This window comes from Cupressus sempervirens, chromosome 1, assembly GCF_028749045.1.
Source record: "Cupressus sempervirens isolate cs-2001-9-10 chromosome 1, ASM2874904v1, whole genome shotgun sequence".
In the NCBI taxonomy this organism is placed as follows: Eukaryota; Viridiplantae; Streptophyta; class Pinopsida; order Cupressales; family Cupressaceae; genus Cupressus; species Cupressus sempervirens.
In genome coordinates this window covers 127,425,990-127,498,078 of record NC_143118.1, presented here as the reverse complement: position 1 = coordinate 127,498,078, position 72,089 = coordinate 127,425,990, and the positions used below count along the sequence as shown (strand labels likewise).

The window sequence follows — 72,089 nt, the reverse complement described above, 5'->3', positions numbered from 1 at the left end:
ACCAAACAACCTAGAGAACATAGGAAATCATTCAAAGTCACATGTTATGCATGCAACAAGTATGCCACGTGAAGAATGGTTGCAAAGGTAACATGGATGTACACAACCCTTTACTAGATATTATTTCAATTGATTTCTTTATGAACATATATTACATGAATGAAAGAAGCCTAATTTGAGATCTAGTGTGAGAAATAACGAAAGACCTAACATGGCATCAATAATACCTTTAGGAATGAATAATATTATCAATAATGGTGTCATATGCTACAAATATAAGAACTTTGAACATAGCCACAGATTGCATATTGCAAGTTAATCAATTTGGACCAAGGCATGAAAATTTAGTCATTACATGTCATATTAGCAAAAAATTGGGACATACAAATAGATTTTGTAGATTCAATGGACTTGTGAACATAATGAGAACACCTAATGTTAGAAGAAATAGTTATGGTGGAAGAAAAAATGTAAATACTAACAAGAAACAATATGAAAATATATACAAGAGATTTGTGAGAGAAGGAAGTGTTGCTAACACAAATGTGTGGAAAGAAAAGGGACATGAATGCACGAAGAGAAAAATGGATTGTGCTTAGCACTCAACCTTATACTTTAGACTAAATAACTATCATAATTATAGGGGGAACACTTTACTAGAAAAATATTCGACCCCTAAATCAACGAGTTAATATATGAAATTCAACTAAAAGTATGTTAGGCATTATAGATCCTATGGTTAAATTCACATATATTAATTCAAAGAATTGGAAGATCACTTTAAGTTTTCAGTATGTTCTATAAGTTTCAAAAACTTTATGTATTTGCATGTAATCCATTTAAAGAAAAAGTATTTTACAAAGTATTTAAGGGCACAATTAGAGTTATTCTTCATCATTCAAGCTATTTGAGATCACAAAGAGCCTCGAGAAAAGAAGCAAAGATACTTGGAATAATTTTTGAAGATTTTAATTAATGCCCTAGTGAATTTTCACAAGGTATTTATTAGTCAACGAAGTTATTTTAAGCACTTAATCAAATTTATCTTTGAAGCTAGCATATCATGGACAAGCCTCAATTGTAAAGTGTAAAATAAAGACCTAGGTATTAGTTTAAAAAGAATCCTTTCATTTCTATGGAGAACAACCCTATTGGTGCATTTTTTCAAACCTTAGAAGGAGTCTTGGATGTTGAGGACATTAAGGCATACATACATTACAAGGTGGAAATAACTAGAAATGAGGACATAAGATCAGACCTTGAGAAATGTACAATTCAGATAAAACCTTAAAACCAAAGTGTGAACACCTTCAAAACTTGAATATTTTGTAGTATGTTGACTATAAGGAGTTTGAAGAACTTGAATAGATTAGCATTGTATTAAGAAGAGTTCATGACTAGATGTTTTGGCTAGGAGATAAACCAACTATGATTGCAAAAGAGCTATTTCACCTAGTAACTGGACTTGATAACTTTGGTATTGTACCCATGACAACTAAAATGGTTAAGAAAGAGATTGAGAAGAGTACTGGAACCAAATGGGATAGGAGATCCATGTCCCTATTAGATACTAGGAAAACATATGTTAGGATCATTGCTAAGATCTTGAGATATAAGATGCATTATAGTACTAGATAGAATTTAGTTTTAGTAGGAGTGATTTAGAAAACTTATAGGAAGGTTATTGAAAAGGAGCACTTGGACATATGTGAAATAATAAGACAATAGTTGTTTGAGATTCTAATAAGGATAAAGCATGACAAGCACAAACCCTTCAAATTTGGATCATTAATATTATTCATTTTTCTTTCACATTATGAATAAGTTTTCTAATATGAACCCTTATGCATGGACTAATGATAGATGCATGATGGAATTTTTCAACACAATAATATACAATACATAGGATACATCATTGTAGATTTGTTTGGAAAGTTCAAAGGATTCCAAAAGGAAATGAAACAAAGATTCAAAATTCCTAGATCAATTGTGGACAAGTATGCAGTAGCAATATGTTTTATGGTTGAAACATATACAACTTGAATGGATGTAGTTGAACCAAGAGATACATTTATCCACCCAATGGGATATGAAGTTGAAAAGGAAACTCTTGAAGGATATGCAGATGTGATGCTTGCATCACCAAGAGATAAGGAATGTGAGAGATGGGGCCCATATAAAGAGAAGTTAAACCAAGTTAGAGAACAACTCTATAAGAGTACAAGGAAGAGGAAAGTAGATAAGATAGTTGAGAGAATTACTATGCAAGAAGGACTAACAAAGGAAAAGTGGCAAGAGATCGAAAGGTCAAGAGAAGATCCCTCTAGAACTAAACTTAAAGGCACTAGCAATGAGCCTATTATAGATGTAGTTCGAACATAAAATGTTGTAGATGTGGAGATTACACCAATATAGGTTACCCCTAAACCTCACAGTACACCAAGGAGATCCACAAGGACTCCACCATCAAAAAAGATAGAACAACAAGTGAAAAGTGAACCTACAAGGACCCCTAGACAAAAGCAAAGGTCCAAGGCCATAGCCCCAAGAAGCCTAAGGTCGCAAAAAGGAAGAAGGCAGAAAAAGGGAGGAACACTGAAAAAGTTGAAGAAACACAAGCATAACCTATTACAATAGATGCACTTGAGGAACCTAAGATTGATATTGAGATATAGAAGAAGAAATGGAAGCTATATCTAAAGACTATTACAACTATAATTGAGCATGATGGTAAACTAGACCAACTTCAAAAGTTTTATTAGAGGTATGATGAAGAACAACAAGGTACGATTGAGACCTCTATCTTAATTAATTATTGAACTTAAAGAGGAATTTAGTAGAAATAAATGGTAGCATCTTTGATCATTTATTCAATAAGTTGGATGGAAAGAGAATGTGGGCATTACAAGAGGACAAGAAAATGAGAGAAGATAGGTTGTGTGAGCTTTGCACACTTATCACTTATGATGAAATGCATGAAGTATTGGATAATGTAACACCTAAGTTGAGGACAAAGATGAGGTTAGTTAAGTTAATGATTATCATGTAATACCCCTTTTTTTTAATCTATCATTGTATACTCAGTTGTTAAAGTTCTATATGACTATTCTATGGATATGTTAGCCCTTATTTTATATTTGAAATGCAATACTTTGATATGTTGAGTAATTGATTATGTTAGGTTGTAATAATTGTCTACTTGTAGTGATGATGCTTTAATTTCTCTTAGTTAGTTAATGATATGATTTTTATGATGATACCATATGGTCTGTCTCAAAAAGATGTTTATTATTGTAATGACCTGTACCAATAGGCCACTAAACAAAACCCTAAATTTAATACACTGCTAAAATATATTGCTGAAATAAAAGAAATAATAGTGCCAATATATTCATTCAATGAAAAACCAAATGTTTTTACAAATGATATGGCAAATTTCAGCACCAAAACATTATGATATAGCACATTACAGAGAAACCCTAACTAGCTATATACAATTGAGAGCTTGTTGCAACTACAGATTGAAATGAAGAACCTAGATTGATCAAATGGTGGAGACTGAATGCTGAAGATGATATGGTGAAATTGCAACTCCACTGGAAACTCCAAATCAACAATTAAGCACAAATGAAAGCACTGAAATATCCTTCCCACAGCTGCAATAATTTAGGTGATCTCTCACATCCTCAAAATTGCGTACCAATTGAGAGTTTTTGTTCTCAATGGCCAATTGTGACTATTTGCAGAAACCCTAGGCTCCACAACGCACATAAGCAAAAATCAATAATAAATCTCGATGATAGGAAATGAGCCCTCAATGCCTATTTATTCTTTTTTCCTTGATAGGTCAGCCTCCTTTTTAATTTTTTCTCCGCTTCTTCCAACAACCTCTAGAAGATTTTTTTTATTTAATTTATAAAGTTACCTTGTAATATTTTTTTTCTAATTGATAACTTTATAATTAACTCCTCCAAAAAAAAATGGGACATTACAATTATGTCCTCACGATGATGATATTCATGTTAGAATATGATGTTATTTATATTTAGGATTTACTATTACACTTACCCTATACTTGCATGTGTATGGTGTGTGTGTGTGTGTGTGTGTGTTTGTTTTACATTTATATTTGATGTACTTGATCTGGTTGAGGGAGGGAGTCGCAATCATCTGCTTGACGGTGTACCACTCCCCACCATTGTCTTTTTAGCTTAGATATATATATGTGCATGTACGTGCTTTTTTTTTATATAGATTTGCAGGTATTGGGCATCGACTTCCCTGAATTGTTAAAATGAGTGTGCCCTATCACAATAACTCAGTAATAAGAATGAGAAGATAATTTTCAGGTCCAATCCCAACCATAGCCTATTTACTTGTCATGAGAAGGAGGACATGTATATGACTTTCCACCCTTTTTAAACCCACGAGTTCATCTTTGCCTTTGTTATTTAATTTTGAGTTTTGATCAGTTTTGGTAATGTTGCTTTTATGTGGATTTGGCTATGCAATTTATTTGGATAATGATTTAATTATAATATTTAGGTTAATTATTTAATATTGAGAATTATTAAATATTATTTGATTAAAAGGGAAATATTAAGATATGAAGATATTTAATTAATTTAGAACTAATTAAACATGTGCTTTAATTTAAAAGACTTAATTTTGAAGTCTAATTAAAAAAATTGGTTAAAGAGAAATTAAAATATGATGATCTTTAATTAATTAGAAATTAATTAAATTTGTGCTTCAATTTAAAAGATTTAATTTAAAATTCTAATTTAAGAAGTTGGATAAAAAGAGAATTAAAAGATTAAAAGATTAAAGATTAAATATTTTTTAATACAAATATTTGATTAATAATAATTAAATTAGAGTTTCATTTAAATAATGAGCTTTAATTATTGTTAATAACTTAAATAATAAACAATGCTTTAAATATTGCTTGCACTAATTAATAAAGTGGAGGAAAAGAAAAGAAAATAATATTTTAATTTAAAAAGTTCTTTAAGGATTTAATAATTAAAGTAATTGTTATTTAATAAAGTTAGTGGCTTTTAGTAATTGGGGATCAGAAACCCTAGTTAGGGTTATGGTTCTTTAGTAGAGGGTTTGTAGTTCATTTGACAGACACACATATTTTGGGGAGCAAAATTTGGAATTAGAGCAAAACAATTGTTGAAAGTTTTGAAAGGTTTGGATTTGCATGCGTTCACAGATTGTTTCAGATATTAGCTGTTGTTTTGAGGTAGGGTTTGAAAATCCATCATAGAATTTTATTGAAAGATCTGTCTACTTCGTGTCTTCCTAGGTGCTTGCATAATGCTTATTAATTTATTATAATGATTTTTGGATAAAAAATTATGTTATAGATTTTGAAAAGGAAAATTTATTGATCAAGAAAACTTGAATGAGGAAAATTGTTGAAAAATTTAGAAATTATTATGATTCTATTCTTTTAAAACCCTTTCTAATATAGGGAAATTCAATTATACAAAATTAAAAGAAAACAACAAATTGAAAAACTAGGGTTTGAACTTTATATTTGTCATTAGAACCATATGATTATCACGACTTTTCTTAATAAATATAAGTATGCTTCTTATATCTAAAATAATTTTGTTGCAAAATTTACCGAAAAAATAAAAGATTAATTAAGAGGAAAGCATGTTGTAATTAAACTTATACATGCATGTGAAAACAAATATACTAGAAATAGAAAACTAATTATATTATGCTTGCATGATTTGAGATATTAAAGGCATATGAAAATACAGATTGTATGTTTATTTTTATTTTATAAAAATATAATTTAATTTTTAAGATATTTAAAAAAAAACTTTTTAATGATTAATTATTAATTTCAAAACTTAAAAAAATAAATATTAAAAATATATATATTATTTATTCATTTTGAAAATTAAATAAATAGACACTATTAATTTTCTTATACGTGATTTTTCTATATCAATTACTTTTAAAACTCTTAGTGGGATATAACTGATTATTTATTTATTAATGCAAATGGAGTTACAAATTAATAAATATATACTTGTGATTCAGTTATATTTTAAGAGAAGTTATAGTGGAGTTCATTATATAATCATATAGTTATGAATATTTAGTATTATGAAAGAATTTGTAAATAACTTAAATAAAATTTTAATTTTAAATTTGATTTATCTCTAGTTGCATTATGAATTAAAGGAAAAGTAAATATTAATATTGGACTTGAATAGAAGTCAAATTAATATTTTAGAAATGATATTGATATATATATTTAATCTAATAATAAACATTTATGTTATTAATTAAATTATTTATGATTTAAGATTATTTAAATTAATAACATGATAATATTGCATGACATTTTATATGCACAAAGAGATTTGACATTTAAATACTTATTAATTTAAATAAATATATTAGTATAACATGTATACTTATTAATTTATATTAACATGTATATTCTTGTTTGATTTCTAAACATGTTCTTATGACCCAAACTAAACAAGATAAATGGATGGAATTAAATCATATGGTTAAAAACTATGTGTTCTCTTATATTCTGTTTATAGTCTTGTGGTGTTTATTTTCGTGATGGTTTTCTTTGTGGGTTGTTTAGTTGGCCAAATTAGGATGTGCACCAGAGGCGATTTTTAAATTTCTTTTATAATTATTTGACTAGATGTCATGACTATGTATTTTATGATTCAAATTGAGATTTATTTTATGAGATATCTTTTGATGATTATTTATGAAAACATGGGTTTTGAGAACCAATGTTATTTTTGAGTTGCATATTAAGGAACTGAAATTAATCAATATTACTTTTGTGGTATGGGGCACACTCATGGTTTATGATTTTTTGGAAGGTAGTCTAGGTGCATGTCTATGGGAGTGATTTGCAATAGGGGTCAGAGCTCAAAGTGGTCTCCAGGGTCACTCATTGTAAGTTATGTAATAAGTGATAATCTAGTAATTAATATTTTTAGAGATATTGCCTCTCCCTTGCCTTGAGTGCTTGTATAGGCTAAGGATGGGAATGAGATGATACCTAATGATAGGTATGACTAGTTTTTCCTCATCTTTGTGAGAAGATATTATGGTTCTGCATGGGTCACATTGAGAGTCCGAGGTCTAGAGTGACCAGTCCAGGGTAACTCAACACTTGAGGGTCCGAGGTCTAATGAGAGACCTATCCAGGGTAACTCAAGTAGTTTGACCATGTGATGACACTCCCTAGTATGTAGCTTCAGTCTCCTCCATAGATTTTGTTTTTCCTCTGGTGGTGTAATTATTGTTGATGTTTACTTTCATTGATGGTGATTGGTGATGCATGGTTGATGTACCTTTGGCATGTGAATTTTAACTTGAGGTGGATATCTCTCATTGACTTTATCTTGATTCTGATACTTTATTATAATTGGTATCTAATCGTTGACCTAGTGTGATATGTTGGTATTGGAATGAGTGTACTTTCAATTTTGATTAACTTTTTTTCTTGAGTAGTTTGTGTTACCCTCAAAGTAGTTTTGGCTATTAGGATTCCTTTCCTAGGAATGTTTTTAATTTATTGATTAGCCATTTGTGGATTGTTCATTATCTTCCTAGCAATGTGAGAGTAGAAGTCTGACTAGGTGATCAAATGGTTGGGAGGTAGTGTCTTCATACCATTTGGGTCCCCCTTGGTTTGATAGATGTTGGATGTTCATGGACGCAGTTGTACCATTATCTTTCTTATTCTTATATCAGAGACTTATATTCAATTGATAGATGTACATTATCATGTATCTTGTATTTTGATGTGCTTATATCTATTCTCGCATACCCTGCGACATGTGCAATGGATGATATTCATCGGATGTATTTTCATTGTATCAGTTGTACTTATGCATTTGCTTATGAGATAATGTATCTCTTATTTGCTTATGATTCATGAACATGTATTGAAGACTTAAACTAATTATTATAAACTTCTTAAACGTGACTCAACATGAAGGAACCCTTGAAGAATTAAAAACTATATTTGCATTATTATCTTGTGTTATTTAAACCAAAAATATATAGTTCAATAAACATTGAATCATTTTAGGTTATTTCTCTTAAGTTCCCAAGTAGGGCATTACATATCTTATACGACGAAGTAGGAGACGAGACTAGAAAGAAAATAATAGAAATATTAAAAGATCTTAAAAAGAATCCAAATTCCACTAAACCCAAGAGAAGATTAGTGGGTATGAGTATCAATGAACTGTTAGATAAGGTTATTTATGAGGATGATACTAATTAGTTTTTCAACACAATTCAACCAAACTTCTTTGTAAGTGAAACACCAATAACTCTAGATGCTACACCAAAAGAGCAAGAGAAAGAGAAGGACAAACTTGAGGACAACCTAGATAATAAAACTCACATAGGTAATATTATGATAGAGATAGTATATATGGCATTCCATATTAGTGATAGTGACAAGGATTTGAATCAAGAAGATATCCAAAACCAAGGAGAGGACTAGGGACAAAGGACATGGATATTGATTAGTCAAAATTTCCATCTATGGAAAATGAAGATAAAAATTCATTTCCCATTGTAGCTAATAGTAATAAAGTGGAAGCTTAGTCCACTATACCTTAATAGAGGACATATATGCAAGAGGCTACCACAATTGAGAAAGAAAGGGTAATTGCTATACTTGTTACACCAAACACTTCATTTCAAAAATTGTTTGCAAGTAGAAGTTTGAGTAAAGATATCACTAAGTTGGCGAGAGAGGAAATGGATGAAGATGCATTCATGCAAATATCATTGTTTTCATATGCCAAAGAAAAATATAAATCTAAGAAGAAATCTAATAAACATTTAAGGATTCTTGAAAAAGTCTTAGATGGATCACAAAAAACTTTACCTACTCCTACACCATTACTAGGTAAAATCATTGTAGACAACTTAAGCGAGGTAAATAACATTGTTTACTCTCATTATGCCTTACTATTAGAATGAGCTAGAGTTAGAGAAGAGAGAGAATATGAATTTGCAGAGCTATACAAAGTATGTGCGGCCATAGCTAATGGAAACCAAGTCATAGATGGATGTATCAAGGATATCAGAGGATGCATTGAGTAGGGTAAGAAGATCTACATTGCATTTATTAGATCAAAAAACTATGTAAAAGATGTTACAAAATGTATCAAGGATGATGAGGAGAAGCTAGAATAAATAGCTAATAATTTTGAGCAGAAAGATCTAAGTGTTATTGAGATAGATAAGACTGTTAGTAGAAAGAATGTAATACCATCAGTGTATTCTAGAGAGACATGGACATTATATATGGGAGATTTACATTGTTAAGAAACTTATTGAACCCAAAATTGGATATAGTGCAAAAGGAACTTGAAACTTTGGAGTCTTCAAGGAAGAGTTATGAGTCATTCACCCCATTGGACCTTGATGGAGAAAAGATAATAACCTATGTTATATGTGAAATCAGTCAAGTAGAAAATTCAATGAAGAAAACATGGGATACAAAGTATGAGACTCCAAGGAGAGATTTCATAGATATACTAATGTATGTGAACTAAGAAGATTGACACTACAATTTTTGACTTTTACATAGATAACTCACCTTCACCATTGATGTCAAAGGGGGAGTGAGTAGATAGTGAAAAATAAAATAAAGGGAATAAGTGAATATGTAAAAAAGGGAGTAAGGAAATAAAAATAAATTAGTATGGTATGCACGAGAAAGAAAAAGTTTTTGGTATAATAATTTTTTGAAGTTTTTAAAGAATTTTGATACATAGCCAATTTTTTACTAAATGTTGTCATCAATGTCAAAGGGAGAGATTGTTGGAAAGCTAGCTAATGTGAATAGTTAAATATTATCACTAACAATACACTATTATTAGTTAAGGACACTCATGTTAGAGATATTTTTTTTGGTATTTTATTGTGAAGAAATTATCTAAGCATAATCAAGAATATCAGTCTAAGATCACACAATTTGCATCATCGAGTTTCACTGGAAGCAAATGGAAGGCCAAAAATTTGGAATATGGTAGTATAGTAAGTATACATAATGTAATTATGTTCTCTAATGTTGCAATGGCATTTGGTATGAGTTTTTGATGAATAAGTGGTAGAAGATTTGTTATCACAGAGGCATAGTACACATAAAAGATTGGATGATTTGGCTAAGAAATTGAATTATCTTGACAAGTCAAGAACTTAGTAATTTAGGGATGAAATACTAGATGTTTACCCTCACTTAGAATATTGTGATAAATTTGTTTGGAAATGTTACATATTGTTATTCAAGTTGATTGGACAAAATTAAGGAAAATGGTAATAAAGGAGATCTTTTTAATATGCAAAGATATACATGACTATGCTATGGTATGATTATGTTATGTGAGATTTTTTTAAATTGGGATATGTATATTTTTATGGTTAGAGAAAAGAAAAGGTTATATGGGCATGATCAAATGAAAGGAACACATAATGACTAATCAGATATTGAAGATATCAATATAGTCAAGTTTTGGTACAATTTCTATACTAGTTGTACAATTTGTATATTGTTGTAAGAACAATGAGCTCATTTTTTTTTATTACAACTCTTAATAGGGTTGAGGCATCTAAAAAAGGTAAATTCCTCTAGCAAGAACATATATATACTAAATGTACATAATAGACTCCTAAAGGGGTCAAAACCTCTTAAAAGTATTTTTGATTAGTGTATCATCTTGTGGGTACCATCCCCATTGGGGTTATCCCTTAGACAAGGTTTCCCTAGTTAACAAAATATGGTGTTATGAGTTTATTTGTGGAATTTTCTTTGTTGATATTCAATTTATTTGTTTATGCATGTTTATGGTTAATCCCCCCTTGGTATTCCTTGTTTATAACACTTTGATGGAGTAATTATTTGATCCACTTCTATGGAATCATATTTGGGCCATGTGCACGCTATAATAAGATAATATGAGTAAATATAGTTTATCATTAATCCCAATATTAATTGATTACAATATTTATTTTGACTTGTGTTGTGACATTTCATGCCTCATTGATCTACACACTCTATAGGCCTGATGGTTAACAACTTGTCTTCCTTGATTTGGTTTATACCTTGACTCTTGATGTGCCCAATTTGGTGAAATCCAAAGTAGTTAACAATAGAATAGGTCAATATAGGTGTTCAATCAAAGACCCTTGAATTGAAAAGGTACAACTCCCTTGTATGCAAAGGTTTACAATGAATTTTGTTTTTAGTAGATCAACAAGATGTAGGGGTATGCTCTTAGCCAGAGAGCAGAAGAGATATGACCAGATTGCCCAAAAATTTAAACAATCGAGGCAGATTTTAGACAATGACTCACAAACCTTCACAGCTAAGTAAATTTTTAGCTTTTATAACACTTAAATGCAGTCTATTCAATCTACTTGAATGCCAGATGCAACAATGCAAGACTATCTATAATGTGTACTATATAAGAAGAGAGAGTATGATTAACTAAGCAATACCTAGATCGCCCAAGTTAGTGAGATTTCACAACACTCATTTGCTTCCTACTCATTAGCTTATAGTAACCAATCTCAAATTTCTCACACAATCATGAAAATGCACATGAACTAACTTGCATAGAACAGAGGAAATGATATAATACTATAAATGAGGGAAATAAAGCTTATAAATACTAAAAAGAAAGAAATAAAACCTAGTTTATTTGCAATCCCACAACTTTCATTAACAACACATTTCATTCCAAGCACCATAAAAGAACTAAAACTAGACTAACATGTTCTACATAATCAAAATATGGATGCAGAGTCTCATACAGTAGTCCTAGCTACAGGGGTTTTTTGACATCAAAATTTTTCCAATCTTATTTACTTCCCAAAAAGTTACATTTATAGGCCCTTTAAAATTGGCTAGTTACATTTCATGATTGCTCAACAGAGCATCTTTGAACATTCTAAACATAGGATTGACTGCATATGTCATTCATTACAAAGTTTTAACCTACAAGGAGAATGCCAAATATGGATACAATATCCATAAGTGAGAGAGAGAGAAGAGGTGACACGTGTCATATCTTTGCAAGGAGAATGCAATACTTTGTTAGAGCATCAGTTCTTCTTTGGAGTTACGACTTTAGCTTTGTAGGGCCTTCATTGCATCAGTTACACTCTTCAACTCATGGACACTTGGGGTGAGAATATTGTTAGCTCTGATCATCCAATAATCATGCACTTCTATCAATTCTTCCACTTTGGAGATCCTTGACTACAGCTTCTCCATTGCATGCTTTAGAACACCATCACTGTTGAAAGTTCTAGAATCTTTGTCACTTGGAAATTTGATGGGTCAATAGCCTCTTTAATGAATGTCAGAGACTTGGCCTTCATTCGTTTGATGTATACCAAATGGCCATTATTGGTGACATATAATTCAGTGTGCAAAACCTTTAAATGCTCAAATATCTTGTCCATTACTTTCTTCACTAAATTATATACATATCTCAGCTCATTCTTAGACTTCACTGAGCTCTCAATTTTGAATTCCAATGATTTCTTCTAATGAAGAAACAATTCTTGATCTGACTTGAGTATCCCTTGGATTATAACAACATTTGTCTTCATGTCGATCACCTCTTGCAACAAGACCAATTGCTCTATTAGGCTCTTTGATGCTTTGCACATTGAAGTATGGTGACTTGACACTACTTCTCTCAATTTGTCAGTGTCTAATAATAGATTTCCAAGGTCCTTGATGAGAGAGGGACCTTGGGCCTTCATTTCATCTATCCAAGTAAGAAATTACCCAAATTGCCTCTCTTGTTGTAGCTTAAGTAAAAAAAATTTGTTCTCCTCTACACTTGGGTCGAATGTGCTTGCAGAGGTACTTCCAAGTGCAACCTTAATGTAATCCATCAACTCCTTATTTGAGGCTTTGAGTACCTCTTTTTTTTTTTTTTATCTTAACTCCTCCAGTCTATCCTCAATCTTCACATTTGTTGATTTCTAGATGTTGACCATAGAATCATTCACTGGAATGCCTATGTTAGTTGTTCTAATTTGAAAATCATTAGGAGTGAGCTCATGAATTTTTTCCTCCTTCTGAGGTTCTGTAATCTCTACTAGCATGTGACCAGTAGAAGAATCCATGCCAATGTTGCTATAGTTTTATGCTTCTTTGCCTTCTTTGATGCTGACTGAGCTTAATTTACTTGTACAATAAGGTCCTTAGATGGGGCACTTTCCTCACATCTTCTCTTCTTTTAATCAATAGTCTCTTCCAACCAAGATTCAGTTGAAAGGACATTAAGTGCTGACTACAAGGCTGTAGGATCAAAAAGCTTCCTCATAACTAGAGGTGTTACTTTGCTTTGATTGGCAATAGGAAAGGCAATCACTTTAGTAACTAAGAGGGCTAGAGTGTTACCTTGTTGGGATGCTTCTTGTTCTTAGCCATTTAGAGGGTTATTGTCACCATCAAGGTTGATGACTAGCACAAGGGAAGAGGCCTTGGCTACTGATTTCTCCTTCTTCTTCTTTTTTTTGTATTCATCTTTCTTTTGTCCAACCTTTGTTGTATCTAGCAGAGATCCTCCTCCACAGGTTGAAGTGATTTGAACATTCTTCTTAGGAGCTTGGTCTCCTTCTCCACCAATAGATTGTTTTGGTCCAATTGATGTCGATGTAGCAACAATAATAGAAGTAGAAGCAAACGATTGAGCAGTTTTGACAGCTACTCCACTAGCAGAACTTGCGGCTCCAGTTCTCTTTTTCCTCACTCTGGTCCACTCCACCCATTTGTCTATACTTTTGATGACATCATGCATCAGGACTTCCATTGTATCGATAATAGGCCCATTAGGCTAAGTTGACACTATAGGAGCATTCTTGACTTGCTCATAAGTTGAGGGACACATGTAAGAGCCATCATCTACAAGATCACTAACATCAATAGTGTCATTATACAACTTAATCTCATCTAGTGTCGACCTAGACTAGTAACTTTCTCTGGTTTGGTACTCATCATAACATCTAGCCCAATAGTCTTCAATATCTAGAACATGCCTATGAGTGTACACTAACTTCAGATGATCTTTTACAAAGTTAACAGGGTCATATTGGGGTCTTATCACCTCATAATCAATCAATTTAATTATGTTTTCAAAGGCTTTAACTAAATTCTAGGCATCAGATCTTGAGGCACAAGAATAAGGTTCTACTATGATTGGAAAAGGAGTCCTAACTATCTTCTTCACATTTGAATATAAGGTATTCACCTCTAGTATTTGTCTACACAACTCAATAAGAACTACCTTATCTTCAGGATATCTAGGGAGTCTCTTTGGGAAGCCATCAAATGCACCAATCCTCAAGTAGGAGAAAGATGGAAACTAAATGAAACTATATCCAAACTAGCTAATTGATGATATGGCTTCTGGTGAAAACCTCTGCTCAAGGCACCCTTGCAATTCTCTACACAACCTCATTATGAATGCATCCTTTACCTTTACATACTCTTCAGAAGTCCTATGCAATTGTAGGTGGGGATAGAATTCATACACCTTGGTGTTTTCATCAAGTATTTGATACTGGGAAGGCCAGGGTAGAGATGATGTGTGGCTAAGGTATATATCAAATATGATGACATAAAGAACTGCCTAAATACTTTTTTCAAATTTATCCCTAAGGCAAGATCCTCGCATATAATCTGAGCCCAGTCAATTTGTAGTCCTTCAGCACAAACATCTTGGACCAAGTAGAAGTGATGCTCGATAAAATCTAGGATCTCCTCCTTTCCTTTTAATCTTAGCAATAGTGCCAAGATATCCACGATTTCCCTCTTTAGATTGGTTATAAAAAGCATCCTTGGCATCTTACTCTTTTTTCCATGAAGGGTCTAAAACCATGTTCTCTGCATATCTTCTCTCGTTAGAGTCTTTTCCTCATTAAACATTGATGCAGATGAAGAGAAATCAATGTCACAATACTCTTCCTTTATTGGGACCCCGAAGGCAAACTACATCAATTCCTTATTCACAGAAAGTAGAATAGATTGGTCAGGCAACAATATCTTCTTTGTCTCTGAATTGTATCTTTCAATACATTATTTTACCAACTTTGGCACTTGCACAACCATGGGGAATTTGACTACTTCAACTAATTTGCTTTCTTTCAATTTCTATGTAATTAGATGGATGGGATGGATATTAAGTCTTTTGTGTAGATCACCCAAGTCATAAAACTTGAAGGAAGTACCATAAAGGTACTTTAATTCACTCTCTAATCTAATCAGATGATCATACCCTGCTACTTTGATTTCCATTAGCTTTTAGTTTTATACCGAGAAGACAAATTACTTTGACAAAATATCCGTTACGACATGAGGAACTTTGTTTGGCAGAAATATGATATTTTAGACTCATAAATTTGAATGTTGGCACCACACAAATGAAATAACTCACAACTAACAGTCATAACAATCAGATTTGCAATAAATTGGGTAGATTAACGACTCTCTAAATTCATAAATTCGATGAACATAAAATTCACTTAAATCTCATGTAGTAGTGAGATTATTTACTTACCAAATTGATTGGCTCAAGGTTTAATGTAAGCAACCCTTTTAACTTCAGAATCCAGAACAAAGGTTTGCACTACAATTATTTATGTGCGAGGGAGGAAGCATAAGCCTATCTTTCCATAAGCTTGCCTTTTCCTTTTGTTGGCTCCTGATTTAATAGTTTTGGAAATAACCAAGAAACCAGACCAATACATCTAAGGTTAGCAAATTCCTATGATGGATGCACTTGACTGCAGTCTTGGGCCAACTATAAGGATAAATCTTTCTTCTTCTTCAGGCTCTGTTAGACCTAGGCGGGTGGACCTCAGATTCTTTATATGGTACCAATGTAAAGGCATACAACTGAATCTAGAAAACAGATAAAATCCCTTAATCTTCTATGTTTATGCAAGCATTCATGGGTGAAATAGCTGATAATATAGCACATGAACCTAATAAACTAAGTGAGGGAAAACTCTTTTAACTCTTAAACACAAAAGGAAATATATTCGATTAAGATTTGTATCTCAACATCATCTAGGTATGCAACAACAGAGAACATGCATCCTCCAAGCTGACCAGTCCCTTATCCATTGGGCATCAACTAAAACTTTAACATGAAGATGGATACCTAAAATATACTCATATATTCAGGCATATAATCTATCTATTTGACTTGTAAACATACATCAATCTTCATAACAACTCTCGTACTTATGATAATATCCTTCTGGTGTAACCTGTAACCCTATCAGTATAAACAAGCATTTACTTGGCTCTTTGTTCCAACAACAAATCTATTCTGATATACAACCTCAAGGGATTGTAACTAAGTTCAAGCTCTTTGTTCTTAAACACAAAACATTACAGATAACAGAAGAAGGAGATGAGAATTAGAATGAAACTAAGAAAGGTGAAGTTCTTGCATTAATTTCCTTGAAAATAATACACCATTTGCATATCAAAACTCAGAAAATACACAAAGAATGACTGTGTAATATGACAATGCTTCAAAAGAGATACAATATTCTATTCATACCAGAATAACACTGAGAAAATGGTATCACAACTATGAGAAAACTCAGGAAATTGGAACCAAACTAGTCTCACAATGCTCCTAAAATCTTCAAAAAATTGGAACCCTTACAATGAGCAGAAAAGGAAGATATATAGGAGAGAAAATCTTTATGGGTCTCTAATCTGAACTTGACATCTGTCCTACTGAAAGAGCCTTCAATCTGGAGTTGCTAAAACTGAACTTCCTCATCTACTTGCACTTTGAAAACTATAAATGATGCCAAAATATATGATATATCCCCACCTAAAATATGCAAATATCTCATGGAGAAATATCAAGAAATCATCAAACTGTATTAAGGCTCCAAAAATCTGATCCAAACATGTCACTTATACTTTGCCATGAAGATCAACTTGTGCAGTTGCCAAAAAACCAATTACTTCAACCACCTCCAAAAACATTCAATTCATCCTTATAATTGCTGGAGAAGTCAAATCAGATGAAAAAAAAATCTAAATCTGATTGCAATTTCATCCGCAACATTAAATTTGCACCTCTTCTCTGTATAATTCCCGCTGCAACTTTCCTAATCGCTGGATAAAATCTCTGTGCCCTGGCTCTGAAACTTCTTTATGCTCTATTAATTTCTTTCAATTCTATAGTTCAAATAATGGCGAGATAACAGATTATATTTGAGCATTGAAATCACATGAATGAGCTCTATGCCATGTTTAACTCTCAGTAACCGTTACCTCCAAATTGCAATTAGCTTTAAATTTTATCCATAGATTTTCACCACATCGGGCAATTCTAATTTAAAAAAGAAATAAGCTTTAGGTCCTTAGGAGCAGGGCCACATGTTGCATTACCGCTTACCCACATTCCTTAAATTTCTTGCACTTTGAAATTGCAGGTAAGTGGCAATCGTTGATCAAAACAAAATCAACGATCATACCAAATTTGAAATGAATAATACCCAGTCAGCCTTTCTAACCAATGGGAAAGCTCCATGTGAGTCTGTGCCTTCTAAAAACTGCCACGCAGGTGGGTCCCATATTAAAATCTGAGAAAGTGGTGCCTAACATCATCTTTGCCATGCGTTAAGCTGGCACATCCCCGCATTCCTTATCCAACAAGCACTTTCCTAATGAGGGATTGCGCCATCCGTTGATCTTCGAAAGATCAATAGTGACACTAATTATACCTTTAATCCTTCCAAGCTGGGAATAGTGACGCCACCATGGACACATGTCCACAAACCGCTTGCTCACATTGCTTAAACTTCCTTCAAGTTCGCAATGCGGGCAAGCACCCTTCATTGATCAAGACAAGATCAATGGTGTAAGAAAAATTCTACACTTTATGGTCGCTTCATCCACTTTGCCCAATAAAATGACTCCTCTCAACCCTCGTGCTCTAACCCACCTAACTACTGCATTTATTTCTGAGGTTTTCGCGTTCATAGCACAAATATTTCCAGCTAAGCACATGTGGCATACAATATGGCATGACTAAGTTTTCTTCTTAGCACGCTAGAAGTCAAACCAATAAACTGATCCCATCTATACCTTTCCTTTAATGTTGGCGTTTCAACCTGGGCCCACTAATGACTGGGGACATGTGTCATCAAGTCGCTACCTCGCTATGCGTAACTTTCGAGCATCTTGCTATATCAAGTTAGCGAGTACCATTGATCCATGCTTGATTTGATGATTAAAAATCTTGCATGACTATAATATCTAGTAAGCTTAGTCAGACCAATGAGACGCTTTCTCAATACTCCAGCTCATCTGACAAGTACCACATAAGACAAGTTATTATTACATTCTGAGAAAGGCGGGCCCATGATGTCACACTATGCCACACGTCGCATTGGCAATTCCCCGCAATGTATAACATTCATGCACTTTGTTATTATGGGAATGCGATAGCCCTTGATTCTTGCAAGATCGATAATCAAAAATTCTTTTGTGGCACACTGAGGCTGGAACGTTAGGAAGGGCTACGTGTCATCATAGCGCATGCCATCATTGTTTAAAAGCCCTGCATCTTGTTATTGCGGGAATGCGATGCCCGTTGATCTGATCAAGATCAACGATCACACAAAATCTGTGTTACATAGGACCTTTTCTCAATAAAATAATCGAGCCTGATGCAAACAAAACACGGCTAAAAAGGTTTAAACAATATTTAATGAAATTATGCTTACACAAGCCCAACCTTAGGTAAAATGATATACCATTAAAACATTTTTCTGAAAATATTTTGAGGGTTTTTCAAAACTAAGGTAAAATAAGACAGGGCACTAGGGTTTCTAAGAAATTCTCTGAAGACAAACCTTGAGAATTTAATAGGATTTTAATGACATAGAGACCAGGCTATGAACTAGGGCAATCTAAGGGTTTGAAAAATACAAGGAACAAAACCCTAATTTGCAAGACACAAAGACTCACATGATTTTTCACTAAATTTTTTAAAAAAATTTGCATTGTGAAAAATCAGACCAACACCTTTGATTCAGGATCATATCATGAGCAATACTCCTTTGGTGCCTTGGATACCCTATCACTTTCTTTTCAACACAAAGCTTTCCTTTGTGATTTATCTCATTCCTTGGAGAAGCCATGAAATGAACTTTTCACCTTGAGGGCTTGGACTATTATTTTCTTTACATTGGGTTCATACTTCACGAACTACTCCATCATAAACAACTTTGTGGTATTTCCAAAGAATGTCTATGCATCAAAATTTAGTATTTCCACAATTTTATATCTTCTAGAATAGAAGCTTCATATTCTTCCTTTTAGGTAGAAAGTATGATTGAGACATATGTTTTCCAAAAAAGAAAAACTGGAAATATTTATATTGATTTGGTCACTATTCCACTTCTTTTCCCAACTTTACTTTGGAAATGAACTTGAAGATGTTTGCTTCCAAAGAGGAAGCATTCAAATTGATGGAAGTTCATTCCTCTACACAGAATCAAATTCCGACTTTGGATCTATACTCTAAGAGTTCCATAGCTTTAGATTTTTGTTCTTCAGATCTTCTCACTATGAATCAACCTTCAAATACCCCTATAAATTTCACCATTACTTTTGTTCCTTGGGATCTCATTTGGTGAAGTGTGCCAGCAATGAGAATCCAACCGTAGGGGTTGGAATTCGAAAGAAACACCTTGCTCATGATAGGAACAAATTGCAGAGCAAAAAGAAGCTTCCTTCTCATTGGGAAGACACTTAGACAAAAACCCACCCAAACCTAGATCACCTAAGACCTTGATGAAGAGAAAAAGCAAGAATCCCACATAAAGGTGTAGGGGGGAGCAGAGCAAGAAAACCCGAAAAGACCCATAAGGAAAGCCTCACTTGATGAGATAATGTATACCTTTATACTCATTAATGATAAGATAATGTAATTTAGATGATAGTAATTTATACAAGTTAATATATTTATAAGGTTTTCAACGTTATGATGACATGGACACTTCTACTTTTTGTACATTAGATGCAATCATTTTTTTAGATTTTATGAGTCACCATATTGTGGTTTGTAATACATGAATTTTTAATTTATACGTGACATTCCAATTTGTCCTCTCACTTCTTCATGTTAAGAGTAATAAGTTATACACTATCTCCCTAATTTAGATCATTGAGATGAACATTTGATACATATTGAAACTTTATTTTTTGGAAATCATATTATATGTTTAGGATAAGTAACATTCAATCCTCTTTGATGAAAACCATTCACCTTTATTGTCTCATCTACCTTGTTTTTGGATGTAGGATTTCACTTTTCTTTACATGGGTTTAGATTACTTCCACTTTTGTGCATGGATCCATCCTTTTATGTTTATGTGAGGACACTTGAGTAAAGTCAAGAGTCATGCCAAAAGTGCATACCTTACATTACCTTTTTTTTAAAATATAAGTTAGTTCGTTATTTACCATTGAGATGGTTTCTTCCTAATGGGAGAAAAGTCATTTGCCACAAATGGATCACCTTCATCATTCATATACAAATGTGTTACTCTAACTCTCTCTCTCTCTCTCTCTCACACACACACACACACACACACACACACAAACACACACACATGCACGCGCGCGCGCGCGTGTACACACACACACATGTTTGTTTGTATTCTCTCTCTTTGGGGTGATTTTTCTTTCAAGTTTTTTCTTTCCCTTATTTACAAGATAAATTTGTGTATATACACCTAACATGAACTTGTAGTAGGACTTGGATTATGTATATTTACATATTAGGTAGGATACAATTGTAAGCTTTCATATTCTTTTCTTTTACAATAATCTGCTTCATCTTTGTCATCATAGATTTGAAAATTCAAATAAACAATACCTTGCCTCCTTTTGGTTTTATGTCTTATCCTCATTGCAAACATATTTCCTTTCTTGGTTGATATTGAAGTGAACCATTACGTGCTTATATTTCTCTTTAACACTAAATTTTTTTGATAGCTTGTTTTTAATATAATTTCTCTTGATATTTTTTAATGAGTGATCAATCTCTTTATAAGTTCTAAACTTTAATCATATTAAAATATTCTCTTAGAAAATCCAAAACTAAATAAAAATTGACAAAAAATACACATGTAACCATTATAATTACAATTAATTTGATACCAATTCATTTTATATAATATTTCATATTTATACTTTTATTCTTGAAATGTCTATTCTAAATTTAAATCTTACATTTATTTTTTATATATAGTTCTATCAGTGAAGTTGAACGATTCTAAAATGAGCCAACACAAAATCAAGTCTTGTTGAGTGCAAGACCTTAACATCATAAGAGACCAAAGTAAAGTCGTGCCTCAAGTGTATTTGTCAAAATGGATGACATTCAAAACTTTATATACCTCTCTACCGATCTATCGGTGAATTGAATGGTTTTAAATGAGTCGAACAAAGAGCAAGTCATGATATTTTGATAATTTACTATTTGTATTCATTTTAGATATGCTTATTTTTAGTACGATATAAAACTTATTCATTAGGTTCATTTAGTTAGGATACAATTGTGGGTTTTCATATTATTTTCTTTCATAAGATTGCAACTCATTTTTGTTCTCATAGTTTTGAAAATTTGGATAACAATCCCTTACTTTTTGGTTTTATATCTTATCCTCGTTCAAACATCTTTGCTTCCTTGGTTGGTATTGAAGTGAACTATTGTGTGCTTACATTTCTCTTGGACACTAACTTTGTTTTGATGGTTTGATTTTAATATCTTTTCTATTTGTAGCTTTGAATGAGCTATTTAAAATTAATAGATTCTAACCTTCAATTGTATTAAAATATTCTCTTAGAAAATCCAAAGCTAAATAAAACTTGTCATGAAAATACATATGGCACTGTTATAATTACATAGAATTTAATATGTATAAATAATCATGATAATTCTTTCCATATTATATTTCACATTTATACTTTATATTTGAAAGGTCGATCACAAATTCAAATCTTATAAAATATATAAATTATATACTCTCATATTGATATATTGGTGAAGTTGAATGATTCTAAAATGAGCCAACCAAAGATCAAGTCTTGTTTAGTGCAAGACCCTAAAATCATAAGGGATGATGTTGAAGACCCTAAAAGCATAAAAGATGATGTTGAAGTCATGCCCCACATAGATTTAGTGAAATGGATACCCTTTAAATTTATACATTCTCATGTTAATCAATTGGTGAAGTTGAATAGTTCTCCACTACGTATCAAGTCTTGATAGATGCAAGGAGATGAAGCTAGAATCGTGCCTTGAGTGAATTTAGCGAAATGGATAGCCTTCAAAATTATATATACTCTTATTGATCTATTAGCGAAGTTGAATGCTTCCAAATGAGTCTGCAAAGGATTAAGTCATGATGAGTAGAAGACCCAACATCATTAGGGATGACGTTAAAATGGCACCCCTAGTAAATTTGGCGATATCGATACCCTTCAAAGTTATATACCCTTGTATTAATCTATTGGTGTAGTTGAATGATTCTAAATGAGTCAACCAAAGACCAATCTTGATAAGTGCAAGACCTCGACACCATCAACGATGAGTCCAAAATCATTGCCCTAAGTGAATTTGGCAAAATAGATACCCTTCAAAATTATATACACCCTTCAAAATTATATACCCTTATATTGATGTATTGGTGAAGTTGAATGTTACTAAACGAGTCTACTAAGAATCAAGTCTTAATGAGTATGTGGCCTCCTCATGATAATAAACGAGGCCCAAATCATGTACCATCTGAATCTGGCAAAATATGTCCCATTCAAAATAATAAGTTAAGTTGAATGATTCTAAATGAGTCTACTTAGAATCAAGTGTTAATGAGGAACTCACCTCCACAACATTAGAGATGAGGCCCAAATCATGTACCATATGAATCTGCAAAATATATACCATTCAAAATAATAAGCTCTCATATCAATCGAGTGACAAAGTTAGGTGATTCTAAATAGATCCACCTCACACTAAAACTTCTTTGTGGATGATATTAGATCTTCCATGAAAATAATAATAAATAAATAAAATTATAAATATGTGCTACTCTATTCCATTGTAAATGTTTCATCCAAGAAAATGATAAACTTCAATGCCATTAAAACCCACGATAAGCACCATAGCTACTAGTCCGCACACAATCTTCGGAGTTGACTCAGCTTCACGGAATAACTCACGTGAAATAGGTATAAGTTGTGGCGAAACAAGTCCCACGCGAGATTTAAAAAGCGAAAAAGAAAAAAAACTAGTTGAGAGTGGACCCACTTTTCTAAGATCTGGTGGACCGATTAAAATAGCCATTAAAACCAGACAACCATTACCAAGGACAAATCTGAAAATCTTTCTGAAATCAATATAAAAATTAAAATTTGTGAGTTTTTTAAATCCATATGTAATATATTAAATTTGTGAATTATTATTTAAATTCAAATCCTTCTGTAATTAGTAAATTTATAATATTCAATGAATATGTAACAAATGAACTTGTGATTTTTAAATACTAAATCAATTGCGAGAGAATATATTCGGGATGACAAAAGCACAAGTATCGAATTGACGTCGATGGCATATCATTTATCGACGGCCGGGAAATGTATTTGTGTTTTTGCTTTTTAGCACAGAAAGTTTTTGACATTGCGTATGTTTTTCTGTTTTTTCTCGAAACCCTTGAGCGAACAGTGCAAATCTTGCCGCCTCGGCCACCTAATTTAAGTTGAAATGATTAATTTCAACGGTTTTTGATTATCGTAGTTGAATTTTCTCGAATTTGAGGTGTTTTGCCATTAAATTTCCCATTAAATATTGGTATTGGACTCGCAGCAGTTATTAATTGCCGCGAAAAGATTGTTGGAATTTTTTTCCGTTTGGGGAGGAGTGTGGAGATTGATCGAGTATTGTGCAGAATTTTCCCAGAAGACTTGAATTTTCCGTTTTTTTGTTGACATGTTCTCATTTCAAGAATTTAATGACGATGGACCAGTCGTCTCTTTGGGTAATGAATATATATATATATGTTTCCGTTATCTCAATTTTTATTGGAATTAACGTTACATGAATTCTAAGTTTTAAGTTTTTGCTTTTATTCGTTTTTAATTGAACTTATTGCTAACGAATTTTATGTCGGCTTTTCTAAGCTGATTTTCCTCGTGTTTTTAACGCTTGCTTGCTTTGTTTTGCAGCGCTCAAAGTCCTTTCTTTAAAGAGTTTTCGGCTTTCGTTGCTTTGAAGAATGAAAGAGGTTAGATTGTTTTGGATGGATTGCTTAAATCAGCGCGTCGGGTGAGCGAATAAAGCACGAGTTGTAGTGGGATGACTCAGGAATACAGGGGCCAGAAAATAGAAAATTTCCATATATGATAGTAAAGATAGGCCTTGCTGTCAGCTTGTCTGTTGCAGTTTATGTATTGACTCATCTCAGAAGTAAGAGTGCCAGTCGATCGAATCCTGCAAGAAGTAACTATATGTTCTTCCTTTTATTGCTACCTCTTCCTTCAACTTGTCACATAATGATTTTTAGGCTTTTTGGGTTTCTGGAAAAGCTCATGTGTTGATATTTAAAGGTTGTGGATTTTTTTTACGATGTATTTTCTGAAACGTATGGCTAATTCTGGATACAGAACCCCAGTATTTAATCCAGGGAAAAGAAGAAAGCAATGTCGAAATCAATAAACAAATCTGTTCATACTCGAAAGCTGATTCAACACAGAAAAATGATGTATGTAAATCTATACCAATTCTTTCTATTTGCTCATGGGTTTTTGGTATTCATTTCGCTTCTAACGAGAAGTATTTTGAGTCGTACGATCTTAGTTTTGGTTTGTAAGCACCTGTTTTATTTGTTTTTAGTGAACCCTTTGATTCAGGATCTGAAGCCAGAAGGCATATTAGCATAATAGTTAGTTGGGTTATAATTCCTTTGCAAAAGGTATGAAATTGCATGAATTGATTTTAGTTAACTCCCCGGGAACAATCTGTTTTTATTATTTAAGACATAGCTGCCTGAAGGGCCGAGGTTGGAAGAGGATATTGCGTCCAACTGAAGCCTGCTTCCTCTTCTTTTGGTTCTGATTAGAAATATCCTCATATCCTTTACTTTCGCCCTCGCATTTTTTACTTTCACCTCTTAAAGAACTTAAAATAAAGTGAATTCCTTAGGTGCCGACTTTAATTTAACCATAAGATGGATGTCCCATGGTGAAATTCTTGTTTGATTATATTGCTTCCGTGGTACAGATTACAGAGATCGTCTATTCCAATTCCTATTTCTATGTTGTCCATCTGCTTATCTCACATTTAAGCTTTGATGGGCTAGCCCTTAGTTTGGACCATTAGCATCTTCTCGTCCTGTTCGGTTTTTGTTCACTATGTATAAATATTCAATAAGAATTGTCAAGGTCTGATGTACTTCCTAACTTTTTCTTGAGGTTTAAATGTAATTAGGTACAAATACCATACATAAGGTAAAGTGAAAAGTCTTATGTTAGTACAAGATGAGTCACAAATGCCTATATAGCATATTAGCTAGTCCTTATGAAGCCACCTAGAGGAGGCGCAAATTGTAATATGATTATTGAAGCAGGGTAACCTGTATGGTACCCTGGTGAATATGAATGAATAACCCCTTAAACAAACAAATAATCATGTTATGCTTTGGTGGGATTTGCAGCAGCAGGAGGAGGAGGTTAAAAGAGTTGACAGCCTTAGTCCATCATTGAGCAGCAAGAACTTGACTGATGATGAACAGCTCCTCCTGCCAGAATTCAGTGATCTTGTATTGGAGGAGTTTCGGTTTCCACCCCAAGATGAGTCTTCTAAAACTATACAATATGGTGATAAGGATAAACAATCTATGGAGATAGATTCTGATGTAATGCCTAAGCATGATAGGCATATGCATGAGGAGGCAATGACAAATACAAGTGCAGAAATTGAAAGATTGAGGGCCCTTGTCCAAGAATTTCAGAAAAGGGAAGAAAGTTATGAAAATGAATTACTCGAGTATTATGGTCTAAAGGAACAGGAAGCAAGCATTGTTGAATTGCAGAGGCGACTCAAGCTTAATGGAGTTGAGATTGAAATGCTTAATTTAAAAATAAATGCTCTGGAAGCCCAAAAGAAGAAAATTGAAGAGGAATTAGCAGATGCTTCTTTAGTTAACAAAGAGCTTGAATCTGCTAGATCAATCATTGAGGAGCTTCAAAGACAGATACAAATGGATGCTAAAGAGTCAAATGAACAACTTCATATGCTTCAACAAAGAATCGCGGTTCTTGAAGATAAGGAGAAAGATGCTTCTGAAAGGAATTTTCAATTGGAGAAAAAATTACAGCAATTGAAAGAACTTGAAGTGGAAGTAGTTGAGTTAAGAAGGGCCAACAAAGAGCTGCAACAAGAAAAGCGGGAGTTGATAGTGAAACTAGACCATGCAGAAGCAAAAATCACTTCCCTTTCTAAAATTACCGAGGTACATTTTTCCATCTATATTTCTCTAGGTCTATGCATGTTGTATCTGAGTCATAAGGTTTTTCCGATTTACAATTTTGTGTTTGAATTGTTCTCTATGTGTCTAATGTGGTTCTTAGGTTCCAATAAAAGGTATTGATTTTTTTCTTAAACTACAGACAGAGGTTATTGAAAAGGCAAGAGAGGAGGTCAATTTATTGAGGCATGAGAATAAAGATCTGTCAAAGCAAATAGAAGGACTACAAAATAATCGGTTTAGTGAAGTTGAGGAATTAGTTTATTTGAGATGGGTTAATGCATGCCTGCGCTATGAGTTGAGGAACTACAAAGCTCCTCCAGGGAAAGTGACTGCACCCGATCTCAACAAAAGCTTGAGCCCAAGATCCCAGGAGAAGGCAAAACAGCTTATGTTCGAATACGCTGGGCCAGATGTTTTTACATTGCATGAAAAAGAGTTTACAGATAATGACTTTGAGAGTGCATCATCCAGGACATCCACTCCTTCTGAGAGTGTTGATTTTGATGACTTTTTTTTGGATAGTGCATCTAGCAGACAAAACAGATCAAAAAAGTCTAGCTTGATCCACAAACTTAAAAGGTGGGGAAGAAGTAAGGATGACTCTGTGGCATCTTTAGGTGGATCAGCAGGGGACAGAAGAGGAAATGGTTCTATCAACTGGAAAAAGAGCCCACGACACAGATATTCAATGTCAAGTGTCCCATCCGATGCTTTATTGTCAAGAAACTCAAGCAATGGTAGTTCCATTGACTTTTTTAGAAGGGAAGTTGATTCTGACACAAAGACACAGTCTAAATCAAGCACATTACTTGATGCCCATGATATAGCAACAAAATTTCTTGAGGCACATGGTGTAGAAATGCCATCAGTCGGTTCGCCTGAAAGGGATACAAGTAACAACATGTCAGAAACATCTTCAGAATTGAAGGATTCATCAATCAGTGTGGCAGATTCCTTTAGACTCGTGTCAAAGTCTGCGACAGGCAAACATGAGGGAGAGAAGCCTGGCTCAAAAAATAGACATTGGTTAGCATTGCAACGAGAGAATGCTATTAAAGGCAAAGCAGAACAGGACAGAAGGAGAAAAAATTCAGAAAAATTTAAAACAGAATCACTTACTGAAGATGTGAGACCAGAGAATTTAACAGGAAAGAAGATCCTGGAAGCTCTTGAATTTGGAGATTGTCAAACTAACTCCCCATGTGACAATAAATGTCAAGAGCCAAAAATCAGCAAAATGAAACTCGTAGAAGTACAAAAGAGGGCCCCAAAGGTTGCAAAGGCACCCCCCAAGCCTTCCATGGGTTCTCCAACACACAATGGTATTCCATTTAAAGCTTCAAGTGACATTCGCATGCCAACTCCTCCACCCCTACCCCCATCTACGGCTGCTGTTGGTATGCCTCCCCCTCCACCACCACCTCCCAATGGCCTGCAGGATTTGCAAAGACAAACAGGAGATAAAGTTCATAGAGTGCCACAAGTAGTTGAGTTTTACCAATCTTTGGTGAAAAGAGAAGCCCAAAAGGAGGTTGCTAATGTGAGATCTGCCACATCCAACAATGTTGCAGATGCTCATAATAACTTAATTGGAGAGCTTGAGAACCAATCTGCATATCTGTTAGCTGTAAGTTCCACATTTGTAGTAATACATAAAAGTCTTGTTATATGTCTTTCAGGTTGACAGTTCAAATATTATGGATCTTAAATTCTGTGCTATAGCTGCACGGTTGTAGAGATTATTTTCTCCATGGAAGAAAATGGAATGGTTTGTTCTAATGTTCTTCACGATGTCAGGTCAAAGCTGATGTAGAAACTCAAGGCGACTTTGTTCAATCGCTGGCTAATGAAGTTCGTCTAGCCATCTATACAAACATTAAAGATGTTGTTAACTTTGTACACTGGTTGGATGAAGAACTTTCATTTTTGGTATGTTTTCTTTCCCCAAATGTTAAAGAATAAATAAAGATGTACTTACTTTGTGCACTAGTTGGATGCGGAACTTTTTCATCTTAGGCTTTTTTTTCTGTTTTAAATAAGATGTTGATTTTTTATACTGGTCAGACGAGAGACTTTTATCTAAAGCAGTGTTTTTTGATGTTAAAGAATTTTAATTCTAAAACTGGTGACTGCACTATGATAGTTGATGGTAATTACTATAATTCTGTGCTCTCCTAATGATATATGCAATTCTTTTCTTAGCAACTTTCTGGGGTAGATCATTCGACTTTCGACCTATGTTCTGCCAAGTTTTTGGGATGAGGGGACATATTTTGGGGATGGGATTTATTCGGGCCATTTGTTGGGATGGCATGGGGCATATAGAGAAATTTAAATATTTATATAACAAATCATAACATTGATAAAGTTGCAAATGTAATCTTATTGACATATACATTATAGAATTAAAACACAACAATAGAGTTGAAATGAAAGTAAAAAAAGTTAATGGTAATACTTAATTGCCTCCATAATTTATGTCAACTTGCATATGAAAAATAGTAATGTTGCATATGCCAAAATGCTGAAAGGCTACAAGTTTGCACTACAACATTTTACATTTCCTCTTCTTCAGTTTAATGAATTCATTATTGATCAATGATATCATATTAATGATTAAATTAGTTGTTTAAGTTCTTGAATTTGGTCTCCACTCTTAGACCCACTTATATGACAAGAGATCCCAATAACTAGTGGGGATTTGGTAATGGAGATCGCAATGGATTTGAGAGGCAGCAATGATAAACTGCACAAGGTGTTAAATGTGAGAAAACCCAACGATTGAGGGGATGCGAGGCATTTTATTTTTGGGTAATTAAAAAGATGAAGCAAAAATGAAGAAAAGGGAATGGCTGGTTGTCCCTGGGACGTTCTGGGTGTTTTTGTGACATCCCCGCAGCTTAGAAATGTCCCCTCTACAAATTGTTTTTTTGGGGGACATTGGGGAAATTTCCCCAAGGCATCTTGGGAACCAAAATGCCAGGTTACACGTCCCTGTGCCTCAGCTTTCAACTAGTATTTGAATATTTCTGAGTGTAGCATGATCATTTGTCTTTCGTGCATATAAAAAATGGTTTGGCATACATAATAATTTTGTTTTATTGAAATAAATAATCAAGATTTTTCTGTTGATCCTCACTAGCAAGCAATGTATGTCTACTAATACTTAAATTGTGGTTAGTTACAAATAGGTATGGAAATATTGCTTAATCCATGTCCAAGGGAGAAGTAAATTGCTCATGAAGCAAAACAAACTAATACAACTTAGTAGACTATGAAATTGTCTAGAACTATAGGAAACATATGTGAGAACTTTAGAGGAAGAGAAAGGAATGGTAGCTAAAGTAGGCCACCTCTAGCAACACTCAAGGGAAATTAGAGCTCATTAACACAAGATGTTTAATTGTTCCAACTTATGCTATTTGTTGTTAGAACTAATCATTGACATTTTTATGCACCTCTTAAATATTTGTAGTCAAAATCCCTATGGGTATTAGCAATTTCAGGCACATTTAGATATGAGACCATGATAACCTTCTTTTTTGAGTTGCTACCAAGGAACCCTAGTTTCTCTGCGCTTATACTTTGATTGGTGGTTCTTCTTGTCTTAGGCATAAAGGACTAGCTGCTTATTTTTGCTTCGTCTTTTGAGGACTGCTATGGATATTATGAAAATGTTTTAGAGGAAGTATCCTTCTTTGTATGACTGTCTAGCTAGATGCTCTTAGGTTAGTTTGTTATGCTCTTACGGATGCACACATCCTATATTTGCCTGTTTATGATGAATGATGATAAATCTGTTGGTTCCCCTACTGTGCAGTTTGATACAGTTCAGAACTAGGATTGATCTTCTTGCTAGAAGTAAAAGTGCAGTCTCCTTTAGTGACGCAGTGCAAGGCAGGAGTATCCCCAAAGGAGATGTCCTAGCCCCCAGCAAATAACCACTTAACGGAAAGACAATACAAGATACAAGATTTGATACCATACAACTGATTACATGCAATGTGCCGGGTTGTAAGGCCTTCCCAGTTACGACCAAATAAAAGCACGTAATAGTTTTGCAAGATCCCTCAAGATCCAACCCAAACCCTAGCTAGCCCATATTTGTAACACAACAACACTCTGGAAGAAACCTCACACGAGGTCGAAACTTGTGCTTGCAAGCCCAACAAGCAATCTCGTTGTTTCCCAAGCCCCAACTACTAGCTTTGCTCACAAACTTCACTCCTCTTAACTACATGCTGAATAAAATATTCTCACTCAAGACTCCCCCAAACCCCCTACTTATACCCAACTAAGCCACAAGTCGGCCTAGCAAGTTACAAATTAAATAAACCCTTACATTAAATGCATATTTAAGCCACAAGTCGGCTTGCAACAAAAATTAAATACAAAATGTTAACTCTTGTATTAATCCTCGATAACCACACAACCAAGTGTTAGCAAACACGAACAATCCATGAATTGCCAAGCAAACATGCCTGTTGAGCTCCCCAAGCATCATGGAACACCGTAAGCTTTGTTGAGTTCCTTCACCGACCGAGTGCCTTTTGAAATTGAGCCCCTTCAGTGACCGAGCTCCTTGGTCAACATTGCAACCAAGAACTACCCAATTAAGGACCGAGCAACACTTCCTTAACCGAGTAACACACTTCAACTGAACACCAAGCTTCTTCACCAAGCCCATTTGGTCAAGCCTCCAACTGAGAAATACCATAGAGATGATCAAGCATCTCCAGTCTTCCACCAAAAATGCCAAAATCTTCAAGAACCTTAGATGCTCCTGCATCAGACTTTTGTGGTACAAAGAAAAGTGTGTCCCACACTTTGTTTCTTCAAGAAAATAAGACTTCCACTTCATCTTCACCCAAGGCTTGCCAATTCATAAAGCCAAGAAAATGAACAAGTCCATCAACCAATTCCTCTTTTGCAAATCTACAAATAACCGATCAACATATTCACTCACATGAATAAACTGAACAACAAAGTAACCCACAAATAGGGTCTACAACTTATCACCACAATCCATATCAGCAACAAGAGCATCAAACTCCACATCCACAACAACAACAGGCAGATCCAAAACTAAATCCACACTAGTAGCAATATGAAAGCCATCACGAACATATGTCAAACTCCCAACACCAAGATGCTTTGCAACATACAAATTATCACCCGCAACAACTTGATTGTCCACGACCAAGTGCTTTGCAATTTCCATGTCAAACTCAACCAATTGATCATAAAAACCAATCTCCATCCTAGCATCGACAAGGATAGGAACCTCTTCAGCAACAACCACAAGTTGCTCTGCAGGTTTCACATCAAACTCCAAAAACTGATCAACAAAACCAACCTCCACCTCGAACTTTCCATGCCCTCTTCGTTCTCAAACAAGTCTCCTAATTGGCCAAACAACTCACTTTTGGATCGGTAGACTCCAACTCCATAAATCTCTACAAAACTCAACTATCCCTTCCTTAACTTGATCAGACAAAGTAGTATCCATCCGAGAAAACACCTCTTAAATCTTCTTCTCCACTACATCATGGAGATCTGCAATCATCCTAGGGTACAATCTTCTCAGAGGCATCTTCCAAGATTTTCGCAAACCCTCTACAAAAAATCCATCTTCACATCCAAATGATTGATTGACGAAAATCCTCTACAAGTGTAGGTTAGATCACAATCGACCACCTCACACCAAGAATCACAAACCAAGGCTCTCAATGCAAACGATCACCACCAGATCAAGATCTTCTCAGATCAACTTCTCCCAACCCAAGGTCTTGGTGCAAACTGCCTCACATTCGGCAATTAGGGATAACTTTAAGAAACCCCTCCCAAAAAAAATGCCCAAAATGTTGGTGAATCCAAAATTTTATGAGTGGGAAAATTTTAATGTCGAGGGCGATTTTTTTGTTCCATGTAGGGAAATAAAATATTATATGTTGGTGATTTTTTTCTTGCCCTAACAAAAATCATTTTAAATGTGGCAGATTAATTTTTTTTTCTTGTTGACATAAATAAATGATGGCTATTTTTTCCTTGCCAAAAATGAGATTGTAATGTCAAAGGCGAATTACTTGTTTTGTAGGAAAACGAATAATAATGGTCTTGGCTAATCTTTAGTGGTAAACTGAAAAATTGTTTAATTTGAAAGCGAATTTGCAAGTGTATTGTCTAGTGACCTTTTAGGGCTTCATGGTTTCCAAGTGTACTGACTATTGACTAGTGTACTGCCTATTATTGATAATGTTAGTGTCAACGACAAAACTAAAAGATGCATTTTGGGGCTAGATGCTTGAAAAGACATGGAGCCGCATGAAATTCTTCGGAATGGAGACACGTGGAAAGATTTGCACAGAAACCATTAACCGGAATGTAGTGAAGATCATATCAAGATTAAAATCATTAATGTGGAACTGATAGTTACAATTATTAGATTCCATTTACAGCCAACTTGGCAGGCACTTTGACCGTCTGACATTAATGAGAGTACATTCCCCACACTTGCAAATTAATAGGAATATGAAAACAAAAGATGTGAAAGATCGTGAATGCTGAACAATTTAATGCAACTACAATTAAAGAGTCTTTAATTCCTCTTTCACTATGATTTCTCAAATTCTCAATTTGGTTTCCAGAGTTTCTTAGAATCTTAGGTTTGTAATTGTCATGGATACGCCAATTCGGTTGAAATGCACCACAATGGGTTTGCAAAAGCCCTTTTTGGGCATGATAACTGAGGATGTCCTAGCCATGGTTTGCAAGGAAGATGCCACAGGTCCTTTTATCTGCTATGCTTTGTTCATGGTCCTTGGCCATGAATTCATCAAAAATGAGAAGAGGCATTGCGTGTCCACAGATATTACCTCCTGCTTCCTCGTGTCTCTTCTTATTTTGGAGGCAATCAAGTAGACATTTTGATGCTTCTGTGTAACATTTTTAGAAGACGATGTCAAAATTCTTGTATTGGCCAAATAGGTATTGGGGCCGGGCATTGGCATCCCTTTTGCAGACATAGCAGACAAGTGTTGGGAGCAAGGCATAGGGAGCATTGTACAAAAGCATCCCTTCCTTCTCAACATAAATGAACGCCAATTGACTCGCCATTGAAAGTGGGCGCGGCTTAGGAGAGATTTTTTGCGGAAGTGGTTGTTGTTGGATGACGTCAGCAACATTGACTTCACATGGCTGCATGAGCTCAACGACATTATCATCTCCAAGAGATTCCTCGTGGAGGGGCTTGAAGATCTTTTTTGATTGAAGGCTTCAAGCCTCTAGTTTGTTGATGCTCCCTGTTCCTTGGTTCTTTGTTTTCTGTTTTCTTGATCTTTGCCCTTTGGGCAAAAAAATGTTTTTAAGATATTTGTTTTTGATAAAAACGATAAGTAGTTACTTGGGATTGGGTCTTGCCCTTGAATGTAAATTACGAAATAGGAAAATCAGACTAATTTAATCAGCTATTTTGAATATCTATGCTATGAATCTGTACATTGTACAATCTCAAATGTAATCAATGAAAACAATAGTTTTTGACTTCTCAAATCTTTGTTCCTGTTAGTCTGCGACTCTGTTTTTGACTTCTCAATGCACTGTTCAAATGTTAATCTGTGACTCTGTTATAAAAAATGAATTGTTACAAAGTTAGAAACAAAAAAAGGGTTTCAACAATCTCTTAATGGTTTCATACTTGATTAATGATTTATAGTAAAAAAAATTTTAATTTAAAATTATCCAATGAAAATTTGTAATATGTATATGTATGTCCTTTAAATTTCAAAACCTGTAAATTTTGATAATATATAAACGTAGGGGCTAGGGCCATGTAAGTTAATAGTAATAATAGTTTTAACTATTATTAATTTATTTACAAATATTAAAAAAAAAAAAAATAGTTTGTTAAAGTTAAACTTATGATATATGTAACATCATGATTTATGATTCTTGATCATACAATTTAAATTGTATAAATAATATTGAAATTTGATTTGAAAATAAAGTTCAAATTATAACTTATATATAAAATATTGAATATTAGTTTATTAATTCATTACTTCCTATTTTCAAATCTAAATTTATTTAAATGTCATGATCATCATAATATTTTTAACTTTTATCATATTTTGAATTAAATGAAAAATGCCATGGTTATTTAAATTTAAATTAAGTTATTATCAAGTTGAAGCAATTTAACAAATATTGATTATAATCTAAATTAATTTTAATTAAGTAAAAGTGCTACAATTATTAAATTATCATTATCAAGCAATTATTGATCGATGACTGATAATTTATTACAATTTACAAATTATAATTTTATATTTTCAAAAATTCGAAGTTTCATTAATTTTACATGTTTAATTTTATTCTAATCCAAATTAGGGATTTTGGAAATTGTGAAGAAATTCAAATAATCTGTATGTTTTAAATTTTAACTAAATCATTTAGTTACAATGTGTGCAACATTGCAACTGGTTACTGCACCTTGTGATTTAAATTTAAAGTTGCATTGTGCAACAATAAGATAAATTATAATTTAAATTATTAATATTTGTTATGCAAAAGGTTTAACAATTTACAAATTGATCTGGACCATTCAATGAATAATAGATCAACGACCACATCTCTATTTCGGGCCAAATTTTAAAAGTTCTAAGTTAAATTCTATTTCTTCCCAAAATCGGGATACATGTAGTCCAAGATTCTTTCTTATAGTTACGTCCGAGTCCCAACTATTGATTAAAAAAAGATCGATAGCCCGAGATGAATTTTGGATTGATTTGGATCTAATGTTTTCCCATGTGCCTAGATTCATCCAGAATCGTAACACGTGTCCGGTCATTGCAATGCTCGATTAAGTGTCAGGACTTAGTTACTATTCTTAGTCTTGTTTATTAGTTAATCTCGATTGTTAAGTAAAAGAAAGATCAATGGTTCGAGATGAATTGTGGGTAAATTTTGGGAATGCTATCGTTGTTGTCAAGAAACATCCAGAATCATGACACGTGTCTGTGACAAGTTTCACGATTTTGGATGACTCTTGACAACAACAATAACATTCCACAAATCAACCCGAAAATCATATCGGGTAAGGCTGCAGGGGCTGTCGATTATTAAGTTTGATAATTGATTTTTATTATAAATCTATTTAAAATGTACAAAATTCAAAATTCAAATGTATAATGTAATTAATTGTTACTTTTTATTATTATAATTATGTACATTATTGACGACAGTTACATGTACACTGTACATAGTACAATACTTTAAACCACTAGCTACTTACATTTTAACTTTTAACTATTAACCTTTTACTTTTATGTTTTTAGACTATGAAGTTTAGAATTCTTGAGAGTCCAATACCATAGGGTTTTCGAATTTCAACTTTTCAAAGACTCTGATTGAATTCCATTTTTTGTTTTGAAGACGGAAAGTCTGAAACTTGAGTATTACAGGACAACACCAATTATCTAAGTATCTGCTAGCACCATTATTATTGAATCTCGAATCTTGATTTCGGGTATTTAAATTTTTTTAATATTTTTTTTGCAGTGCAATTGTAGCAATAGAAATCTTACTATCTTAGGTTTACACTTTACAATTTTTTAAAATAGGGCTTGAAGAAGAAATTTGTGTAATAACCAGTAGCAGGCATATGGGCAAAACAAAGTCAAAAACCTCTAGTACAAGTGGAAGCAAAAAGGAAAAGAAAGACATTATAGAACTCAGGCAAGTGCTACAAACCATAAGTTTCACCGATGAATGTCATGATATTTTTGATCCTGTTATCCATGGAGATTTGGGAATGATGGGAATTAGATATTCATTGTTTAATAAGTGGAAAGATCCACAAAAAGGGAGAAATTATTTCAAATATAACAAAAGTATTGGTGCAAATATAAATAAACTAGCTGCTTTGGTTAGTGGATTAGCAAATCTCACTATATCTGAAGTGTTCCCTTGCCTTGAAATTGTAATGCTATGCGCTCAATATTATGATGAAAATAGAAAAACAATTGTCAACCAAAACACTCAGGAAGAAATTTTATCCATAACTGAGAGTGATTTTTTCACTCTGTTAGACCTAGGGCTAGGGTTTAAACCAGAAAACTTTAACGAGCACATTTAGTTAGATAAATTAGCACAGGCTTATGATAAACTGGATTGAGTTTTTCAAGATTCATATATTAAGGGTTTAATAAGCTCAAAGTCGTCTATTGTTTATACTAGTGTTACTGTTACATTGGACATAGACCATAAGCCTCCTTATTAATATGATATTTTTGTGCCATGGGTTCAAAATACTATTTCTTTGTTATCATTTTGTCTGAGATTGGACAGTAACAAGGAAGTGGGGGCCAGTGTTCTTGAAATGATTTATAATATCCATTGTCGAGGTCAGTCAGTTGAGAAGGTAGAAGTAAGATATAATTATGCTCAGCACATTGTTGAATCTATGCAAGAACAATTACTAATAATTAAACAAAGTACAACTACAAGCAAGATGAAGATATTTAGGTTCACAAGTTACTTGTGCTACCTTCTTTTAGCAAAGCATCGCCCAATATTTGAGATTGAGAACAAGCAGCTTGATATTGAGGTCTATAAGTTTGATGAGAAAACCTAGAAGAAATTAGAGATTCCAGGTCCATGAGGATGAATGATAACAATAATAACTAGAACCATTTTGTAGATTTCTTTTTGGCACCTAGTTACCAAAAAATCATAGGCATTTCAATGTGGAGATTGCTTGTGTCTTGTAAAGATTGCATTCAACTGGGAAGTCAAATTCAATTGGTTGATTGGTTCTTCATTGAAGACTACACTATGTTAAGGTTTTACGGTTTAGTGGTTGAACCGTGCAAACTTCCAATGCATGTTACAGAAAGAGTTTTTGCACTGGAATATGTACAATAGATGGAGAGCGCATATGAATTTTTCAATAGACAACAAAAGAAAATGATATTTCCTTCCTTGCCTTTTGCAATTGGAAGCCTCACATTTGAAAGAAATACTTTCAAAGTGGCAAATGATTTGGTCAACTTTTTTGCTTTGATTTTGTCAATCACTGGAATTATGATCCACTAAACATAATAAAAACAAGATTTATTACCAATGGGAACTCTGCAAGCAAATATCAACATCAGGAGATGCCATTGATAGAAAAGTTAAAAAACATGGATTCGTGGGATGAGGTTAAGAAAGAGATGGAGAAACATGCAACAAAAATTAATATTTCAATGCAAAAATTGTTATCCCAAATTACGACATTGCACATATCAGAGTCATACAAATCAAAGCGTCTGACATACTTAAATTTCTACAAGAAAGCATCTCAACTTTCTAAGAGTTCTATGCCGAAAGCAATTAAAGAGGCATGCAGATCTGAATTATGGTGTCAAACTAAGATGACTGGTTTTTGGAAAATGAGGCAAAATTTGGGTGAACCAAAGACCTCAACAACTTTTGAGAAAATTGAGGAGGATGAACTTTTTAGCGATTATTGGAATAAAGAGCATCCATCTTTAGTATATCAATTTGGCACTTGTAGTGACAGTGATAGTCAAAGACAGAAGGACCTCGACTTTGATTAAGACATTCAAGGTACTGAGGATCTTGGGTCAACCAAGCATATTGTTAAATGTCAAATGAGTGATTCTATTAAACAAACATAAAGAGACAAGTATGATACAAAACATGGGTTATGTAGGTATAGGGCCCATTGGTGTAAGTGGTGAAGGGATTTGGAATCCAATTGCAGTACTTGACCCACCCAATAGTGGAAGTAAACCAGTCATTGAAATTTCTGATGATTCATCTAGAGAGGGCAAAAAACATTATACTTCTGCTTTTGAAGGTCATCCCAAGACAAAATTTGTTAAATCTTCAAATCCAGTTGTAGTTGATCCCATTGACAGTAGCACTAGCACGGGTGAACCTTGTGCAAAAAAGCAAAAAGTTATAACAATTACAATGCAAGCAATGTCAGCGGTTACTTCACCAATGTATGCATCAGTAGCTTCTAGACAAAACCTTGAAAATAGTCTTAAAACATCAGGATTTGGAACGGGTCATCTTCAGTATGTTGACAATCCTCAAAATACAATTGTAGGTGGAGTAAGTGTAACCGGAGTTGGAGGAGCATACAACAATACAACTGATAATTCACCTTTCAAACACTCAATTGTTTTAGCAAACCCAAATTTTAGTGTAAATGACATTGCAACAAAATTTGATCAGACACGCAAAAGAAATAGACAAATTATGAAGACTTTGAAAAGTGATGCAGTTGCTAAACATCAGGGATCTAGTAAAAGTATATTTCTAACATATGATCCAAACACCAAAATGATGAACTTCATGGCTGTTATGCCCCTAGCTAGAGATAATAATCCACCAAAAAAACTAATAAATCGTAACGATGTACAAGTGACTAGTCTTCAAATGGATTTCTCAAAGGTGAAAAATATTGACAAAATCAATATATCAAAAGAGAGCAACAAAATGGTCTACTCTACACTTCTGAAAGCGGAGAGGGAAAACAAAAGGCTTGCAAAGCAAATAGAAAAGTTACATGCAGACTTTGATAATGTGAAGGCCAAGGAGAAAGCAATAGACAATAGGTTCAAAGAATTGTAAAATAGGGTAAAGAATTCTTCTTCTACAGAGGCAATTGTCCAGCAAGAAAAGATGAATGAACAACTGAAAAATTTGACTAAAGAATTGGATGTGTGTAACAAATTATTTTAGAATGAAAAAACCTCTATTACACAGTTGTTCAAGTCTGTAGAGAGTAGTGCACAAGTAAACAATAAATTGAAAATTGATCTGGACTTTGCTGTTAAGGAAAATAATAATTTGAAGATTGAATTGGAGAATGAAAGGAAAAAGCACTCCTCTACTGAAAATACAATCCATAATTTGAAGATGGCATTGGAGAGTGAAAAGAAAAATGAGGAGTCTAATGCAAGGATAATTCATAATTTGCAGAAAGAATTGGGGAATGAGAAGAAAAAACAGGAGTCTAGTGCAAACACAATCCACAAGTTGAAGAAGCAATTGGAGAATATGAAGAAAAAAGAGGAGTTAATTGTAAAGACAATCCTTTATTTGAAGAAGGAATTGGTGTAATGACTCGTACCAATAGGCCACTAAAAACCTCTAATGCTGAACTGAGAAATTTTGTCAAACACTTGGCATGCAACTGAAGACTACTACTGAAAGTAAATGTTGAACATAGGAAATTGCTCAAAACCATATGCCATTTATATATCAACAATTTGCAACAATGCCATACATATTTCAGCCAATAATATGATCATCAAACCCTAGGTTGACAATATAGATAATCTAAAAATTACAATACTCTTTCACTTGCAAAATCCTAGCCTTTGATACCAATAATGCCAAATGGCAAACAAAGACAAGTACAATGTAAAATAGTAAAGTGCTGAAGCTATATTTTGTACTCAGTTGAAAACATACATTTCTCAGAAAATATGCCAAATGTGAAATGAGAAGTGAAGAACCTGATTGTAGATAGCTGTAATAATTTTTACAAATGCTGAAGATGCCAACACCCAAGCCAAAGTCACCCCAAATCTGAAAATGTACTTCGTTGCAAATTTTCAAAAATGTCTAGGAGTTTTGAAAAATTCCTTAAAAAACAAATCATGGCATTTTGGATCTCCAAAATGCACCTATTTTTATCTCTTCGACAATAGAAATCTGATGCAAAAATACCCAGAATGATAAGCTGAGTAATGAGGAAGATATAAACAAAAATGTGGTTCCAAAGTCCTATCCTAAAATTCTGAAAATTGGATCAGACTTGTAGCAAAAATGAACTAGTAGCTATAAATGTTTCCTCCACCACAATTAAGCCTTCAAAAGATGTCCTGTAATCAATCCATGACTGAAAATGAATAGTCCTCAGAAAATGCCCTCCTTCTATAATTTCAGGCTTGCTGAAAGAAGCCTCCTAAAATTTTCGATTTGCTAAAAATGGCTTCCTATAATTTCGGACCTGCTAAAAACGACCTCTTATAATTTCGGCCCTGCTAAAAATGCCTCCTGAAATGTTGAAAATGGCCTTAGGCCCAATGATGCCCTAGCTGAAGTGATTGTAGTATCACCTCCAAATGTGCAACCCTTCAAAGGATATTTCACCTCCTTAGTTATGCAAAATCTTTAGGAGACTCTGTTCCTAAAGAAGAAATGATAATCTGTAGACCAAGATGGCACCACAAATGCTCAAAGAGAAAGGTAGTGTAAACTCAAGTTACGGGTTGTCCAAATGAGAGGCCAAGCACTCTATTTATTCACTTTTCTAAGAAGCCATTAGAACTTCTAGAAGTATCCATAAAATATTCTTATGAAATCCCTTTATAATGCACTTTTATATAAAAAGTAACTTTATAAAATAAAAAGTGCAACTCAATTCAAAATTATAACATTTGGCTCTGCATAACACATAATAATAAAAATATAATAAATACCATCTCTCCAAGAGAAAATAAGACCATCCAATCCCCAAATAATCATTAGAATGACTCTCTCACCAAAACCATTTGCCTACGAGAGTCCATGATAGGCAAATCCACTGAAAAATGACATGTTACTAAAGAGGGGACATGACAATCTACCCCTCTTGAAATTGCTTGCCCTTAAGCAATCTCAAAGTTGGGTGTTGCAAAATATCTTCTCCCTCCCATGCGACATCCTCCTCGTGCAAATCTCTCCACTTCACCAAGTACTCTCTGATAGTCCTCCTACTCCTACGGAGCTACCTCTCTCTGCTGTCAATGATGCATTCAGGAACAAGAACCAATTTCCCTTCATCATCCAATGGAGGAAGAACTGCTGAAGGCACAACGTGCTGATCCAACGCTTTTTTGAGGCGTGACACATGGAAAACATTGTGTACCCTACTGTCTGCTGGAAGCTCAAGCTCATATGCCATCTCTCCAATACGTTTGATAACTCTGAAAGGACCATAGTACCTAGGCTTAAGGTTCTCCGATCCACTCTTCCTAAGAGTAGACTGTCTATAGGGCTGCAACATGAGATAAACCATATCACCAACCTCAAAACTCCTCTTTGTCCGCTTCTAATCTGCATACTGCTTATGCTGATTCTGCACCTTGGCAATATTATCTCTGAGAGCATCAACAATGTCCTTGCTCTCTTGGAGCAAATCTCCAGCACATGGAACTCTAACATCACTCATAAGCAAATCAACGAAGCTTGGTGCATCATAACCATATAGTGCTCTAAAAGGAGTCATTTGAATAGACATGTGGTATGTGGTATTATGGTAGTACTCACAGAAATAAATCCATCTAACCCATGCCTTCTGTTGACTAGCCACATAGTTCCTCAAATATCCTTCCACCCACTTATTCACTATCTCAGTCTGCCCATTGGTCTGCGGGTGGTAGCTAGTGCTAGGTGTGAGCTCAGTGCCACATAAACGAAACACCTCTTGCCAAAAATGGCTCAAGAACTTGTTGTCTCTGTCACTCACTATACTTTGTGGCATCCCATGCAATCTGAAAATCTCTCTAAAGAAGACCTCAACCACTTGCACTATTGTGTAAGTAGTAGTGATGGGAAAGAAGTGTGCATACTTCGTCAACCTGTCCACCACCACATAGATGCAATCTCGCCCTTGGGCCTTAGGCAAACCCATAATGAAATCCATGGATATACACTCCCACTTCTTGTCAGGAATGAGAAGTGGCTGTAGGAGCCCTGTTGGAAAGGTGTGCTCTTGTTTGTTCTGCTGACAAACAGGGTACTCTCTAACATACTGCAACACATCTGCCTTGAGCCCCTTCCATGTGAACTGCTCCCGTACCTGCCTGTACGTTTTGAAGTATCTAGGATGTCTAGCTGTAGGTGAATCATGAAGAGCTTTCATAACAACACGCTTCACCTTCGATCCTGGGACTAAGAATATACTGTTCTTGTAGATAATCAAATCACCCACAAGTGTGTATCTGGTATCAACAACTGTCCCATCAACAATCCCGGATGCCCATGAATCTGTAGCATACTCTGCAATGATCAGATGCCTCCAATCCTCAGATATCTCAACCATAGCATTAAGATGTGGTCTGCGTGACAAAGCATCTACTACCACATTTTGAGTCCCTCTCACATAGGAGATGTCAAAATCATAAGCCTGTAGCTTACTAACCCACTTCTACTGTCTGTCATTGAGATCTCTCTGTCCAAGGAAATGTCTCAAACTATTGAGGTCAGTTTTAATGCAAAACTTACCACCCACCAGATACTGCCTGAATTTAGCCAATGCATGCATAATGGCTAACATCTCCTTGTCATATATGCTAAATGATCTCTCTGGCCCACGGAGCTTCCTGCTCTCAAATGCAATGGGTTGCTTGTCCTGCATCAGAACAACACCAATCCCCTCTCCAGATGCATCACATTGAAGCTCAAATGGCTTCGAGAAGTCGGGCAATGTAAACACAAGGCACGTAGTCATGATCTCCTTAAATCTCTTAAAGCAAACTTGTGCCTTAGGTGTCCAAGCAAAGGCTCCCTTCTTCAACAAATCTGTCATAGGAGCTGCATGTCGTGAATACCCACTGACAAATCTGCGTTAGAAACCACACAACCCAAGGAACCCTCTCAATTGTGTCAAGTTCTCTGGAGTAGGCCAATCCACAATAACACGGATCTTATCAAGATCCATCTGTACTCCCTCTGCACTAATGATGTGACCTAAATACAATAGCTCTGTCATGCCCAAATCACATTTGGACTCCTTAGCGTACAAGGACTCCGACTGCAAGATCCCCAAAACTGACTCTAAATGCTCCATGTGTTCCTGCCAAGTTCGACTGTATATCAGTATATCATCGAAGAAGACTAACATATGCTTCCTCAACTGATGATGGAAGACCTTGTTCATGGTGGACTAAAAGGTAGCCGGCGCATTGGTCAACCCAAATAGCATGACCACAAACTCAAAATGCCCACAATGACATCTGAAAGCTGTCTTCTCAATATCTTGCTCTCTATCTTCTCAATATCCTGCTCTCTGACTCTAATCTGATGATAGCCGGATCTCAAATCAATCTTCGTGAAATAACATGCACCATGTAGCTCATCAATCAACTCATCAATCCGTGGAATGGGGTACCTGTTCTTGATTGTCTTTTTGTTCAGCACCCTGTAATCAATGCACATCCTCAATGTACCATCCTTCTTCTTCAACAACACAACCGAAGAAGCAAAAAGAGACTTGCTAGGCCTGATGTGTCCTATTGCAAGAAGCTCCTTGATGATCTTCTCTATCTCATCCATGAGTCTCTTAGGATGCTTGTATGGTGTAATCATTACGGGTTTAGCACCCTCCTCTAACTCAATGATGTGCTCAATACCTCTGTTTGGTGCCCTACCAGGTGGGATGCCACTAAAGGCTCTGTCATACTTCACTCTCAACCTCTGTATGTCTGGATGATACTCTATCTAATGCTGTCCCTCTTGTGTAGGCATGAGGGTACATACTACTGCCCACTCAATGTCATCATGTCTGGCTAACCTCTCTATCCGTTTGAAGGAAATAGTCCTGATGTCACCATTCTTGATGGCTCTCAAAATGTGTTGTTTCCCATCCACCTCAAATTTGATCTCCATGTCCTTCAACCTGAAGGTGACCTCTCCCAATGAGTGTAACCACTTCATCTCAAGCACAATATCCAGATTACCCATGTTGACAACATGGTAGTTCGCTTTGAACTCATAGTTGTTCAGGCATAAGGGAAAATCTCTAACCATCCTGTTACACCTAAGAGTGTAACCATCAACAACCTGTACTCGTAGTCCCTCAAACTCCTAGTCATAATACCATGGCGTTCAACAAAATGTGCATTAATAAAATTGTGCATAGCACTTGTTTCAACCAATGTAATAACTCTCTGCCGTGCTAGAACACCACGCAGTCTAAAAGATCCCTCTTGTTGAATGTTAGACAAGCGTGCCTTCTGTAAGTGCAACTCGGGCTCCTCCTCAAGCTCTGAAGCCTCTGCCTCTGCATCTCTATGATCATCCTCATGTCCAGAACTGTTAGAATCTGAACCCTCGTAGTAAGCCCACATAACCTTGTTGGCCTTCCCCTTCGGCCTCATAGGACAATCATGATCTTTATCATAAGGACCTTTGCAGAAAAAGCATAGTTTCTTCCTGCGCAAGTCATTTAGGGTGTTCGTATCCAAAGGTACAATAGACTTACCTTGGGAATCACCTTTCTTGCCCTTGTTCTTGTCGAATTTCTTTTTGTCCCTGAAAGAGAAAGTACTCCTGAAGGTGAATCTAGTGGATGGTGCTGTAAGCTCCATACTTTGTGCCTTCCTCATAGCCTCCTGTAGTGTTGGGGGATCGAATGCCTTGATCCAACCCCTTAGAGGTTTTGACAACCCCTCTGTGAATAATATAACCAATCTCCTCTCAGGAACATCCTGCACCATCACTGATAATCTCTGAAACTCACTGATGTAGACCTCCTAACTGCCTGTCTATCTCAACTGTGCAAGATCATGGAAGAAGACCTCTAGGTCTTTCTTATCAAAGTGCTCTACCAGTCTATCCACAAAATCTTGATAGGATGTCACCTAATTATGCTGTAATGTAACCATACCATGTGATTACCAATCATGTGCTGCGCCCTCCAAATGCAAGGTGGCATACTTGATGGCATTAGTGTCCGACATAGGCCTCAATGCAAGGAATGTGTCTAACTTATGGATCCAAGCTTGTATTGTCATCTGCCCGCTGCCATCAAAGGATGGTAATGTGAGCTTGCTAGCAGCTCGCTGCAACTCACTGCCTTGGCCTCCTCTAGGTCTCTTGTTTTGCCGACTATTCCTCATGTGCTCTCTCCTCTGACTCAGGTAACGATCAAAATTCAGCAATTCACTTTCATGTGGAGGCAATGCTTGCCATTCTGCATCTGCAGCTCTAAGGTCATCCTGAAAATCCTCTGGCATATCATCTCCCACAGCCTCCTGGGCGTCCTCTTTAAGGAAAGTAGGACGTGTAGGCCTATCTACAGTCCATGATCTGTATCTAGGTGTACCTTGTGAACCTGTCACACTCCTGTTATCCTGCTTTGGTGTCCCCCTATTTTGTTCCTGATTACGTCTGTCTTGTGGGTTCATGCGCTCAACCATGGTGGTGAGTGCCTACAAAGCCCGAGCCATCCTCTCTTGTCTTGTAACCATTGCTTTGAAAAATTCTTTTGTTTCCCGATCCTCATTCCTATTGTCTCTGGGTGGGCTATGCTCTTGTTTGCCACCCATGGTGTCTGGTTGCCTGTCAAAATCTTGTTCCCTGTCAAACAAAGTTTGCCTGCAAGTGTAAAATCTGTGAGAGCCAACCCCAGGTGGCTGCATGTGATTGCTAAACCCTCAGGATGGCAATGAAATTTGACTATTTCGTTTTTACCTTCATATCTTTTTTTTCAACCTATACAAGACAACTAGCCCATTCCCATCCGCTGTTTATTGACCAGTGACTGTTCGGATAGTTTCGAATTTAAAAAAAGCACAATAAACCAATAATTGAAGGGTAGTCTGTCATAGGATGCCCTCCACTCAAAATATAAAAGACCACACTTCACTGAACAACTTTTCCCATATTTTCCATTTCCATTGCTTTCCCAAGGAAATCTTCAATGGAACCTTTTATTGTAGAACGCTTCTCCCATAATTACTTGTGTAACTCGTATAATTCGGTATTCGTGATATGCAGACAGTTGTCCTTTGTTTTCCAAATTAGCACAGATTTGTCAACTCCATCTATAGTTTCCTTTTTGTAAACTTTACCGACATGCTTTTTTATGGTATCAAGTTTAAGCTGCAACCTCTTCTCCTTCTTTGTTATCTCTATGCAAATTTTACATCTGCATTTTACAGGAGGCTCACCATCAATTGGATTGGGAACTGGTTCAATATTGTTAGAAATATTATGACAAGCTAAGTTATTGAGAAGGGAGGGGTGAATTAGTAACTTTTAAAACTTTTATCCCAATTAGCAATTAATCCTTTATATAAATTCTGATCTAACTGCATGCATGAGAAACTAAAAAAACATGAAAGCATACACAACACTTCAACACAAGATTTGGTGATCCAAAATCCTTCTAAATAGAAAGTAAAATTGGGGTGGGGATGACACCCACAAGCTTTAGTACTGCAGTATAAAGTTGGCCTGTTAAGGCTTACAGTGATCACTTCTGATGATCTGCCTTGTTAGGAGCAATAAGGACTACTAGGTCCATCTTGCAAAAAGATTTACAAACATACAATGAAGTATGCACTTGGTAAAGAGATTTACATAAGATTGTTAGGTCTACCTTGTTAAAGGATTTGACTGATTCACCTGTTAGGATGAAATAGTAGTTGATCTTTGATCTACAACTTGGTTTGCTGAATGAGATTCCTCTGAGTGTACAAATCACCTTGCTGTGATAGATGAATCTTTGCTGCTCCTTATGCTGTTGTAGCCTTTGTAATTCGCTCTTTTGCTTTTCTTTTATGATTACATTACTTCCTTACATTATTCAATGTATGATTTGGATGTGATACAATGCATTACATATATATCAATCCAATTACACAATTACAAAGTCAACCACAATACAAGTTTACACAAATATCACAAAGTTGGCCAAAGTGTAGGAACTCAGGCTCTAAAGATTGATTCGGTGAAATTTTGATACTCGGCATCCACTGTCAATGCTCGACATCATTATGCACACGGTAGACGTAGAAGTTCGGTCCATATTGATCACTTCCAAGTAGTCTTGAACTCGGTCTACACTGGTGACTCGACATATACTGTGAAACTCGACATATAAACTGAATCATTTGATTGACACTGCATAGCTCAGTAAACACTATCACCTCAAGCTTGGTATAAACTAAGTCTCTTAGTTAACACTGAGTAGCTCGGTTAATACTAGACTCGCATTACATCAACTGCGAACTCGGTAACACTGCATAACTTGGTTTACATTGGTAAACTTGGCATACACTGAGATGCTTGGTTTACATTGCTATTCATCAACTCTGTAGTAATTGCTTGGTTCAAATTGAACTCTATCCATAGGACTCGGTAGCAACTGTAGGACTCGGTAACAATTGAAATACTTGGTTTACATTGTTAACTGGACAATATGCTTGGTATGAACTCACAATCTGAATAAGTGTATATCACTAATAACAAACATGATTGGAATGTCAACAGACGACAAAGATCGTTTACAATAATAACATGCATTCACACTCATGAAGTATTATCAATTGCTATAACTTCATCTAGAAACAATGCAATGAAATTTGACTGTTTTATTTTTGCCTTCATATCTTCTTTTTCAACCTGTTCAAGACAACTAGCCCATTCCCATCCGTTGTTTACTGACCAGTGATTGTTCAGATAGTTTCACAATTAAAAAAAGCGCAATAAACCAATAATTGAAGGGTAGTTTGTCATAGGACGCTCTTCACTCAAAATATAAAAGACCACACTTAACTGAACAACTTTTCTCATATTTTCCATTTCCATTGCTTTTCCAAGGAAATCTTCAGTAGAAACTTTTACTGTAGAACGCTTCTCCCATAATTGCTTGTGTAGCTTGTATAATTCGGCATTCCTGATATGCAGACAATTGTCCTTCATTTTCCAAGTTAGCACAAATTTTTCGACTCCATCTATAGTTTCTTTTTTGTAAACTTCACTAACATGCTTTTCTATGGTATCAAGTTTAAGCTGCTACCTATTCTCCTTCTTTGTTATCTCTGTGCAAATCTTTTACATCTGCATTCTACAAGAGGCTCACTATCAATTGGATTGGGAACTGGTTCAATGAATCAGAACTTTTTCACCTATTCTAATTGAAAATTCCTTTTGGATAGATCCCAGTGAGATTGATCTTTTTTTCATTCCAATTTTCTTTTCCCCTTCTATGCACAGACATCATTTATGGAATCACTTGTGGTTTTCTCACCCAAATCCAAGTCTATAATATCATTTTGTGACTCCCTACTTAGGGGAAGTGCCTCCTAATCATGATCAAGTTCGTCCTCCACTGAGATATCGGGTTCACCAACTTGAACTTCTTTGAAATGGTCTCCAACTTGTGATGAATCTCCTTTTTCAATATGCATTGGAGACATAAGTTGTGAATTTTGTAGGTTGCCATTATTTCCACCACCAAAATATGCAGCTAAGGTTCTGCGTTTTGGTGGCCACTGCGTTTTGGTGGCCTCTCTTGGCTTTTAGGGATCCTACTAGAACTCTTGTTACCCCTCTTGTTTGACGTTGCAAACCGATAAAGACTACAAAAAAAATAAAATCAACTTGTTGAACAAAAGACTCAAAAATTGACGAGTCAAAGATTGTGACAGTAGACTTCTTAGACTACATATAATAACAATAATATGGTTCATTTGCATAAAAAGTGTACTACGGTACTACAGTCTATGGTACTACCTAATAAAATTCGCAAACCTATTTGAGCATGTGAGATATCTAGTGGACAGTAAAAAAATAACTAGTACCAGTACCACATAAAAAATAAATTAAAAATCATTTAGCTTCTATGAAAACCATGGTCCACGAGTCAATGGGCAATGCACTCATCACTCTGAAACTTCGGCAGCAATAAGAAATTCTAGTCTCCAGAGCAGAAAAGAGAAAATTGTGTAGAACAATAGTATCTTATGAATGTATATATACTACCAATCTAAGTTGGCCAATTACGTGGGATTAACAAGTGAGAATGTCAAATGTAGGCGAAACTTACCTTCTTGTGTAAGCCCAAAATAGAAAACAATTGGCTTAATGGGGTTGGTGGTTGACACACGTTGAGGAAATGGTAGGCAATGCCCAACTTAAGGGAAAATTAATTGTTTATACTAATGGCGAAAGAACGTTGTCCAATAAGAAAGCAACATGCAAATGATGGCGAAAATTTTAAAATAATTGTATCCAAAACGTATATTACAATGGTGATTGGATTGAGATATTCGACCAGTCGTGAAAACTAATGGGCGAGTAGCATGAACGTTGGACCCAAATCTTATAAATATCTAGCGACACGGTTGACCAACGTTACATGCTCTATTTGCCAAATGACGATCGGGTGATGAGACGGGATCACCAAATGGTGAAGATTTGCCACTAAAATAATCTCTGTCGGCAATGTGTCTACACACTCCGGAACTCTTGCTCTTATACCACTTGACGCAGTACAAGGCAAGAGTATCCCCAAAGGAGATGTCCTAGCCCCAAGCAAATATCCACAATGGAGACACAATACAAGATTCAAGATCTGATACCAAACAATTGATTACATGCAATGTGCCAGGCTGTAAGGCCTTCTCGGTTACGGCCAAATACAAAGCAAGTAATAGTTTTGCAACATCCCTCAAGATCCAACCCAAACCATAGATAGCCTAGATCTGTAACACAACAACACTCTAGAAGAAACCCCAAACGAGTTCTAACCTTGTGCTTGCAAGCCCAACGAGCAATCTCCTTTATGATGACACTGCTAGCAAATTTAGTTCAGATAGCTAAGTGCTATCTTCAACCTGTAGTGACCTTGGAAAGTATATGCAAGATTATTGTTTGCTTCATTTTGTAATTGTTCACCAAATCAACCCCTATTTTACCCTGTTTAGAATCTGAGTTATAAATCCAAATATGTAACATATGAAGTTAAGGGGAGTCCTCTTATAATAGTCTGAAAACTGGGTCTTTGATATCACCTATCATAAACTTCTTGGTTATTGCAATGTATGAGAAATAGTTTAGTAAAACTTAACCTCTAAATAACATACTTTGGAGAATGAAGGGGAGTATATACTATATACCAGTTCCACTCTAAGGATGGGGCTTCACATGTTTTGTTTGCTACTATATTAGGGGAATGGAAAAGTTCAAGCTGATGTTCAAGACATATAGATGCAAAGTAGCATTGTCGAAGTTTTCTTTTAATTTTATTAATCTAATTCATGGATGAAAATTAGCATTGACAAAGTTGTTTTGTTTATACTTGCCAATTGTTAATTGTTCTGTAGTTTCAACTTCTAGTTAGCACATCTGGATCTATTTGAGGCGTTAATTTCTGTGAATGAGAGTTCAATGCTTAGAAGTGTCAAACTAATAAGACAAAAGCTCATTTTCAACATGCTTGGGTAGAAGGGTGCAGCACTTAATATGGACGTTTAAACTTTTATTAACACAGTGTTGACTCCAATAGACAATTTTGTTAACCAGTCATGCAAAAAACATCTTGATACAAGTTCAGTTGCTTTAATATGTCTTTTACTCCTTTTCTCAGGTTGACGAGCGTGCAGTTCTCAAACATTTTGATTGGCCAGAGAGTAAAGTTGATGTCTTGAGGGAAGCAGCATTTGAATATCAAGATTTGCAAAAGTTGGAGTCAGAAGTTGCTTCCTTTGTTGATAGCCCAACACTTTCTTGTGATACGGCCCTTAACAAAATGCTATCTTTACTTGAACTGTAAGATCTTATAACTTGATAATTGTAAATTTTTTATTTCTTAAGCAAATCTCTCTGAAAGCAGAAATGTTCCAGAATAAAAATGCCATAATATAATAACAGGAAATGTATGCTTTTTGTTTGTTTTATCTTCATCTTGCCATCCTCTGATTTGAGGATTAATGCTTTTATCTTGTCCTCTAGCTATCAAGATTCAAAATTCAATAGCATGATGAGTACTAACATTAGGATTGTCAGGTTACCTATACATTCTATCTCTATAATGGTAGCATCTTTCTGATTTTTGGAGATACTTGATTCTTATGTCAACTAATGATGCAGAGTTGAAAAGAGTGTGTACGGACTGCTATGCATGCGAGATATGGTTATTGCTCGTTATAAAGAGTTTAATATTCCTACATACTGGCTGCTTGACTCTGGCCTTTTGGGCAAGGTATGTACTGCCGGAAGTTATGCATTGATTAAGGCCTCTCTTTTAGAGAAAATTATTTCTGAGAATGATCCAAAAATAGTGAACAAATATCTTCATGTGTGGTTTTCTTATTTCAGTTACTAAGCATACATTACCTGATAGTGTTTGTTCTTCAGGCATTGCCTTGCTCCTTTTGCCCACATTCCATGGTTTTGAATAAGTTACTAGTTTATTTACCTGAAGAGAAACCAAGGCAAGTTGTAGCTGGATGAGAATATAGAATACATAAACACTTGTGTGGCTTTGTTTACAAACATGTATCATATAATGTTTACACCTTTGGAAGGCGCCTTTTACGTCTTCTAGTTATCATATATTTTGTAATTTTATGTTAACCAGAAAAAGGTTTTAGCTTTTTATGTGGGAGTTTTTATGCAGGGATATATATCAATAATTCACTTTAAAGTACTGCTAAGTCAAAAATTTCAAAACAGCAGACTATTTTGTTTACTAGTTTGATCACTCATTTGCTAGGATGCTGGTTTGTGTTCGGGTTCAAGTTCTGGATCAAGGAACCGGTTCACACAGAATTTTTTTAGAAAGGAGTTTGGGTTTTTTTTACAAAAACATGTAAAAATTATGAATCTATACATATTTATGCAGCCTAGAAGCATGAGTTAGATTAGATTGTCACATAGTATCATAAAAACAAGAAGAAGTGTGTAAGTCATTGACCATGCCGTCAATGCTTCAAAATACATCTATATAAAGCCAACCAAAGGCTTTGTGGTATTAAAGAATCCAAAGCAATTTGTATTTCATTTGATCAATGACTAGAATAATTTTTCAAACATTTCAAGTAAATTGTGGCATGGGGTCTTAAAAGCACCTTGTGAAGTTGTGAACCATCTATATAGCAGTTTAAAATTTAGATCAATGTACAATGCAAGAGACAAAAGCAAGGAAAATGAGGAATGCATGCAAAGGAGATGAATAAAATTGATGTTTATGTTGTCTTCTCAAAAACTTGAGAAGACTTCCAAACAATATTTAGCATGCAAACTCATAATGTTCAGAACCATTTTCTTCATGTAACAGTTGAAAGAATATTATGTGATCCTCCCATTGTGATCTTTCATATGGTATTTACCATACTTATATTTTTTGGTATGTGCATTGGCATCAAATCCTTGATGCCTACCCAAAAAAATATGTTATATCCTAGTAGATATGAGTTATCTGATTTCCGGCACTCTAGGACAATTACTTAATGTAGTCTATCAGATAACAAGAAATCACAATGTTGTGGTCTCTATCATGACAAGTATCATGATCTCCGACACTCTGGGACAACAAATGAAGTCTAATCATGATACATTCGTTATGATGGCTATTGACACTCCGGGACAACAACTTAATGTAGTTTGTCATGATAATAGGTCAAGCTATTGATAAGATCGTCACCTTACAATAGCAATCCTCTGAAAATACATCAATGAAAGATCGTCACCTTTCATGACATAATCCACATATGCAAAATAGTAACCACCATGAACTAAGTTAGAGGGTGGAACGAGGACTTTCACCTCAATTTATCTCTTATAGAGAAGAATGTATTACAAGGAATTTCACTTATAACTTCTCCCTCATAGAGAAGATATCATTCACAAGGATTTCACCTCAAAATTCTCCCTTTGAACAATGACCTTGGGAAGTTAGGTCTAGTAGTTACTCCCTTAGAGGCTCTCCTCCCCCAAGGATGCCTGTCGGATTCACTTTGAATTTGATATCGATCTTCCGACTTTCTAGTGATAAGTCAATACTTCCCTCATGATGTATACAAGGGTAGGCCCATCAAAAAATCATGCAGTCACACACATGTATTTTAAGACTCCCTCTGAATATCAATCTTCCTACGTTGCCTTTTGAAGAAGTGTCAGACTCCCTCTTAATGTAGAAGTATGCTCGTAGTCCCAATCATCAAAGATATTTGTTTCAAGAGCCTTACTTTATCCAACCTAATTCATCAAATGACTAATGAATACTAGATCACAATTTCTTTGTAGCTATTGTCAAGCTATTGTCAAAAGATTGAGTCTGCAAAATATTTGGTGGCATGTGTAAAGTACCAACCTTCTTTTCTTGCAAGAACATCCTTAGACATAAAGGAAAAGATCAAGGAAAATAACTCTTGTAGTATGTACAATTAAGAGAGAATAGAGTGAGAAGATAAATGTAATACTCAAAGCTAATGGATACTTATTTGTGCATCCTAATACAAGCTTCTTTAATGAAGGTCCATATCAATCAAGTCATAAATTGCCTCCATATAAGCATCTGTTAAATAATGGGAATGAAATCTTGGTTATTATTCCTCTCCACAATATAAAATTCCCATTCTTATATCATTGGATACTTTTGCATCACATCAAGTATGGAAAGACTTCTATCTATATGTTAGTTCCTCCTCTTTGAAGAAACTAATCACAACCTATATAGATTCTTTCTATTTGACAAGTGCCTCAACTTAGTTCTTAAAAACAACAAAGGTAGGTCCCTCTCTCTTCAATTTGAAGACAACCATCCTTCTATCAATTTTGTGTACTTCTAGAGTAAGCTTGATGTATTGGAGAATAAGTGCTTGGCATTTTATTCAAGAAATTAAATTAATTGCATGTGGTAATAATCTTTTCTCTTGCTTCTTGTTTCAATAACTTTGACTAGTACAAGTCATAATGATTTGGAAGTCGTCACTTCGTCGTGATTGACCCATTAAGGTCATACGGTCACACACAAGGACTTTCAAACTCTCTCTTCCTACAATAACATTCTTGGAGGAAAAGATCAAGGTACATAGCTCTTGGTTGTATAAATAAGAATGTCAACATTAATTAGAATGTCAGTAATTTAACTCATGCCCATTGCTAACAAAAACATAAATGATTATAACATCTCTGTTTATTTTCAATAATAGAATTAAGATAACACAATACTTAATTTGTATATATATGACTTTTCCTTAGATGACATATTCTCCTAGAAGTTCAATATTTATAAATATATTTAAATTTCATTTCTATTTCAATAACAATATTAGTAACTCACAATAATACTAATAACTTGTATTGTTTAACATATTTATATGTTGTGATGTGAATATCAGGATTTAACTGTGTGATTTTGAGTCAAACTCGATGACCCATGTTTCATGAGTAGTGATTCAACATGAATCCATCTCTCATGAGAATAAATGAAACACTTAGCACTCATTGGATCTAGGTGATGCTCACAGGGGTGAAGCACCGGGACTTCCCGGGAGGTCACCCATCCCGGTACTACTCCAGCCTGAGCGCGCTTAACTACGGAGTTTCCTCCACAGTTAAACCCAAAGCTTGCAACCCCATTTGCAAAACCTTCACCAAGTGTTGTGCCTTATGAACCATTCATTAGAAAGCCCCTTAAGCTCATCAATTGATAAGTAGGACATGATTTCCACAGCTAGTCAAATTGTGATGTGAATATCAGGATTTAACTGTGTGATTTTGAGTCAAACTCGATGACCCATGTTTCATGAGTAGTGATTCAACATGAATCCATCTCTCATGAGAATAAATGAAACACTTAGCACTCATTGGATCTAGGTGATGCTCACAGGGGTGAAGCACCGGGACTTCCCGGGAGGTCACCCATCCCAGTACTACTCCAACCTGAGCGCGCTTAACTACGGAGTTTCCTCCACAGTTAAACCCAAAGCTTGCAACCCCATTTGCAAAACCTTCACCAAGTGTTGTGCCTTATGAACCATTCATTAGAAAGCCCCTTAAGCTCATCAATTGATAAGTAGGACATGATTTCCACAGCTAGTCAAATTGTGATGTGAATATCAGGATTTAACTGTGTGATTTTGAATCAAACTCGATGACCCATGTTTCATGAGTAGTGATTCAACATGAATCCATCTCTCATGAGAATAAATGAAACACTTAGCACTCATTGGATCTAGGTGATGCTCACAGGGGTGAAGCACCGGGACTTCCCGGGAGGTCACCCATCCCAGTACTACTCCAGCCTGAGCGCGCTTAACTACGGAGTTTCCTCCACAGTTAAACCCAAAGCTTGCAACCCCATTTGCAAAACCTTCACCAAGTGTTGTGCCTTATGAACCATTCATTAGAAAGCCCCTTAAGCTCATCAATTGATAAGTAGGACATGATTTCCACAGCTAGTCAAATTGTGATGTGAATATCAGGATTTAACTGTGTGATTTTGAGTCAAACTCGATGACCCATGTTTCATGAGTAGTGATTCAACATGAATCCATCTCTCATGAGAATAAATGAAACACTTAGCACTCATTGGATCTAGGTGATGCTCACAGGGGTGAAGCACCGGGACTTCCCGGGAGGTCACCCATCCCGGTACTACTCCAGCCTGAGCGCGCTTAACTACGGAGTTTCCTCCACAGTTAAACCCAAAGCTTGCAACCCCATTTGCAAAACCTTCACCAAGTGTTGTGCCTTATGAACCATTCATTAGAAAGCCCCTTAAGCTCATCAATTGATAAGTAGGACATGATTTCCACAGCTAGTCAAATTGTGATGTGAATATCAGGATTTAACTGTGTGATTTTGAGTCAAACTCGATGACCCATGTTTCATGAGTAGTGATTCAACATGAATCCATCTCTCATGAGAATAAATGAAACACTTAGCACTCATTGGATCTAGGTGATGCTCACAGGGGTGAAGCACCGGGACTTCCCGGGAGGTCACCCATCCCAGTACTACTCCAGCCTGAGCGCGCTTAACTACGGAGTTTCCTCCACAGTTAAACCCAAAGCTTGCAACCCCATTTGCAAAACCTTCACCAAGTGTTGTGCCTTATGAACCATTCATTAGAAAGCCCCTTAAGCTCATCAATTGATAAGTAGGACATGATTTCCACAGCTAGTCAAATTGTGATGTGAATATCAGGATTTAACTGTGTGATTTTGAGTCAAACTCGATGACCCATGTTTCATGAGTAGTGATTCAACATGAATCCATCTCTCATGAGAATAAATGAAACACTTAGCACTCATTGGATCTAGGTGATGCTCACAGGGGTGAAGCACCGGGACTTCCCGGGAGGTCACCCATCCCGGTACTACTCCAGCCTGAGCGCGCTTAACTACGGAGTTTCCTCCACAGTTAAACCCAAAGCTTGCAACCCCATTTGCAAAACCTTCACCAAGTGTTGTGCCTTATGAACCATTCATTAGAAAGCCCCTTAAGCTCATCAATTGATAAGTAGGACATGATTTCCACAGCTAGTCAAATTGTGATGTGAATATCAGGATTTAACTGTGTGATTTTGAGTCAAACTCGATGACCCATGTTTCATGAGTAGTGATTCAACATGAATCCATCTCTCATGAGAATAAATGAAACACTTAGCACTCATTGGATCTAGGTGATGCTCACAGGGGTGAAGCACCGGGACTTCCCGGGAGGTCACCCATCCCAGTACTACTCCAGCCTGAGCGCGCTTAACTACGGAGTTTCCTCCACAGTTAAACCCAAAGCTTGCAACCCCATTTGCAAAACCTTCACCAAGTGTTGTGCCTTATGAACCATTCATTAGAAAGCCCCTTAAGCTCATCAATTGATAAGTAGGACATGATTTCCACAGCTAGTCAAATTGTGATGTGAATATCAGGATTTAACTATGTGATTTTGAGTCAAACTCGATGACCCATGTTTCATGAGTAGTGATTCAACATGAATCCATCTCTCATGAGAATAAATGAAACACTTAGCACTCATTGGATCTAGGTGATGCTCACAGGGGTGAAGCACCGGGACTTCCCGGGAGGTCACCCATCCCGGTACTACTCCAGCCTGAGCGCGCTTAACTACGGAGTTTCCTCCACAGTTAAACCCAAAGCTTGCAACCCCATTTGCAAAACCTTCACCAAGTGTTGTGCCTTATGAACCATTCATTAGAAAGCCCCTTAAGCTCATCAATTGATAAGTAGGACATGATTTCCACAGCTAGTCAAATTGTGATGTGAATATCAGGATTTAACTGTGTGATTTTGAGTCAAACTCGATGACCCATGTTTCATGAGTAGTGATTCAACATGAATCCATCTCTCATGAGAATAAATGAAACACTTAGCACTCATTGGATCTAGGTGATGCTCACAGGGGTGAAGCACCGGGACTTCCCGGGAGGTCACCCATCCCAGTACTACTCCAGCCTGAGCGCGCTTAACTACGGAGTTTCCTCCACAGTTAAACCCAAAGCTTGCAACCCCATTTGCAAAACCTTCACCAAGTGTTGTGCCTTATGAACCATTCATTAGAAAGCCCCTTAAGCTCATCAATTGATAAGTAGGACATGATTTCCACAGCTAGTCAAATTGTGATGTGAATATCAGGATTTAACTGTGTGATTTTGAGTCAAACTCGATGACCCATGTTTCATGAGTAGTGATTCAACATGAATCCATCTCTCATGAGAATAAATGAAACACTTAGCACTCATTGGATCTAGGTGATGCTCACAGGGGTGAAGCACCGGGACTTCCCGGGAGGTCACCCATCCCAGTACTACTCCAGCCTGAGCGCGCTTAACTACGGAGTTTCCTCCACAGTTAAACCCAAAGCTTGCAACCCCATTTGCAAAACCTTCACCAAGTGTTGTGCCTTATGAACCATTCATTAGAAAGCCCCTTAAGCTCATCAATTGATAAGTAGGACATGATTTCCACAGCTAGTCAAATTGTGATGTGAATATCAGGATTTAACTGTGTGATTTTGAGTCAAACTCGATGACCCATGTTTCATGAGTAGTGATTCAACATGAATCCATCTCTCATGAGAATAAATGAAACACTTAGCACTCATTGGATCTAGGTGATGCTCACAGGGGTGAAGCACCGGGACTTCCCGGGAGGTCACCCATCCCAGTACTACTCCAGCCTGAGCGCGCTTAACTACGGAGTTTCCTCCACAGTTAAGCTTTGGGTTTAACTGTGGAGGAAACTCCGTAGTTAAGCGCGCTCAGGCTGGAGTAGTACTGGGATGGGTGACCTCCCGGGAAGTCCCGGTGCTTCACCCCTGTGAGCATCACCTAGATCCAATGAGTGCTAAGTGTTTCATTTATTCTCATGAGAGATGGATTCATGTTGAATCACTACTCATGAAACATGGGTCATCGAGTTTGACTCAAAATCACACAGTTAAATGCTGATATTCACATCACAATTTGACTAGCTGTGGAAATCATGTCCTACTTATCAATTGATGAGCTTAAGGGGCTTTCTAATGAATGGTTCATAAGGCACAACACTTGGTGAAGGTTTTGCAAATGGGGTTGCAAGCTTTGGGTTTAACTGTGGAGGAAACTCCGTAGTTAAGCGCGCTCAGGCTGGAGTAGTACTGGGATGGGTGACCTCCCGGGAAGTCCCGGTGCTTCACCCCTGTGAGCATCACCTAGATCCAATGAGTGCTAAGTGTTTCATTTATTCTCATGAGAGATGGATTCATGTTGAATCACTACTCATGAAACATGGGTCATCGAGTTTGACTCAAAATCACACAGTTAAATCCTGATATTCACATCACAATTTGACTAGCTGTGGAAATCATGTCCTACTTATCAATTGATGAGCTTAAGGGGCTTTCTAATGAATGGTTCATAAGGCACAACACTTGGTGAAGGTTTTGCAAATGGGGTTGCAAGCTTTGGGTTTAACTGTGGAGGAAACTCCGTAGTTAAGCGCGCTCAGGCTGGAGTAGTACTGGGATGGGTGACCTCCCGGGAAGTCCCGGTGCTTCACCCCTGTGAGCATCACCTAGATCCAATGAGTGCTAAGTGTTTCATTTATTCTCATGAGAGATGGATTCATGTTGAATCACTACTCATGAAACATGGGTCATCGAGTTTGACTCAAAATCACACAGTTAAATCCTGATATTCACATCACAATTTGACTAGCTGTGGAAATCATGTCCTACTTATCAATTGATGAGCTTAAGGGGCTTTCTAATGAATGGTTCATAAGGCACAACACTTGGTGAAGGTTTTGCAAATGGGGTTGCAAGCTTTGGGTTTAACTGTGGAGGAAACTCCGTAGTTAAGCGCGCTCAGGCTGGAGTAGTACTGGGATGGGTGACCTCCCGGGAAGTCCCGGTGCTTCACCCCTGTGAGCATCACCTAGATCCAATGAGTGCTAAGTGTTTCATTTATTCTCATGAGAGATGGATTCATGTTGAATCACTACTCATGAAACATGGGTCATCGAGTTTGACTCAAAATCACACAGTTAAATCCTGATATTCACATCACAATTTGACTAGCTGTGGAAATCATGTCCTACTTATCAATTGATGAGCTTAAGGGGCTTTCTAATGAATGGTTCATAAGGCACAACACTTGGTGAAGGTTTTGCAAATGGGGTTGCAAGCTTTGGGTTTAACTGTGGAGGAAACTCCGTAGTTAAGCGCGCTCAGGCTGGAGTAGTACTGGGATGGGTGACCTCCCGGGAAGTCCCGGTGCTTCACCCCTGTGAGCATCACCTAGATCCAATGAGTGCTAAGTGTTTCATTTATTCTCATGAGAGATGGATTCATGTTGAATCACTACTCATGAAACATGGGTCATCGAGTTTGACTCAAAATCACACAGTTAAATCCTGATATTCACATCACAATTTGACTAGCTGTGGAAATCATGTCCTACTTATCAATATTTATATGTAACAAAACATAATATTAAGTTATTAAATATCATTCTTAAATTAAGATACTCTCCTTATAAATTCTCATCTATGTAATATCTATATAAGAAAATTAAGTAATACATTATATGTACTTATATATAAGACAACTATATAAGAACGAACAAATGCAATCATACCTTTTAGTTACCTTAAGCATGGTTTGTAACCCGATGTATCCCAATTAAATACATTACCTTGAACCTCATCGGAAAGTCCTGAAGTGATGCCTCTTCTAGAGTATATTTGGTTGCATACTAATCATGACCTACAGTTTCCGTCATTGATTTATGATATAGTCAACCCGTATTTTGTTAGTGCCATGGTGGCAGTGGCATTACCGTGTCACCAATTATTAGGTCGTATCCCTTTGACCATGCATTGTTTGGCTTCACTAGCCTTCATAGAGAATTGTCACACCCTCATTGTCTGCGTATATGTTTGTTGAAATTATCACTGTGTTTATAACTATATCAACACATACAAGTGTATCCTTATTTGATTCCTGACCATTCTCTTTGATCAATATCATGAAAATATAATCTGCAATGTGATTGATGTGCTCAGTCTTCCTTGTAGACCTTGTCAACGATTTTTGTATGGTACACGTCCCCTGCCGGGATGACCCTTATAACTGTGTATTTTCTCCACCGTGTCAGATTGTATTGGCATGCCATTTCTTTATGGTCACATCATTAGATACAAAAATTCTGGTGGTATTTACTGTAGTCTGCGACTTACTATATATATATATATATATATATATATATATATATATATATATATATATATATATATACACACACACACATATATATTGCTGTGGTGAACCAGCTATCAAGAAAATAAAAATAAATAAATATATATATATATATATATATGCTACCCCTATTACTTTATGACCGTGCACACTGAAACTAGATTGAAGACTGCAATTTAGAGAGGATGTGATCGCTGCTGAGAGTACTTGAGATGCCTTTTAATACTTTAAAAATGGAAATTAGTACAGTGTCCTGCCTATGTTGTAGAGACTTGTGTGCTGATTTTTAGAGGTAGCATCAAGCGAAAATGCCAGTTGAGCATACAGGAGTCCGCATGAACAAGACACCATTCAATCTTGTTCAACTTATGCCTAAACGTGGTGTACCTGTCCCAATTAATCTTTACTTAAGGAGTATAAGAATGACAGGGCACATCCCACTGTCCATCACAATAGATGGAGTCTTGAGCAGAGCTCTATGCCTGCCTAGCTGCTCAAAAATCAAAACGAGCATCAATTTTTTATGAGAACCTGTTCCATGTTGGGTTTTATTGCACGTTGTGATGAATATCTTTAATATCACACCGTGAATACATGACATTCCTTGTTCAGATGGCTCAGACTATTGATGAGATAACCACTGCCATGCTAGTCAATATCTTGGACTTCCCTCTAATCACCGCCAGTTAATATTATTCCTGTGACCTTTTCATGTCTGGAGTTAATGTGGTTGGGAATACTCAGGTATAGTAGATCAACCCTGAGATCAACATGGACATTATTTGTTCTGAAATTTCTTATCCCAAGACTTCGAATCTGCTCTGATACCATGTTAATATTATATGGATTGTGTTCTGCAAATGTACTAGCATTGCCATTGTTATTGGTGTTTTCCAAATGCAGATTTGACGACTCATAAATATGAGAGGAGACGTGTCTCATGAAGAGACTAGTGTATGGGTAAATTATCATTAGTTAATATATTAATAATATAAATAACCAATTATATATATTATATACATATAAGAATATTTATCTAAATGATGATTTACCATCAACAATATATCTCATGATTGAATTAATCCAACTGAAGCTACAAAGTTAACACAAACTACCTGTACATCTTTGTCAATCCAAATGAGACTTCCTAATTGGATAACATTGATTAGGAATGTACATATTATTAGAAAAATCCTCAAGGTTGCTTTTGTTCATGATAGGGCTTCTGATTTTAAATAACTTTTAAAAGGTTCATTATGCTGAAAAGGATCTGGTTTGGCTTGTTATTCATAACACATATGCATTTGACATTATGCAACTTGAGTTTTGTACATAATATTGAAATGTGTAGCTATGTTTAAAATCTTCCCTTTGATATAGAAAAAATATTTCCACCCTTACAAATTGAACATTGCCAAGAAATTGTTTTGTCTTAAATCATATTTAATGGGGAATAGCTACAAGGAAGGAATATTAATTGTTTGGAAATGCAGATCAAACTTACCTGTGTTCAATTAGCGCAAAAGTACATGAAGCGAGTGATATCAGAATTGGATGCCTTAGCAACTGTTCCAGAAAAGGAGCCAATTAGAGAGTTTCTTCTTTTGCAAGGAGTTCGTTTTGCTTTTCGTGTACATCAGGTGAGGAATTACACTATTTGGGTTAATGATTACACTGATCATTTAAAAACTAAATACATCAGACTAAAATATATACATTACCTGCATGATCATGAACAATCATGAAACAATCTTCTTAAAAAATAAAAACACCGTTTCTAGAGGCTATTTCAGCCTTAAGGAAGTTAAAGTTTGATTTCCCTTGACTCAATTTGATAGGTCCTACAGATCATTTTGGCCAGAAGAATGTTAGATGTGGTCTCAGGTTGTCTTGTATGCATATTTTGTTCAATTATTATGTCCTTAGACAGTTATATAATTTTTAGAAACTTTGGAATAATCACAAATTGGGTACAGTTTGCTGGAGGTTTTGATGCACCAAGTATGGAGGCCTTTGAGGATCTTAGAAGGCGGGCTCAAGAACAAGTTAAAGATGCAAGCTAGAAGCCAGCTATAAAGAGTATCCTGGGATCAGCATTCACGGGATCTGTAATATTTTCTTTATAAAAACATCCACTTGTTTATTAGCTGCATTTTCATTTACAAGAATAAATGAAGTCAAATCTGCATTAATGGACGAGGATGGAGAAACCCAATTCTAATGTACAATAAAATATGTAAAGCTGATTGGATTGACAGAAATCAATCGATCCTTGTATTTTACTTTTGTAAATCATTTTGGTCTGATCCTTAATCTGCACAATACCGTGGTGCTTGATGTTTGGTATTTCAGTTCTAGATGTACTGTACACAAAGACATGATTTAGCAAGGACTGCACGTGGGTCTGATGGTATATTTACACCTTGTAGAAGCACAAGGGTCTTGCAATCCATGACTACTCATGGGAGGGTATTAGTCATTTTACAATGTCTAAGATCATTCTAATTTCTTTGTATTGGCCAAGGAATCATAGAATGGATCCAATCCATCAAGAGGTTATTCAATCCATATGTAGACTAACCTTTTGATTGAAGGAGATGAATTTAAAGTGTTGTATAATGTTTTGAAGATATGAAAATAGCGAACTAATGTGGTTTTGAATGTATGAAAATAGCAGTTGGGTAATTAAAAGGGAAGCTATGATTATTATAATGTTTTTTAAACGGAAAGTAGAAAATGGTTATTTCTACATTTTTTATACACAAGCCTTTGATGCAATATTGGATAACATATAGAGTGTACGAATGTGCAATATGGCAGACAACAAGAAAAGGGAGTCAAGTAATGCATAAATGCAGAGGAAAGTTTGTTTTCTTAAGTCTGCTCTAGAATGTGAGCAAATGTAGCTGGATTTTGGTAGGCAAAAAATCTATTCAACAACTACTTTGTTATTTGCAGTTGATATGCTAAAATACTGTACAGTGGTAAATATCCTTGTGAATAGGCTTAGTGTGATTTTTTTTCATAATCCTCTGCTCTTTTTGAGGTAGTCATTGACACTCACACCCAAAAGTCATACCAGGAAAACTTTGGTTCTTAATAACCTATTATGCTACTCTTTTGAGTATTTACAACAAATTTGCCTGGTTGATCGTTGCACAGCACAGTTTCAAGCACTTGAAAAGTCTTACCACTTTTATTTATATCACCTACCAGTTAACAACAAAGGTCCAACAGAGTGTTTAATAGGGTTGGTTAGCGTGCAGGCCATTGGACCAGCATTCCCTGTCCATTTGCAGTTGGAATGCTATAATCTTGATTAGTGGGAAACTTCTGGTGAATAGGCTTAACATGGTTACTTTTCAGATCACTCTGCTCTTCTTGAAGCAGTTGGCAGCCCTCACACCTGTAAGTCATACCAGGAAAACCTTGGTTCTTAAACATCTTTTTATGCAATGAACTTTTCTCCTTTTTCTCTCCTCTTCTTTGCAATTTCTTGATTCTTGGTAACTACTCAACCCCACATCACCTCTTCACTACTTGGTCTTGGACCCTTGGTTGCTATTCACTCATTTTTTCTTCTGTCTCACTATCCTGATGATGGATAATAGAGTATATAATCCGAAAAGTTGATTCAAAAAGATAAGCCCAGTTGACGTGGACCATGGAAACTTAATATATCTGTATGAGCTTTAATGTCATTAAGATAAGAGACCACTGGTAATTTCAGTAATTGAGAGAATCTGAATGCAAGGTCCCAGAATTCCGAAGTTCTTTTTATTGATGTGAATGCATGGAAAATGCACCGATCTTCGAAGTTGCTCAATTATCACGCAATTCTAAAATTCTAGTTACTAGTGTGAATAAAAGGAAAGAACTTGAGAGGTGTTCTAATCATCAAGGTTGCTCAATTATTGTGAGATTCTATTTTTGCCTTTTATTATTTATAGTGCATCTGTTTCTAATAATATAAGATAATATACATTATTTTAAAAAAGGTTAGTGAGATTGAGGTCACCCTTCAGGAGTTATACAGTGCCTAGAAATCAAAATACACTCAGACAGAAATTGGAATACGAAATACAGGCATAAGGGTCCATTTGGTTCGTGGAATTGTACAAATCAAGATTTCTACAAATCTCGATTTAGCAAAATCAAGGTTTTGTGAATCTTGACTCCTATTTTTGGTTATTAACTTGAACCGTTTGTTCCACTCGGAAGATGTGTGGGAAGATACATTTTTATCTGTTTGGTTATTCAAATTGGAATTGGAACTTGAACAAACCAAGATATGTTACTAATGCAAAGCAGAGCACACACATTTCATGAAGAGGAACGAAAGCCTTTACAATTATCTTGCTAATGACTGATATTATTCTTCACCCTGTCTATACAAGTCTTCTTTGTTTTTGTGGTTGATCTAGTTGTTCTGCATTGATGCATTCTACTTATATCAATAAAAAAACAATCACATGACAAAACATCAGAAATTTTAAAGCAACAAAACTATAAATTACAATTTAGACTATCTAATCAAATACGACCTCTTCTCCCACGTCAAGCCCTGCAACTTCATCAACAGAAACTTCTCTTGCCAACAAGTTTTTGTCCTTTGAAGCAGATCTGTTATGTGATTTGGCTACCATAAACTTGGCTTCACATATTTCATTGCATGGCTATGTCTGTGTCTATATGCATGGGACTAAAGAGAATGCTCCTTCCTTTGTTTTATGTTTCTATCCTACTCTTTGCCATAACTGTGTGTGCTATGGAGTATGGCAGTCCTTGTGGGTCTGTGAACTGCGGTTTCAATGAAATTTGCTGATTCTCAGGTAATTCCAGTAAAGCAGTTGTCCTCCGGGATTTCACTGTGGACAATGGTAACGTATCAAAGGGATGCCATTAGAACACATTCCCTTATCAGAGTTGCAAGGGAAGTGGTGCAGAAATGTATACGATTGAGCATGTAGTTTTTTTATGGAAATGATTGTGGACAATTAAACTTCACAGATGCAGCTTCTTGTAAGCAGGCATGCCTTGAAGATTGCTTTTGCACAGTGGTTGTCTATGTCAATCACAGCGATGGAAAATATGCATGATGGAGCAAAATATTCTGAATAATCAAATGCCTGTGTTGCTGATTTTGGGCTCTCGAGAATGACCACAGAAGGGGAATTACACCCGACGACAAGAATTGCTGGTACCCATGATTACCCAGTGAAAACGCAGAGCAAAGAAAACAGTAAAGAATATTTTAGGTAAACAAAGCAATATATTTTTGCTCGTGGACACCAGAAAAAAAGAACATTTTCATTTTCATCTACACCCCAAAAAGTGTAACCCAGTTTTAAATCTCAATTCCTGGTCCGGAGAGTGTAACCTACTCTTGAGGCAAAATTAGAAGCTGGGTATTCTAATTCCATTTTGCCAATTTCGAAACAATTGCAAAAAATTTCAAATCTGGATTACGAAAAAGCCAATTCCTGTCATCTTCCATGAACCAAACAGGTCCAATGGAATCAATATGTACATGTGCCCCCTCGACAATAACCCAAGGTAGGTGGAGCGAAAAGTTGGGTTGGGTGGGAGGTGAAGTTTAGGGCCCATAGTTGTTCAGTGTTTGATGTTGGGTTGGGTGGGAGATGAAGGTTAGGGCCCATAGTTGTTCAGTGTTTGATGTTCACCTTAGCTCCAGATAGATATGCTAATGCTTGCTATGTTGGGGTAGGTTACTGGGAGAAACTACTTGCCCCATGTCGAGAATTCTCATTCCTTGGAAACCCTATTTTTCTATAAAGGCTATTATTTCGATTTATACAATCCCAATGTAGATAGAGAAAGTTCCATAGCATAGCCTAAATGCAAGGATAGGGTTCATTGGGATACATTAGTGACCATAGACTATCTTCCCTTAACTCTCAGAGTCCCATCCCTTCAACTATCTTCCTAAGGGCTCATTTGGTTGTAGGCACAAGAATGGAGAATAGGAATGCATATTAGAATAAGAATGACTATTCCAATAACAACTATTTTTGTGGAATGGGTATAAGCTCGTTTTAGAGACAAAATTGGAATATGTATTCCTATTTCCTATTCCAATTGACGAACCAAATGGAAAATAGAAAACGTATTCCAAATTTTCTATTCATATTCCAACAACTAAACGGGCCCTAACAAAAGAATTTCAAGTTGTATTAACTAATGTGAGTATAAGCAAAAATTGGAGAAATATTGACATGTTGAGTTTGTGCAATTATCATGAGATTCTATTTTAATTTATTGCACTAAACCAACAATGGGCCACTTAGAATTTTGTTGCTATTAAGCCTATGATTTCACTAGAAGAGTCCTCACCACTAATATGAAAAGACAATATGATGTATCCACTTTTGTAGCCTTTATATTTTGAATGTGTTTTCAAAGCAATTGTGAAATATGCTAAGCAAGTCAATTATTAATATGAATCTTGCATTTAAAAAATTCAAATTGCAAGCAAAAGGTATTGTTACAATGCATAAGCTACACATATATCAAAATATAAACCAATTAATCTGTAAGGATTAAATATCATTGGCCTTTTACTTTAAGAATTTGTTTTTGATTATTGTAAAAATAGGTTTTGAAGGGTTTCGAAATCCTTTACTGCCAGCTTTCAAAAGATAAAGCTTTAAGTTCACCATCAAAAAACATCGTTGGAAGACCAGTAGACCAATAAGAGATCGACAAAACACTAGCACAACAAAAAAAAACTTATGAACAAGAGAGAAGACAAGAGACACACAACATGATAGAGCAAGGCAAGATCTTTGAGGGTCATTGCGACATCTTCTAGAGTGCTCATTTTCTGAATTGCAAATTTTAGGATATCCTTTGGGATAGTAGCAACTTTCTTGTTCAGGCTTGCTCGGGTTCTTTTGCTTGACCCTTCAATTTGTCCGACAACCTCCTTAGTATTATGATCAAAATCAACAATGGTCTTACCCCGATAAGCGCCTTCTAGCCTGGCAACAAGAGCTTTTAGATTATCCATTGAGACCTTATTACTCTCATTGCTATGTTGGAGAATTGATGCAGGAGCATCGTGGGGAAGTTGGCAATCCAACATGCTTGAGTTGCTTTGATCTTGGAGTTGGAGGACTCAGTTGTGGGACGATTGATGCTCAGTCACTGTTGAGCAGTTCATGCTTGTAGTGTTGGCCGAGGGACTCTGTCTCTGAAGGAGCTCATTGTAAATTGTTTCTCAACTATGCCTGGCCTGCTTAGCCCCTGAATGAACTCGATCATTGAAGGTACTCAACACTTGAAGGAGCTCCATAGTGCTTGGCTGTAGGTTTTGCTGACGCTCGACAATGTAGTTTGTTGAATGGTGTTTTGGTGATTGGATCATCCGACTTGGTGCATTTAATGCATGTCGCGTGTGATCACGATGTGGATCGATATGGAGATGTGTGTGGACTAATTGGGCCTTGGATCTTTATCCTAAGTGCATTTAATGAGTGTTGTAAGCTGATTAAGGCATTTTGTAATTAATATCGGTTGCAGGTAGACTAGAGCTCAAATATGTATTTAATGTAAGGGTTTATTTAAATTGTAACTTGCTAGGCTGACTTGTAGCTTAGTTGGGTATAAGTAGAGGTTCTTGTGGAGCCTTGAATCATTATCATCTAGCTTGGAGACTATAGAGTAGCAGAGAGGAGTGAAGTGGTGAGCAGAGCTAGTAGCTGCAACTAGGGAAACAAGAGGGTTGCTTGGTGGCTTGCGAACACAAGTTTAGATCTTGCTGGAGGTTTCTACCAGAGTGTTGTTGTGGTACAAATATGGACTAGATGGGGTTTTGTGTTGGATCTTGCAAAACTATTACATGCTTTGTATTTGATCATAATCGTGAAGACCTTACAACCTAACACATTGCATGTAATCAATTGATTAATGAATAAAGAGTTGTGTTTGGTATCAAATCTTGTATCTTGTGTTGTGTTTTCATAGTGTGGTTAATTGTTGGGGGCTAGGACATCTCCTTTGGGGATTCTCTTTCCTTGTACTGCAACAAGTGGTATCAGAGCTGAAGGTTGACCTTGTGGAGCTGAAGGTTGATTTGGGTGGTGATTTGTTGATTTGAGTTTACGAAGATCTTCGAAGATGCCTCCAAGAATATTGGACCCTAGGGCGATTGAAGACCTCTCTGATTTGTGGAAGCAAGGATCTCAGAGAAGATTAAAACAGATTTCAGATCTAAAATGAAATTGACGAGGAATGATACCATGAGGGCTATAGTTGGTGTACCTCAGCATGTGGATACTAAAGGTGGTTATGAAGAAGCACCTAAAGATTTTGAGGTTCCTGGATCTAGTGGTGAAGACAAAACTAATTGCATGGAGAGACCGATGGAAGATAGGGATGGCTAGTTGGGTAGCTCTAGATCTCAGTTGAAGTTGAAGTGCAAGATTGATGTTTCTAATTTCTTAGGTGCTTTGAATTTTGAAGACATGATTGATTGGATTGGTGAATTGGAAGACTACTTTGAGTTAGAGGATATTGGAGATCCACTTAGAGTGAGTTTGGCATAAACTAAGTTGAAAGGACATGCCGCTCTTTGGTGGAAAGAATTACAAAGAGATAGAGAAGAAGAAGGTGAAATGAAGATCACTAGGTGGAGATTAATGGCGAAAAAATTGAAGACTAAGTTCATTCTTGTTGATATGAACTCGAGTTGTTTAAGACATTGCATAATCTAAAACAAAAGGATATGACTGTGAAGGATTATATTGAGGAGTTGTACAAGTTGACTATTCAGTCTAGGCATAGAAAACTCTCTAAAGAAAAGGTGGCTCAGTATATTAATGGTTTAAGATTCAATATTAAGGATTAGGTTGGTATGTTGAAGATTGATTTGGTTGAGGATGCTTATCAGTATGGTCTGAAGGAAGAAGAAAATTTGAAGAGAAGACATCAGGTAATTCTCGAGGGAAGGATAAATAGACGACTGAAGATGAACCAAAACCTGTTGAGACGAGGAAGAGGACGAGTAAGATTTTCTTTAAAGGTAATTGTTTTCATTGTGATGAAGGACAAAGAGCTTATGAATGTTCACAAAGGTTGGTGATAAGAGAACTACTGTGGTCAATGAAGCTAATCACTCGGTCAATGAACTTGAGCAGGAAGGAGAGAACTTGTTGGCTTGACAAGTATTGTTTGGTAAACGAGTATTGGAACCTTGCCAAAGGAGTAACTTGTTTAGGGCTCGTTGTAAGTTTGTTGGTAAAATCTACAATGCAATTGTGGATGGTGGTAGTATTGACAACCTTGTTGTTGAGGAGATGGTTCAAAAACTTGGTTTGAAGAGAATGAGACATCTCTGTCCTTATAGGATTGGTTGGTTACAAGATGAACATGCTTTGGAAGTGAGGGAGCCATGTCTTGTTGATTTCTAGATTGGGAAGGATCAAGTGTTGTGTAGTATTATGGACATGGGTAGTTGTCACATATTACTTGATAGACCTTGGCAATATGATTGCAGGGCTGTGCATGATTATGTCAAGAATGTATTTACAGTTGAGAAGGGTGGCATGAAGTTTCCACTGATTCCTTTGCAAAATTAAGAACTTAGTAGAAGGAACCTGAGCTTTGGGAGTCGTGTTGAAATGAAGGATTTTGAGAGTGTTAGAGATCAGTGTGGAAAAAAAACTTGTGCCACACCGAGAAAGGATGTGCATAAGCAAAGCAACCATGTGACTGTTGCTGGAAAGGATTGGCAAAAGTGGAATAAAGAGAAGAATGTGCAAGTTGATAACTTGGTGGACATGTATGTGAAGAACCATTTTGGGATTTATGTTTTGAATCCCACAAGTTCTTATAGCCTCTAAGAACATCTTTTCGCACTTGGGGTATCTGATGCAGGCACATCCTAGGGAAGTTGGCAATCTTGCATGTTGGAGGTGTTTTGACCTTGGGGTTGGAGGATTCCATCATAGGAGGGTTGCTGCTTGGTTGCTATTGAGTAGGTCTTGCTTTTAGTGTTGGCTGAGGGGCTCGGTCTTTGAAGGAGCTCAACCTAAACTGTTGCTTGACTATGCTTGGTGTGCTTGGTCCCTGAAGGAACTTGGTCATTGAAGGTACTCGACACCTGAATGTACTTGACACTTGGAGCTTGACAGTGCTTGGTTGGAGGTTTTGTTGACGCTCGACAATGTAGTTTGCTGAGTGGTGTTTTGTGGATTAGATTAGTCGACTTGTTGCATTTAATGCACATAGCATGTGATTGTGATGTGGATCAATCTTGAGATGTGTGGGGGCTTATTTGGGCCTTGGATCTTTATCCTAGGTGCATTTAATGGGTGTTGTAATCCGACTAAGGTATTTTGTATTTAATATCTGTTGCGGGCCAATTTGTAGCTCAAATATGTAATTAATGTAAGGGTTTATTTAATTTGTAACTTGCTAGGCCAATTTGTGACTTAGTTGGGTATAAGTAGAGGGTCTTGTGGAGTCTTGAATCATTATCATCCAGCTTGGAGAAGATAGAGTAGCTGAGAGGAGCAAAGTGGTGAGCAAAGCTAATAGTTGTGGTTTGGGAAACAAGAAGGTTGCTTGGTGGCTTGCGAGCACAAATTTAGATCTCACTGGAGGTTTCTACTAGAGTGTTGTTGTGCTATAGATCTAGAATAGTTGAGGTTTTGGGTTGGACCTTCAGGGATCTTGCATAACTATTACGTGCTTTGTATTTGGCCGTAACTTGAAAGGCCTTATAGCCCAACACACTGCATGTACAATGCACTTTCAATTTATGGATTTTATTGTGTATAGTTTTTTAAGTATCAACGTTTTAGATCATACTACATGATCCATCATCAAGATGCATGTAATCAGTTGATTTATGAATAAAGAGTTGTGTTTGGTATCAGATCCTATATCTTGTTTTGTGTTTCCATTGCGTGGTTAATTACTAGGGGCTAGGACATCTCCTTTGG

General features: G+C 35.8%; 1 protein-coding gene across 4 annotated transcripts; it reads left to right on the top strand.

Moving 5' to 3' along the window:
* The first annotated feature begins 23,470 nt into the window (after positions 1-23,470).
* On the top strand, positions 23,471-63,793 carry LOC149576491 (protein CHUP1, chloroplastic-like). Of its 4 annotated transcripts, none has more exons than XM_089817393.1 (10): positions 23,471-24,132; positions 24,320-24,593; positions 24,758-24,855; positions 25,807-26,604; positions 26,762-28,249; positions 28,420-28,551; positions 51,005-51,186; positions 51,508-51,619; positions 62,616-62,762; positions 63,099-63,793. In XM_089817393.1, exons 2-10 carry the CDS (start codon positions 24,494-24,496, stop codon positions 63,183-63,185), a joined length of 3,144 nt encoding a protein of 1,047 aa, XP_089673519.1. In that variant the 5' UTR covers positions 23,471-24,132; positions 24,320-24,493; the 3' UTR covers positions 63,186-63,793. The 4 variants fall into 4 exon arrangements, with proteins under 4 accessions (XP_089673519.1, XP_089673532.1, XP_089673525.1 ...); XM_089817406.1 differs by having other exon boundaries at positions 23,703-24,132; positions 24,320-24,560; XM_089817399.1 differs by having other exon boundaries at positions 23,743-24,132; positions 25,810-26,604.
* The last annotated feature ends 8,296 nt before the right edge of the window (positions 63,794-72,089 follow it).

Coding starts and splice junctions, on each gene's coding strand:
- LOC149576491 (XM_089817393.1), top strand. CDS start 24,494: ATGATAGTAAAGATAGGCCTTGCTGTCAGCTTGTCTGTTGCAGTTTAT. Junction 26,605..26,761: donor CCCTTTCTAAAATTACCGAG/GTACATTTTTCC, acceptor CTTAAACTACAG/ACAGAGGTTATTGAAAAGGC. Junction 28,250..28,419: donor AATCTGCATATCTGTTAGCT/GTAAGTTCCACA, acceptor TCACGATGTCAG/GTCAAAGCTGATGTAGAAAC.